Source organism: Schistocerca cancellata, chromosome 9 (assembly GCF_023864275.1).
Source record: "Schistocerca cancellata isolate TAMUIC-IGC-003103 chromosome 9, iqSchCanc2.1, whole genome shotgun sequence".
In the NCBI taxonomy this organism is placed as follows: Eukaryota; Metazoa; Arthropoda; class Insecta; order Orthoptera; family Acrididae; genus Schistocerca; species Schistocerca cancellata.
In genome coordinates, this window is record NC_064634.1 from 28,279,587 (window position 1) to 28,351,675 (window position 72,089).

General features: G+C 41.2%; 1 pseudogene; it reads left to right on the forward strand.

Moving 5' to 3' along the window:
• The first annotated feature begins 24,883 nt into the window (after nt 1-24,883).
• LOC126100748 (ATP-dependent RNA helicase p62-like) lies at nt 24,884-50,663 on the forward strand (annotated as a pseudogene).
• The last annotated feature ends 21,426 nt before the right edge of the window (nt 50,664-72,089 follow it).

The following is a 72,089-nucleotide window of genomic DNA, read 5'->3' on the forward strand; positions in this document are numbered from 1 at the left end:
AAATGAACAAATTTGGTTTTAGGAGGCGCTAGGGCACAGGGGAAGCCATTTTAGCATTGAGTTTAATAAAAGAAGGAGTATTTAGCAATAACGAAGAAAAATATATTTCATTTCGAAATTTGCTGAAAGATTTTTGTGATCTGGAATAGAATAAAATATTTTCATTCTTAGATAATGAAGTAGCCAGTAATTGGCAGAGGAGTAATTAATTCTCTTTATTCGAACCATACAGCGTCTGTCAGCACTGATGGAATTGTACGAAAGGCCAGTATCATGAAACAATAGAGATCGCTCACTGGCAGCACTGATATTTAATTAATTTGGGCAGTGAGGGAATTAAAGGACGATCTGGATAATGGAGTTGTTTGCAGTAAATGAAATATCAGTGGCCGCCAAAATTGAACAGCAACGGAGCCGACTTCTCAATTAAATGGCCCTTGTAACAGCTGGTGAATGTAATATAGAGTTAAGAGCATAAAGATAAGAAAAAGAAAGTTTTAGAAAAGTAGAATCAAACATTTTGTATTCCAATCAAAATAGCAGTAAAAAAAGTGTTACTGTCTTATCTCAAACACTTCGCTTGCTTTTAATAATATGTGTCTGAATATGTTAAATAATGCGTTACATTGTTTTCATGACCTCTGTTCTTTGACGTAGACCGACACAAACGAAGTTGACCAGTCGTTAAATATAGCTACATTTATGATGCGTGGAAAGTGCAACCAGCCCAGTGCCTAGATGATGTGGGGAGAACCTCACCAATCCACACTCAAACAGCAATATCACAGAACTGAACAACGGCCCTTTTATTCCCTTAGTTTGACACGCCATCGCGCAGCAATGCCAGTGGTCCGCATTCTGTATAATTATGCAATTACGTGTTTAGCGCCGTTGGCTCAACATAGACTTAGATTTACTGTCAAGTACGAGAGGTGACACCATTTCGATCTTGGCTAAGGCTTCACAAAATGTTATACTCAATTCAGTGACGAGAAATAGCATATTCCCCTTTCAGCTGATGCATTTTGATTGATATGTATGGGCAACAAGAATATACGAGTCTCAGCCGGCTGGTGCAAGACTAGCATTCACACCGTGAAATGGAATGCTAGGCTCGTAGTTAAATTTCTGAGGTCGGAAGGAGGCAGGGATGGTAAGTGTCCCACTTTTAGTGCATTTACATCTATGCGCCTTGCGCATAATCGTCGTAAGGCTGTGCTTGCCCCATACACAAGCAGAGGCACGCCTGTAAATTTCATGTCTCTTCCTCAACGTGGACGTGCGAGTGATTACGTTCAAAGCTGTGTTCACAATGCACGCCTCTACTTCGTTTGGGACAAGCAACATTTGCACGGTGACTTGCTACAAGGTGAGCAGGTATAAACACAGATTTAGGATTGACGGAGAACGGCGGACAGCTATACTGCAACCATGCTTACTTTGTGCGGGCAATATCTCAGTAAGGGGAGTTGCCCTGAAGTATGGCGAAGTATTCCGGGCTCTATAATGTTGTAGCACCCCTCTTAGGTGTTAAATGAGGAGGTGTGTGACGCAGTGGCAGACAGCTGGTTACTTATATGCTCCTAGGAGCCATTCGCTGTCAGTTTAGAGGTTATTTTCAAAATTTGAAATATTAGTTTGATGCACATGTTTGTAGAGTTTTTGTTTTGCATTTTGCTATCCCTGATGCTATGAGTTCGTTTATCGACTGTCATTTTTTTATTTACAGCTCACTGTCCCTGTTTGACTTTACATATTGTCATTTTGTCATATGGTGATAGATGGGTGGAGCTGTGGACGCGAGAAAATGGAGTGCCAACTGGAGAAATCAGAACATTTTCGACAAATTTTCTGTCCGAGTTTAATTGATGGGTGACGGCAGCTGAGGCAGCCAGAAACACTTGCGCCTTGTATGGGAATAATGTCAACGGATGTAGCTATGGACATAGCACGTCAAAAAAATAGTTTTCTCATTTTAAGGAAGATATTTTTGACATTAGTGACTCTCAACGTTCAGGAAGACCTTCGGATTTGATGAAAATCGTTTACACGCATTAATGCAGAATGATCCACGTCAGTGTGTTCGAGAAGTGGCAAATGTAATCATCTGTGATAATTCCACCACCGTGCGACATTTGCATGTAGTGGGAAAGATTCAAAAATCGGGTGTATGGGTACCGCACGCTGTAACCCAAAATGACGAAAATCAGCGGGTGGCCACATACGGATCTCTGCTTACTTGTTTGTCATCAGTTGCCTCCGACTATCCATATCCTGCATCGTTACTGGTGACCAGAAATGGTGTCTTTATGCTAACAACATTAAGGTTCGCCGATGACATTGTAATTCTGTCAGAGACAGCAAAGGACTTGGAATAGCAGTTGAACGCAATGGACAGCGTCTTGAAAGGAGGATGTAAGATGAACATCAACAAAAGCAAAACGAGGATAATGGAATGTAGTCGAGTTAACTCGGGTGATTGCTGAGGGAATTAGATTAGGAAATGAGACTCTTAAAGCAGTAAAGGAGATTTGCTATTTGGGAAGCAAAATAACTGATGTTGGTCTAAGTAGAGAGGTTATAAAATGTAGACCGGCAATGGCTAGGAAAGCGTTTCTGAAGAAGAGAAATTTGTTAACATCGAGTATAGATTTAAATGTCAGGAAGTCGTTTCTGAAAGTATTTGTATGGTGCGTAGCCATGTATGGAAGTGAAACATGGACGATAAATAGTTTGCACAAGAAGAGAATAGAAGCTTTCGAAATGTGGTGCTACAGAAGAATGCTGTAGATTAGATGGGTAGATCACATAACTAATGAGGAGGTATTGAATAGATTTGGAGAGAAGAGACATTTGTGGCACAACTTGACTAGAAGAAGGGAGCGGTTGGTAGGACATGTTCTGAGGCATCAAGGGATCACCAATTTAGTATTGGAGGGCAGCGTGGAGGGTAAAAATCGTAGAGGGAGACCAAGAGGTGAATACACTAAACAGATTCAGAAGGACGTAGGCTGCAGTAGGTACTGGGGGATGAAGCTGCTTGCACAGGATAGAGTAGCATGGAGAGCTGCATCAAACCAGTCTTAGGACTGAAGACCACCACAACAACAACATGCTAACATTAAGGAAACGAAAGGTTGAACCAAGAAAAGCAGCAACTTCATATAGGAAGAACTGCGCGCATCCACAAAAGACAATGCCATGCATGTAGTGGAACAGCGACGGTATGATGTACTGCGAATAGCTTGCCCGATGTGTAACTATTTCTGCAACTGAGGCCTCATGCAGAATCAATCCAAAAACAACGACCTGGAAGACTGCTTGAACTGATGCTGCTCTACGATAACGGCTGCCCGCATTCTGCTTGATGACAAAAAACTGTATACAGGAACTGTGTTGGGAAGTCATTCCACACCCATCTTGTTCACGTGATCTTGCTCCCACTACTTTTTACCTTTTCGGCTCTCTATCAGATAACCTTCAAGAAACGTCTTTCTGGACGAAAATGAACTCCGAACATGGTCAGACGAGTTCTTCGCCTCAAAACCATGTGATCTCTATAGTCGGGGAATCGAAAAGTTACCGTAGCATTAGCAGACTGTTGTAAATACTGAAGCATAATATACTATTGATGAGTAAAGCCTCTGTTAAGTGTATCTGTTGTGTTTATTACATTTACGGAGAAACGCTACGAACTTATGCAACATCCCATTATACAGGGTGAAAAGTATTTAAACCGACTAACTCTGGAAGGTTGTAGGGGACATCAAAACAAATATTTTTCCCTAATGTCACTTTTTCCTATGAGGCGTATTTAAACCGGTAGAGGAAGATTTCTCTGGCGGCAAATCAATTAAACGAACAAACACTTTTCCATTTTTTATGACCAAGAGACAACACATTAACACAACCCAGTTTCAATTACGGTATATTTTCAAAAATGCCTCCGTTGACACGTAAACAAAGGTTACACCGTCGGATAATGTTCTTTCGGACACGGGCAAAAACCCCAGGAGTATCCCGAATTGTTCCTGCTGCTGCTACTATCCGGGCAACCAGATCCTCCTCTGATGCAACAGGAGTTGCGTAAACAAGGTTGCGCATCTCTTGCATGGGGGCTTAATTAAATTTTTTGATTATGCAAATATTTTTACTGTCTGTCCGGTTACGCAGCCTCGTAACCGGTTGGCCCTGAGTAGTATTAGTACGCAATCTGACTGCATAGAATAACAACAAAGAATGAAACAAAACTTCCGTTAACACAATTAATTAATTAAGTCCCCAGCAACTATAAAAGCTACAAAACAACAAAACACAAATGTAAATGTTCTGTGTGTGGAAGTGTGATTCAACGTACATATCTGGCACGGTTCTTCCTCAATAAGACCAGATATTTTAAATATCATTTACACTGAATTAATTAAATAAAACTGAAGTACTATAATTGCACATAGAAACCACAGATACAGTCTAATACAAGAACACGAGCCAGATGCTTTGTTGACTGAACCTGTGACGAAGAGGCATTATTGTTTAAGACATTGAAATAATAAAAAAAAGGAATTTTTTACCTTCATATATATTGACGAAAAGTCAATATGACAACATCTGAACAAGCACTCTCCATGGGAACTTCTCAACAACGACAAGCTACTGCAACATCTCCACAAGCACTCTCTACCACCGCTTCTCCACAAGCACTCTGCCTACCACCACTTCTGAACAACTACTGCCAGTGGAGGCGGCTAAATAATACTCACTGGCGCAATCTCTGGCGCTGTGACTCAGTGTAGCCACCTTTCACTCTCCCCACACAAAAAAGTCCAGAGGGGACATATGAGGGGATCGAGCAGGCCATGGTACAGGACCACCTCTGCCAATCCACATTTACGGGAACCGTCGGTCCAGGAATCGACGCACACGACGACTGAAATGTGCCGGCGCCCCGTCACGTTGGAACCACATGCGTTGTCTTGTAGGGAGCAACAACACCGACCCACACATTAACGAAGAACCGCACTTGAAGAGCGCCAGTAACTGTGGGCTATCCTCACTCCAAACATGCGAATTGTGCATGTTAAAGACTCCATCACGCCTGAAAGTTGCTTCATCGGTAGCCAACACAGAGGATGGAAATGTAGGATGCATCTCACTCTGTTTCAGGTACCACTGCGAAAACTGTGCTCTGGGTGGACAATCAACTGGTTCAAGGTTGTGGACACGCTGTAAGTGAAATGGACGTAACAGTTGCTCCCGAAGGACGGTTCTTACCTTCGTCTGATTCGATCCCATGTGCTGATTGAAGGATCCTGCTCCACATGCTGCAAGACAGTTTCCTCAAATTGCAGCGTTCTTATCGTGCGACGGCGCCCCTGTCCAGGTAATCTGCTAACTGACCCGGTCTCACGCAGACGTTGGTACACGGCAGAAAAGGTCGTATGATGCGGGATACGGCGATTAGGATACTGTTATTGAAAAACCCGCTGTGCAGCTCGTCTATTGTGGTGCGCTACGTAGTACGCACCAACCATATCAGTGTACCCACTCCAGATGTATCGCTCGATTAGTAAACAGAGACAATGCACTACTACACTGGTGGGCACTTCGACCATAGATACCAGTAGACTGGCCGTGCTGTGCAGAAGCTATGGGGCTAGTGTGGCTCCAACATAAACCACGTGACTGTTGGCAAAACGTGGCGGGATTTCAAATCAGCGGTCTGCCATCCTCTGTTTGTATCGGATTTTCCCCACATTTCTCAATTGACTGCCAAATGCTTCCAACAAAAACTACTTTTTTATTTGTGAAAAATTATGCCAGAACTACATTTGACCTGGATTTGTTCAAAGTACCATTTATAAAATCTAACAAACACATCGAACTCCACTCTGGTGGGCAGCGGGACGAAATTACTATGAACTATCAATTATAGTAAATTGTCGTTAAAATTATCGTGTCAAAACTTTAAACATTGTATTCGCCAAGTTTCGAGGTTTAGTCACCTATAAAAGAAAATGGGCTATGGGAATTATGTCAACTATAGGTGTCAAAATTGTTTACTTTAGGAGCAGGTCCATTTTAGAGTATCAATTTTAGGTGCACGTCAAAGGTTCAGTTCCAAATATTTTTACAAAAGTTTAAACTATCAGTTAAAAAAAAAAAGATATTTTAGATGAAAGGTGAGACTTTGCAGTTTCAGAAAATAATTTTGGAGCCTAGGTTTAAAAATGACAGACACTAAATACAAATTATAGATATACATTGTAAATAATAACTAACCTATCAAAACACTTCTCCGCGAAGTGCTTCGAGCAAAGGCGCGTATGTGCAAACGCCTTAAAGTTTTTTCCTTTCAGGGCCTGTATCCAAAGCTGCCTTCGGTTTTCATCCTTGCGGAACCTATGAGTAGGAACGAGAAACGATTATACTTACTTCTGTAACCGAATTATCGCAGATACTTTCCAAAATGTAACATGAGTCTGACTTTACAGGCATCGCTTTCAACACTTTAATTTACGTGATACTCTATTTCAAGTGTAAAAAACATATAAAAGTCACTTCAGCAGATTTCAATAAACGCATCTGCACTACCATGGACACACTTACACGTGAAATGTAATGCCATTTACCCGACAAAACGCTGAGTACAGCCATAAGCGCAACACGAAACAACCATGTTTTGCCAACATTCACGTGACTTCAGCCCAGAGATGTTGGGGCCACGAAAATGACGTCAGGGCCAGTCTATTATATTTATGGTCGAAGGGTGGGCAGCAGTTGCCTGCAGCTAAAGAGCGTAATACGCCCTCTAACAACTGAAGATCGTAATACGGTCTCCACCGCTTTAAATAATCCTCATAGGAAAAAATGATATTAGGGAAAAATGTTTGTTTTGATGTCCTCTACAACCTCCCAAAGTTTGTCGGTTTAAATACTTTTCACCCTGTATGGGTCTTTGCTGACCATTAATAGACGAGTTCACACAGCAGAATATTCAAATTAATAGCAGAAATGGGGTTATATTATTTTTTCATTAAATCAGTTACAAGAATGTTAATAAAAACTCTTATATGAAACAGAAACTGTTCGGGATGAACTCTTAGCTCACACAAGAAATTTGTACTAGCATTATCCATCAGTTTGCGACCGAACCGCTGAATCTTTCCATCAGTAAATGGGTTATGTTCTCCACTGACTCGGTTGTTTTAACCCCCTCCACTGACGGAATGACCCACTTCCCAATTCCGTATGTATAAAACCAATACGGACTTGTAGCTGTCACGCCTTTGCGCTTACTGCTACGTATTTTAACTGTAAATAGCTCAGTCCCAATGGTAAGAGGCAGTAGTGAATTCACGTAGTTAATATTTGAATCCAGCACAGCTGCCACAAGCTCAGCTCACTTTTACTCCACTCCTACCCTCGCCATTGCACCACATTAACTAGGTGCTACGTGGACCTTGCTAAATTCACTTGCGTACACATTTTTGACCGTTACTCGCCAGTATTTACCTAATGATTAGTACACTCCTAACCGGACTATTTCCCTAAGAGCTGTGATGATTGAACGGGTTCGATCCACGGCCTACAGTGCCCTACAGTTCACATGGTAACACTGCCTACCTGACCCCCTTAACTTGGTAGTGAGCTTATGTATCCAATCACCACTGCTAGCAGCAGCGGATAATCCTATCAGCACGACGAGAGCAGCAGACTTACCGTCGAATCCTCCTGAAAATACCTATAACTACGGTCGCCAGCTCTGAAGGAGCAAAAGAATAAATCAATTTTTGGGCTCGTTTCAAAGTGAAATGGCTTGAGTTGAATTTAAACTTAATTCTGAATATTACTATTTCTGATCATTCTAGATGATTCTACAAAGCAAATACTCTCTCAATTTCTGTGAGTTGGCTTGGTAATTACTACCAAGACAGGTTATGTAACTTCGGTTAACAAAATTCTATCCTTCAACTTATTTAATGATTTTGGATATTACTCTTTGGACAACTGATATAGAATTAGTTAAGTGACTTTACTTGAAAGGTTGCTCAGAAAATTTTAAGTAACTGCAAATAGGCGACTCATTCTGGTGTGCCCATTGCTCTTTTCAACATTCTTATACGCTAAAGTATTCTACAACCAAAAGAATTGTAAATGAAAGAGGCGATGGTGGCCTCAGTCTGATTTCACTATACTATGTTTGAGGTTACTACACTTTACAATGAACAACATGCGTCGTAATTTTACTCATTACTATATTCTGTCCTCTGCACTTGCATAAAAGAAAACTGGTATTCTCCTTTTACATGTATACAAAGTTCGACTTAACAATTGCAAGCAGTCTTGCCTTGGCTAGACGTGTCGGTGCTGGTGGTGAGATGCCGGTGGCTAACGCAGCTCTTCACGCCTCATGCCCTTAATGGCGGCTGGAACTACGAGCTGTAGCACTCGTATAAGCTACTGCACGTCCGCCATAAAATCTGGGCGCAGGAACTCTTACAATCAGCCCCAGTGGCATAGAGGCGGCTTCAACAACCATTCGTCGCGTTTTACTCCAAAAAGGCGACGATATTCGCCTCTTCGCTGTTGCAAAATCACTTTTGCGTGAGCACAGTTACGCACGTCCGATCACGTCAACACTCCCCAGGCCATTTCCTTGTTCAGTCCCTGTGTCTCCAGCTACCCCTAGCTACGCTCGTATCACCAAGAGTGGGGGCGTTCCCCTACCACCTTTTTACCGAAATCATTTAGTATTTAAGAATATTTATATTTACTACCCTGGAGTTCATACCAGTCATAATAATTTACTACTAGCGCTTTACAACATTAAATTATACAGTAATAACTTATAATTACCAAGAAAAAGAATACATTTGACTCTGAGAGCTTAGTGCATTGTCTGACAGGCCGCGCTAATTCCCAGTTTCGCCAATAGATGGCATCAGGGTGCACTCCCTGGCAGTCTCACACAAGCGCGCCCGTTTCCGACGCGCGGGCTCCAAATTACTGTCAGCCCACCATCATTTCAGTTCCGTTACAAGTTGCTGAGGTAGAGTCAGTTCTAATGAAGAGTAATGAACGTTATTGTTTCTGATAGTATTGTAGTCGTGTAAAAGGATTTTTTTCTCTGAGATTTAGAGAATACTTGCAATAAATGTCATGAATGAAACTTTGTACTGTGATGCTTTAGTGAACAGCTAACCCTTTAAAATATTCTACAAAACGAACATGGTGACTGCAACACATTGTTCCCAACGTACACTTTAGTGGGCTGAAAACTTTCTTTTCAAAGATGAATATATCGGCATATAATTCCGTACAATATTACGAACAAAATAAGCAGAATATATTAGTCTGCTATGTAATTTCTCTAAAAGTCTTGTAAAGAAACAAAGTGCAGAAGTCACTAAAATAGTATAACAAGGTCTGCAATGTGTTTCTACCCATTTCAATCTCTTATCAATAAGTAAACCCCGAAGTCTGTAGGGTGCTGACTCATTTATGAGTGCTTGTTCATATTTTAAATTTGTTACTGGTAGCTTATATTATGAAGCGCTGCTTTTATAGATTATTACGGTAGAGGTCACATAGAGAAAACCAGGCAACAGTTGTACTAGTTGCATTATTTACGATTCCCTTCATTGCTGTGCGTGTACTTATATTGCGACTGATTATACTACTTGTGCACTTTGAGAAAAGAGCAAATTCTGCTAATTGAGTGTAAAATGGAGGGTAATTTAAAAAGTAGGGAACTATATCACACCTAATATTGAACATTTTGGGACTCCTTTACTGATTTCCCCCAATAAAAAAATTATATAAATACGTTGAAATTGTCAAGCAAACTTCCTGCACCCTTCTTGCTATGTAAAACGTCAACAATTCTATAGCTTTTTTGCTGTGTCAATAAAAACTTAGAGGTTCGAATAAGATTTGCAGAGTCGAAAGTCTAGTGACCAGCGCAAAGAAAATTCCTATCAAAACTGTTACGCAATGTTTCAGCTTTAGTTTGACTGGGGGATAGCGCCGAAAACATCGTTATCCATAAAAACGGAATAATTTTGCCTGTACAGCACGAGAGGCAATCAAAAGATAAGTGGCGATTACCGATGTCGCAGTATTTTCCATCAGCCTCGGGTTTTGTACTGACCGAATACGTAAAATCTGTCCATTTGTAGAATCACTGACAATAAATATTTTTTTCTAGAAATGTTCATTAATTTGGTAATAGATAGGAAGTCGTCCAAACTCTACGGAGGACGGATCGAATTGTCTTGTCTTTAAACTGTGCGGAATTCTAAGTTCACGGTGATGAAGAAGCGGATAGCTGGCCAGTGAAATCCTTGTTTTAGCACACTTTTTTTTACATGTTTTTTCGAGTTAGCTTGTGCTAACATAATATTGTGGGGAAGGCAACTGTCAGTTTATAATTGCCGTACAGCGAGAAAGTAACTTGTCAGATGACAGAACGTTAGTTAATCTTTTGTTCTGTACTCGATATAAAGACTGAAGCTACTCCTGTAGCGCAACACCAGAGGCGGTGAACGAGTGAACGCCAAAGCAGCGGAAGGGAAAGAGTGGCCAATGCTATTTGAAATTCTGATGCTGCCGGCGGAAATTACGCCTTCGGTCGCCACCGCTTTCCTGAGGATTTTTTTTCCCCGCCACACACGCATGGTTCCGCCACAGGTTCTTTTTTCTTTGCCATCGCCCTTTCTTCCTTTTTCCCGGGTATTTGAAAACGCAAGCACGTATTGATTTCCTCACTGCCTTCTCCGAAACTCCCACGTTACGCCATTCCCTCCCCTCGCGCCAAGCGCCGATTCCCCACCCACTTTACGCCAGTCTTCTGTCAGAGTATCGCTTTATCACTCTCTTTATGGCATAAGCGCTCACGCATACTAACACAGAACACTACCCTAAGTTACTGCCTTTGCTGTGCGAATGTCGTTTGACAGACTTTCTTACGTGCCAGCCCAACTATTATTTCCGGCCACGTCGACGAAATCCCTGCTGTATTACTAGTAGCATATACACTGCTGGCCATTAAAATTGCTACACCACGAAGATGAGGTGCTACAGACGCGAAACTTAACCGACAGGAAGAAGATGCTGTGATATACAAATCATTAGCTTTTCAGAACATTCACACAAGGTTGGCACCGGTGGCGACACCTACACCGTGCTGACATGAGGAAAGTTTCCAACCGATTACACATACACAAACAACAGTTGACCGGAGTTTCCTGGTGAAACGATATTGTGATGCCTCGTGTAAGGAGGAGAAATGTGTACCATCACGTTTCCGACTTTGATAAAGGTCGGATTCTAGCCTATCGCGATTGCGGTTTATCGTATCGCGACATTGCTCTTCGCGTTGATCAAGATCCAATGACTGTTAGCAGAATATGGAATCGGTGGGTTCGGAAGGGGGGGGGTAATACGGAACGCCGTCCTGGATCCCAACGGCCTCGTATCACTAGTAGTTGAGATGACAGGCATCTTATCCGCGTGGCTGTAACGGATCGTGCAGCCACGTCTCGATCCCTGAGTCAATATATGGGAACGTTTGCAAGACAACAACCATCTGCACAAACAGTTCGACGACGTTTGCAGCAGCATGGACTACAGCTCAGAGACCATGGCTGCTGTTACCCTTGACGCTGCATCACAGACAGGGGCGCCTGCGATGGTGTACTCAACGACGAACCTGGGTGCACGAATGGCAAAACCTCATTTTTTCGGATAAATCCAGGTTCTGTTTACAGCATCATGATGGTCGCATCCGTGTTTGGCAACATCGCGGTGAACGCACACTGAAAGCGTGTAATCATCATCGCCATACTGGCGTATTACCCGGCGTGATGGTACGGGGTGCCACTGATTACACGTCTCGGTCACCTCTTGTTCGCATTGACGGCACTTTGAACAGAAGATGTTACATTTCCGATGAGTTACGACCCGTGGCTCTACCCTTCATTCGATCCCTGTGAAACCCTACATTTCAGCAGGATAATGCACGACCGCATGTTGCAGGTCCTGTATGGGCCTTTCTGGATACAGAAAATGTTCGACTGCTGCCCTGGCCAGCAGATTCTCCAGATCTCTCACCAATTGGAAACGTCTGGTGAATGGTGGCCGAGCAACTGGCTCTTCGCAATACGCCAATCACTACTCTTGAAGAAGTGTGGTGTCGTGTTCAAGCTGCATGGGCAGCTGTACCTGTACACGCCATCCAAGCTCTGTTTGACTCAATGCCCAGGCGTATCAAGGCCGTTATTATGGGCAGAGGTGGTTGTTCTGGGTACTGATTTCTCAGGATCTATGCACCCAAATTGGTGGAAATGTAATCACATGTCAGTTCTAGTATAATAAATTTGTCCAATGAATAGAGATTAGATTAGATTAATACTAGTTCCATAGATCATGAATACGATATTTCGTAATGATGTGGAACGAGTCAAATTTTCCAATACATGACATAATTAAATTAATTTAACTACATAATTAAGTTAATGTAACAAATTTTTTATTTATTTGTTTTTTTTAATTTTTTATATTTTTTTTGTTTTTTTCTTTTTTTCTTAATTTACATCTAAAAATTCCTCTATGGAGTAGAAGGAGTTGTCATTCAGAAATTCTTTTAATTTCTTCTTAAATACTTGTCGGTTATCTGTCAGACTTTTTATACTATTTGGTAAGTGACCAAAGACTTTAGTGGCAGTATAATTCACCCCTTTCTGTGCCAAAGTTAGATTTAATCTTGAATAGTGAAGATCATCCTTTCTTCTGGTATTGTAGTTATGCAGACTGCTGTTACTTTTGAATAGGGTTTGGTTGTTAATAACAAATATCATAAGAGAGTATATTTACTGAGAAGCTACTGTGAGTACCCCTAGATCCTTAAATAAATGTCTGCAGGATGATCTTGGGTGGATTCCAGCTATTATTCTGATTGTACGCTTTTGTGCAATAAATACTTTATTCCTCAGTGATGAATTACCCCAAAATATGATGCCATATCCAAGCAATGAGTGAAAATAGGCGTAGTAAGCTAATTTACTAAGATGTTTATCACAAAAATTTGCAATGACCCTTATTGTATAAGTAGCTGAACTCAAACGTTTCAGCAGATCATCAATGTGTTTCTTCCATTTAATCTCTCGTCAATGGACACACCTAAAAATTTTGAATATTCTACCTTAGCTATATGCTTCTGATTAAGGTCTGTATTTATTAATGGCATCATACCATTTACTGTACAGAACTGTATGTACTGTGTCTTATCAAAATTCAGTGAGAGTCCGTTTACAAGGAACCACTTAGTAATTTTCTGAAAGACATTGCAAGGTGGCTACACTGAGCCACAGCGCCAGAGATCGCGCCAGAGGGTTTTGTTCCGCCGCCTCCACTGGCAGTGATTATTGAGAAGTAGCGGAGTGCAGTGCTTGCTGAGATGTCGTAGTGAGGAGTGCTTGTCGAGAGGTCGTAGTAGGAAGTGCTTGTGGAGATGTTGCAGTAGGAAGTGCTTGTTCCATGTTTTATGCAGTTGTTTGATGGGCTAGACAGCAGATGTTGATCTAATGGAGATTTTGTAATGATTAGAGTGCTTTTCATCAATATATATGAAGGTAACAAATTCGCTTTTTTTTCCACTATTTCAATGTCTTGAATAATGCGTCATTACAGGTTCAGTCAACAAAGCATCTGGCTCGTGTTCTTGTATTAGAGTGTAATTCTGGTTTTCTTGCGTACTTATAGTATTTCTATTTTTTTATTACTTCAGTATAATTGGTATTTAAAATTTCTTGTCTTGTTGAAGAAGAACCGTGCCAGATGTGTACATTGAATCACACTCCCACACACAGAACAATTACACTTGTGTTTTGGTTTCGTAGGTTTTATAGTTGCTGGGAACTTAATTAATTAATTGTGTTAACGAAAATTTTCATTTCATTCTTTGTTGTTGTTCTAAGCAGTCAGATTGCGTACTAAAACTGGTCAGGGCCAACCGTTTACGAGACAGCATAACCGCACAGACAGTAAAATTATTTTCTTAAAAATTTAATTAAGCCCCCATGCAACATTATTGACAATTTCATCAGTTAATTCTTGTTTGTCAGGTGTGATTACTATACTTGTATCATCACCAAAGAGAACTAACTTTGCCTCTTCATGAATATAGAATGGCAAGTCATTAATATATATTAAGAACAACAAAGGACCCAAGACCGACCCTTGTGGAACCCCATTCTTGATAGTTCACCTGTGTGAGGAATGTGCTGATCTTTCTTCTTGGTGTAGCAATTTTAGTGGCCAGTAGTGTATTTTTAGGTAGACGACTTTATACTTACAACATGGGAGTCACAAATTACGATTTTGTTGTTGTTGTGACCTTCAGTCTGGTTTGATGCTGCTCTCTATGCTATTCTACATCTCCATAGATACTCCAGGAGCATGGCAGAGCGTACCATCTACCACTACAAGTCATTTCCTTTCCTATACCATTCGCAAATAGAGCGAGGGAAAAGGGGCTCTCTGAATGCCTCTGTATGAGCCCTAATGTCTTGTGTCTTATCTTCGTGGTCTTTATGGGCATTGTATGTCGGCGGCAGTAGAATCGTTTGGCTGTCAGCTTCAAATGTCAGTTCTCTAAATTTTGTAGAAAAATAACGTCGCCTTCGCACCAGCGATTCCAGTTTGAGTTCCCGACGCATCTCCATAACACTTAAGTGTTGTTAGAACCTACCGGTAACAAATCTAGAAGTCTGACTTGCTTCGATATTTTCCTTCATTCCGACCTGGTATGTATCCCAAACACTCGAGCGGTACTCAAGAATAGACCGCATCAGCGTCCTATATGCGGTATCCATTACAGGTAAACCACTCATTCTTAAAACTCTCCCAGTGAACCAAAGTAGAACATTCGCCTTCCCTCCCACTGTTCACACATGCTCGTTCCATTCCATATCGCTTTACGGCGTTAGTCCCAGATAAAACGACTCTGATTTGTCAAGCCGGACATCACAGGTCTCTATACGAACATTACAGGTTTCATCTTCCTACTCATCCGCATTAACGATTTTATTTTTTTCCACATTTAGAGCCAGCTTTCATCCATCACAGCGACTGGAAATTTAGTCTAATTTGTCTTGTGTCTTCCTTCAGTCACTCAACTTCGACATCTTACCGTACACTACAGCATCGTCAGCAAACAACCGCACATTTCTGCCTACAGTGTCCGCTGTAACATTTATGTATATACAAAACAACAGCTATCCTATCACACTTCCCTCGGGCACTACTGACGATACCCTTCCCTCTGATGAACACTCTCCATAGAGTACTGGTTTCTATCACTTAAGAAGTCGCCGAGCATATGCTCGTACATTTGTTAATAGCCTGAAATGGGCACAGTGTCAAATGCTTTCCGGAAATCTAGAAATACGAAATCTGCCTGTTGCTCCTCATGCAAAGGTGTCAGTGTATCATGCAAAAAAAGTGCAATCTGAGTTTTGCAAGAGTAATGCTTTCTAAAACCATGATAATTCGTGTAGGTAAGCTTTTCATTCTCAAGAAAACCTATTGTATTCGAACTGAGAATATGTTCGAGGATTCAGCAACAAACCGAAGCTAGGGATAATGGTCTGTAATTTTGCCGGTCTGTTCTTATATACTGGAATCAACTGCGCTTTTTTCCAGTGGCATGGGACTATGTGCTTGATGAGAGATCGCGATAAATGCAGGCTAGGTAAGGGACCAATACCGTAGACTACTCTTTATAAAATCGAACTGGGATTCCAGCCGCATCTGGTGATTTACTTTCTGTCAAATCTTTCAATTAATTCTCTACGCCAGGGACGCTTATTACTGTGACATCTGTACGGGAGCCTGTTAGATGGTCAAATGAGGTATGTTTGCGTGATTCTCCTGTGTGAACGATTTTTTGAACGTGAAATTGAACACTTCAGCTTTCGTCTTGCTATCTGAACTGCCCCATCAGAGTGGTCAACAAAGGACTGAATGAAAGACTTATACCTGCTTAGTGATTTTACGTAAGACCAGAATTTCATCAGGTTCTGTGCTAGATATTTCGCTAAAGTCGCGCATAGATCTTTGCACAGACGCCCGAAACTGTGCTAACCATTTCTTGTCGTCCTTTGTGTGATCCCTTTTGAATCGGGAGTGCAACAGCCTCTGCTTCCTCAGCATCCTCTGTATTTCGATATTATAGTGTCGCAGAATAGTAAAGAGTTGGAAACGTGGAATATTGTCAAAGTTTCGTTGCCTATGCCGAGAGCCTGAGGCAGTAGGTTAGCCAAGAGGTAAGAGGATTGCACATGTATCAGAATGTGTCGTCACGCAGGGGCAGTGTCCTGGTTACACACAACAGGTGAGAGAGAATTGCTTAGCACGCAGGTTTGTGTTAGACAGAGACTTTCGTAGAGTGTAAGACAGAGGTATACTGTAAGCTGTACTGCATTTCACAACTTTGCATAAGTCTGCCGTAACAACACGTAACTCTGTCACAAGAACACCTAAGGGATGAGTACGACAGATAAATCAGCAGTATAAGTGGAATGAATGCGTTCATTACAAACGAGCATGACGTGAGGACGTCAGGACATGCTTCCTTTAAATACGCCAGCTTTGCTAGCAACAAGGCACTCGCAGTTAGACTTGCAGTTAGATGTGTACTGGGTCGCTGCGTAGCACTCAGCTCGGTGATCGCCATGTCAATCTTTATTAAGGAGATGTTGCAGTAAGGGCGGCCCATCAAGCAGCAGACGAGAGGGGACAGTACCAGCTCTGGCCTTCTCTGCTGCCGCTGTCAATCATCGACCCAGGATTAGCAGACATCGCGGCAGACTCACTCGCCGCCAATGCTGACCACATCAGTGAGCCGGCGTCGAGATCGTGCGGGGCCTAGGCCCTGTGCATCCGCCATCACAACTGGGTGAGCCGATGACACTGGGGGATTGCAGCCCGTTCCGCCCGTCCACCACGGACGAGCCACCAGGAAGAGCAGGGAAGAAGGCGGGGTGGGACAGAGTACACTCCACACTATGAGAACGCCTCTCGTGCCGACAGCGCCGGGACTCCAACCCGGAGCCTCCTACGCACAGCAGCCTGCTGTCCGCCACCAAGCTGGCTGGCCAGTCAGGCACCTCCAGCCACGCGCGGCCAAAGTAAGGGCATTCCACCGCTATGTCACAGCACGCGGCGCTGTGCTAGCAAGACTGGTGCGGCCCGGAGCTGGTGTCATCACTCCGAGTCAGTGAGGACTCAGGGAAGGTCGTTTATACCACCAAGCTCAGCCAGCCTGTGTTACGCGGGCCACATTGTACTCAGTAGGAGTAAAGGTGTCATGAATTAATAATGTTTCTTTGGCATTTCAGACGTGTCCACAGTCATTTCCTAGCATCCTAACAACTGGAGAGGTCACCGCTCGGCTTCCAGTCCACCGTAGGCGACCGGGACCACTGGGGCGCCTACAATATTAAACCATGGTGGGCCTTTTCCATCCTTTACCCACTTACTGGGCACACAGCTCTCTAGCCCACGTTTTATAGTTTGCTTAAATTTAGCCCATAGTTCCTCTACATCCACCTTAATGGAACTAAGTGATGTCAATTTACTGTCTAAGTGAGATACTAACAACTGCTTACCTGCTCTATCTAGCAGAAACACTCTTCTAGCCTTCTTGGCTAATTTATTAACTTCTGTAATCATAGTTGCTATAATGACAGCATGACCGCTAATCCCAATTTCTGTGCTGACATTGTCGATAAGATTCGGCCTATTTGTAGCTACAAGGTCTAAGATAGTACCATTGCGTGTGGGCTGCCAAGCTAGCTGCTCAAGACAGTTCTCATAAAACGCGTTCAAAAGTATAGTGTGTTTCAAAAAGATATACGTGTTACAAAGCATTATTTTGCCAAATCTATCGATCGCTGCGCCACGGCTCGGTTATTCGAGGAATGTATACATCGTCTAGTTTATATTCGTTAACGCTAGATGTCGGTTGTCTTCTGTTTGCTTGTTTTCATCACGTGTTGCAAAATGGCTACTCCGCAGAAGAAACCATTTTGTGTTCTTGATTAAAGAGCAAAGTCGTTTGGAGTTGAGGTACCAAACTGATTCCGAATGGATGGGACATTTGCAGATGGTATCGACTATTTGTAGACACAGGATGTGTATGTAAAGGAAAGTCATGGCCAGCCTCGTGTTACCGCCGAAAAAGTCGCACGAATTGAAACCGCTTTCCAAAGTAGTCCTACAAAATCAACTCGTCCTACCAGTCGGGGGCTACAGCTGCCTACAACAAATGGTTCAAATGGCTCTGAGCACTATGGGACTTAACTTCTGAGGTCATCAGTCCCCTAGAACTTAGAACTACTTAAACCTAACTAACCTAGGGACATCACACACATCCATGCCCGAGCCAGGATTCGAACCTGCGACCGCAGCGCCTAGAACCGCTCGGCCACAGCGGCCGGCGCCCACAACAACAATATGGTGTGCTTTGACACATCGATTGGTAATGAAGCGATACAATTTACAGATGCTATAGCCTCCACGTCATGGCAACGGATGCAAAAGTGTGGCATTTTCTGTCGAGTTTCAGAATGCTATTGCCAGTGATAACACATTTGCACAACCCATCGTGTTCAGTGATGAAGCGATTTTGCACCTTAGATGGAAAATAAAATAAAACACCATGTTCGAATTTAGGGCGCACAGAACCCACACGCACACAATGAGCATGTACGAGATTCACCCAAAGTCATTGTGTTTTGTGCGATATCCCATGAGTTTAGTGTCTATTCTTATTTAATGGAATCATGGTTAATGATCATAGTATCTTCCTCATTACAAAATTGTTTGTTTTGGAAAGTGAATAAGGACAACTTTATTTTTCAACAAAACAGTGCACCCCTCACTGGAGTCACCAAGTACGTGAATATCTGAACGAACCTCGACTGAGCCGCTGGATTGGTCATCAAACAGCCGGAGACTTCGCACTTCTCAGCTGGTCTCCACTGTCATGGCGCCCTGTGACTTCTTCCTGTAAGGGTTTCAACCACGAGAAAATAACAGTACCTACCACAGAACCTAGAAGAGTTGAAGAACCGGATTTATTCTACCCTAACATCAGTGATGATGGACAAGCTTGCCGAGTATGGGAGGAATTCGACTATCGATGTGATGTTATTCGTTTAGAGGACTTATTGAACATATATAATCTAAACTTGAGAGTATATTAGGAACGTGTACCAAGTTTCATAGATGAATGTTTAACAGTTTGATAAATATATGAATCGAAATACGAGGGATATTCGGAAAGTAAGTTCCGATCGGTCAAGAAATGGAAGCCACTGTGAAAATCTAATAAAGCTTTACACCCTCTAGTATCCCTGTCGGTTTCACCACTTCGCTCTTTTCATTTCTGAGCGCATGGTGGGCACATAAAGATGCGCAGAAAAGTGTGTCTACCGCCAAGTACGAGGTCCTGGTGAGAGATTTCGCCTGATGTTATGCAGCCCACATTACAGAACTGTCCTACTATTCCTACTTCGTGACATTCCTCGGTCGCAATCTGCAGGGTCAATGAAAAAGCTCCTGCAGCGTTTTCGATCGGAAGTGTTTGATCGTCCGCTCTACAACCAGTAACTGGCTCCCCTCTCTGTGTTTCATCTCTGCTCACATTAACTACTGTCTATGAAGACAACATTTTCGCACAGAAAACGAGCTATAGATGAGCGTAGAGAATTGGCGGCAGGCACAGGCGGCTGTTTTCTATGACGAGGGTATTGGAAAGTTGGTGTAACGGTGCGACAGATGTCCTAGCTGGAGCGGCGACTATGTACCGAAGTAGCTGGAAGGTGAAGCCAACTGTCGCAAATAAAAAATTTCTTATCTTCAATGTAGTTTCCATTTCGCGACTGATCGGGACTTACTTTCTGGACAAGCCTTGTACATACATTCTTTTTGAAACGCCCTGTATTTCGCATGCTTGTCTGTCTGTAGCCCCTGCAACGAATCCATAGACATCCCAGTCAGTACTCGGTAGGTTAAAGTCGCCTCCAACTAGTATTGCATGCTTTAGGTATTTACGCTATTGATCATAGACTTTCTTTGAATGACGCTATAAAAGTCGCAGCAAATTCGGGTGGGCGGTGGAAAACATCCAACAATTAACTTGGTTTCACATACAACTCTTATACGCGACCAGACAAGATCACTGCCACACTGAACCTCGACCTCGCTGAGACAATGTTTTTGTCAACTGCAATGAACACTCCACCTATGGTCTCTAATCAGTCTTTCCGATATACGTGCCACGACTCGCTAAATGTCTGCAATGAACACTCCACCTATGGTCTCTAATCAGTCTTTCCGATATACGTGCCACGACTCGCTAAATGTCTCAGAGCTTTCCACCTCAGATTTCATTCCATCTCTCTGTCCTAAGTATAATTTCGGTAACTTTACTACGAATATCTCGACAGCTTACTGATAAAATTATTTCTGAGCACCGTTTGACATCCTTGCTGCTTATCGACTGGCGAATGTTCATCAGAACCAATCAGACTACCACCTAACCTAAAAAAACTCTCATGTTTACTCCACAAGTACTCTGCTACCCAAGTAGCAGCTTCAATTGTGTAGTGCATCGTTGACCTATGAAGGGGAGTCCTACAAATCCCCACACGATAACGTAGGTCTAGAAATCTACAGACAAGATCGTCAGAGAGTGGACGAAGCCTTTGGTTGAGATCTTCCACCCGGTTGCATGCCAAGGGACCCCGATCACCTCTGGGAACAATGCTGCAAATGGAGAGCTCTGCTTGGATCCTGCTTCCGAGGTCAGCAGTCCTCACCACCTCCGCCAGCTGCCCATACAAACTAAGCATGTCCTCAGAAATCATGCGACAGGTGTCGTTGGTGACGAAGTGAGTCAAAACTTGCAGACGACTGCACCCTGCACGCTCGACAGCCGCGGGCAAGGCCACATCTCGGAGGAGGCCCTCTGGTAGACATTACAAGTGCACATTGGCTACCTGCCTAGTAAACCGTTCTCCCTGTGTACCTGCTCGGACCCTGCTGGAGGAGCGACCACCTACCCACTCACAGGGTGAACGATCGAGGTCCTCCACCCTGAGCGAAGCAAACGCTTTGTCACCCTCCACTCACCCTGCTGTGAGGGCGGGTCCACCGCAACCGGTACACTAAGAGGCTGCCTTGGAAGTAGAGCCCGTGGTCAAAACAAGAGACTCCTGAGGTCCCATGCGCCTCGCCAGTTTCGCCGCCACTGCTACACCTCGAGGCAGGAGCCAGAACGTGACTGATCATAGTCAAAAGAGCATTCAGCTGTTTGCGAGCTGTGGCCAGCTCCTCCTGTATCCCCACAAAGCATGCACACGTCCTAACCGTGCTAGCAAGGCTAACTGTAAATGTAAACTACAAAAGAAGACAGAATCCTAGACACGCAACTTGCTGTCCTCAAGATGTGTCACTAACGAGCGCTGATGTGTTAATGAGCTGTGTGGCTGGCTGTGCAGTGAGCAACTAGTTTGCTACAGACTGAATTAATTTACACTTACAAAGACGCGACATTGAACATCGTAAACAGAAAAACACGCACGAAATTCTATAAATATACAACGATGGAAAAACGGAAAAAGGTAAACACTTAACTTTCCACTCTGTAGACGCATATTAGCCGAGAACTGGAGCGTGACTGACTGGCTCACTAAACGAACGGACGGTTGATCTCAAAACAAAGCACTCTATTCTATGAAAGTATCTCTACCTCCAAAAGAACTGCTTTAACCAACATCCTTTCGTAGCTCATTACTGTACTCATATCTTGGTCTCTCTCTACAATTTTTATCCCCAACCCTTCCCTTCTATACAAAATTGGTGATCCCTTGATGCCTGAGAATGTCACCTATTAATCGATCCCTTCATTTAGTCCAGTTGTACCAATAATTTCTTTTCTACCCAATCGTCTTCAATACTTCCTCCTTAGTTACAAGATCTACCCAGCTAATTTGCACCAGTTTTCCGTAGCGTCACATTTCAAAAGCTTCTGCTTCTTCCTTGTATTAACTGTGTACCGTCCACGCTTTACTTCCATACACAGCTACTTTCCAAACAAACATCTTCACGAGAGATTTGGCTTCCTTAGGGATCCACAGCTTCTAAGTGTTAAATAAAAGAATACATGGTCCATTGTAAGCTGTATTGCGCTTTATTAATATCGTGCTATCTGCTGGTCGTCATCCTTTATCAAGCACCTGAATCACTGTACACCAACGTGGAATGGCGTCACACGTCTACGTAGCTCGTCATGTATAAATAAAGCATCCTATAACTCATGTGATCGTAACCAGATTTACAGTGCAATAACATTACTTACATTTGCTGTGTCATGAATTACATAGCGTGCTCATCACATTCTTTTACGTCACATACGTAAAACCAGAAGTCGTACTCCATCGTAACATATTCTAAGAGCTGTAGGCTGACAAGTAAAAGAGCCGTTATGGTCTTGTCAAACATGCACTTGCTTTCCAAACATTGTAAATCTATTGATAGCTATGTTTAATTAAAATGCGTTTGCCGCTGGCGTGCCGAACTCATTTGAAGTATTGTGTACTCAGTAATCGGTGAGCAAAGATCACTTACTGTTATACATGTTCATTACAGTACATTGAAATCATATATGAAGGTATAAATATCATGAAATATTGACAGAGAAAGATTCTATTTATTACTGACGTGCCAGACGTAAAGAAAACATTGTAACGTAGGTCATCAGTAACTTAACCCTAGCATTACCAACGTACTTTTTGTTACATGTAATACCAACGGGGGGGCCTCAAAGGCCCATAAAGAATACCACAATTTATTTTATCATAAATCAAGTTTATTTACTTCTGATACCTCTAATAACAATTCAAAATGCTTAGACATTGTTTTTGTATACTGGATAATAAAAGATGTTATTATAATAGGAATAAAATGAACAAATCACGAGATTCAGTTTATATATTTTTTGGAATAATGTTTCAAAATAGTGTTCTCTTATAAAAACGACTTTTTTAATTCGATACACTACATGAAGCAAACAAAATTTACTGTCTCATTCTGCAACGCATTTTTCACACAACACTGTCTTCCTGCAGTGTTTCCCACAGACGTGTTTGTGGCACTGAGAGCAGGTAACAGTTGACTTTCCCAGCTTGTTTTACTTGATCTTTTTAGATGCAGCTTCTTGGCAGCATAGGTGGCACCGTCCACGTGTTCCTGGTTCTGCCGTTGAGGATGATGGTTCTACAGAGCAGCTGAGCTTCCGTTGTGTGATGCTTTCCATTGCCATTATTACTGGCTTCTGAAGTCCATACAAATTTTGTGACCGTTTATCTACTTGAGATCTTATTAGTTCGAGACCTAAGTTAGTGATAAAAAGTCTTCTGCGGTTTAGCAAATTCTTTTTCCAATTCGGAAAGTTGAGGAGGAAGAGTGAATATGCATTTATTGCTGCTATGTCAATGAGTGTGTAGAAGAGGGACAAAGGCCATCTTCTTGTTCCTCTCTTTGTGCTGTAGTATCTTGCCATCTGGTCTATGGTGTCCACGCCTCCCTTTGTAGAATTATAAAAAAGATTTATGTTAGTCTTTTTTGAGTCTTCATTCAACACCCCTTCTGAGTGATAAGTTGAAAGCATCAACAGCAGTCGTTTTGGCTTCTCGCGGACTAGCGTTGATGCAAGAGTAACTGGTGGCCTCTGTGTCTGAGTGTCAGTATAAGCAAAGATGGAAGAGTGTAAACTGCAGCCAGTTGTAGTCTTCAGCTCTTCAGGTATGTGTCGTCTGTTAGACTGTAGGGTGCCAACAAGTGTGAGGTGAAAATCATTCCATAGAGTCTCAGCAAGCCCCACTGAAGTATAGTACCGATCTGTGGTAACATTACGGCCTGATTTTTCAATAGGTTTTATTAGTCTCTTTACAATTTCCATCGGTCCATTTGAATGCTGTGTATTTCCTGACTTGCCTGTATAGATGTCCATGCTGATCACATATCTAGTCTCAGAATCAGACAGCATTCGAATTAGAATGCCATATTTTCCAGGTTTTTCTTTTAGAAACACCTTGAATGGACAGCGACCACGGAACAAAGACAACATCTCATCCACTGTTGTATGTAGACCAGGAATGAAATACAATGGAAGTGAAGAATTGAAGCTTTCAAAAATTTCCCTCATTGGAGCAAACTTGGCAGTCTGGCGACGAATTTCTCTTGTGTTCTTATCATCAAACCTCAATATTTTAGTCAATTCGAAAAATCGGGTCCGACTCATTGATCCATAGTACACTTGTCGGCCCTGAAGCAAAGACCATAAATCTTGGACAGGTATCTTATTGTCATGATTTGAATCCATGATTAGCAAGAGTCCTATATAACAAAATAACTCATCTTCATCTGTGTGCTGAATACCTAGTCGAGAAGCCTCTTCATTTGAGTGTAGTTTTATTAGATTCATAATTTGAGGTGTAAAAAAGAGCTCTACAGCCTCTTTCGGAGACGCAATTCTTCCTTGTTGTCCTAGCCCCATTCTTTCTCGCACTATATTTTGTACAGAACGCCGATATTGTCGAGATGGCTTCGTAATATACTCTCGTCCACTTTTTGCAATGAATTTATCACATTCCGTATCATTATCATCTGGTGGATTGGCTTCAACCTCATCTTCATTCTCAGACGATGAATCAGTTCTAATTTCTTCCACATCATCATCCACTTCACTTTCCTCTAAATCTGATTCGTTCGAAACTTCTTCTAGCACTCTTTCAATGGAACTATCACGTAAACGATGTCTACTCATGTTGCTGGTTCAACAGCAGCAGAAACACTGAAAATAACAATGGTCCGCTTCATAATAATATGTCTGAAGGCAACAATGCCAAAATTCGTTTCATGGTAAGAATTTGAAACGAGAGATTCAACCTCGTAAATCTTTCCTTGCTATTACCAACGGGTGGGCTTCTAAGGCCCACAGAGAATTAAATCAAGTAAATGAATTTTAATTACATTTTTATTCCGAAATTCTGTAATGACTCAATAGTACATTCAATAACGAACAATTACCTTTGCTTTCAAGTTCATATATCAAAGGGTGTGGATACAACATAGAAAAACTGAGTCAGTGGGCCTACGAGGCCCCCACCGTTGGTAATGCTAGGGTTAAGGTTACATATAGATTTACGGAGATCAACTTATTGACATACTGATTCATACAAATACAAATTTCAAAAATAATTTAAGTATTATTATCTGTGTTTGATCAGTGCGAACAGATGACTATTTATGACAAGCAAATCTATGACTATGGGTCTACCTTTTATTACACCAAGTTGGTAGGAAGTAATAATAGGTACCAATAAAGTTATAGGTCTATGATTTGACGCCTTGTTTCGCTTAGTCAGTAATTTGTATTAGACAGTTTTCTTACTTGATGTACGTCATTGTAAAACTTTCCCTGTATTTCATTACTTTGCTACCTGATTACCTTTCATTCTTCTTCTAATAAGGTATTGTTTCCATGTATCTTGCTGCATATATGATGCGTATACATGTTTTCGGGTTGTACATTTTGACACTTGTATACATTCAGTAATGAATGTCTTTGCGGACTTTCTCTTTTAGTATGGCTCTGAGCACTATGGGACTTAACATCTATGGTCATCAGTCCCCTAGAACTTAGAACTACTTAAACCTAACTAACCTAAGGACAACACACAACATTCTCCTTTATGACCACTGTCACTATTTATCTATTTTGAAAAATACAAGATGTGCGGATGAAATCATGTTTGTTACAATTTGGCCTCTGTGCCGGGTTTCTACTGTTTCGTAATAGATTAATGTAACCTAAAAACAAATCCTCTTATGAAACGTTATTAAATTGATCTCCGTATTTAACCTTCACACACTGTTGACCTACGATAATGTTTATAGTAACCTTTCCTTAACCCGAGGGAAACCATATAGCCTTCAAGTGTTCCTACTTTTCTCCAGAGTTCAAACCGATCACCTATGAGATTGGCTTGCACCAGTTTTTTTTTCTTTCTTCTGCAAATAATTCATATTAGTAATTTGCAACAATGACTTATTGAACTGATAGTTTGGCGATACTCACACCAGTCAGCACTTGCTTTTTTTTTTACTTGCAATTATTACATTATTCTTTTAGTATGAGGCTATGTCGCATGTTTCATACGTCTTACAAGCCGTGTGGAATAGTTTTGACTCGGCTGCTTCCCAGGGCCTTTTGTCGACATACGTCTTCCAGCGTTCTATCAAATTATTATTGCTGTATCATATGTCGCATCTCACTTCGTCTACGTCCTTCTCTCTTCCTATAATACTGCCTTCATGTTCATGTCCCTACTATAGTCCCTCTATGTACACCTTCCACTTTTCAGCATTCCTTCTTTACTTAATAGGCCTACTGGTTTTTCATCTCAGCTCTTGGTATTCATTCAGCTAACCCTCTTTTCTCCAAAGGCGTCTTTAATTTTCCAAAAAGCGGTGTTTATTTGTTCCCTAGTAGTGGTGCTTAGCGATTTTGCTTTACCTGACAATTGCATTTTTTAGTCTTTAGTATATACTTTTGCCTGCTTCATTTTCTGCATTTTTATATTTTCTCCCGTCAGCAGTTAAATTTTATATCTCCTCTGACGTTCAAGGATTACTATAAAGCCTGGCCTTTTCAACTATTTGATTCTTTGCTACCTTCACTATTTCGTGTCTCGAAGCTACCCTTTCATCTTCTACTGTTCTGCTTTTCCTGCTTCAGTCAACCGTTGCCTTAATGCTCCCTCTAAAGTTCTCAACGCCTCTCTGGTTCTTTCAACTTATCCAGGTCCTATATTCGTAATTTCCTAACTTTTTTTCAACTTCTTCAGTTTCAGTCTACAGTTTATAACCAATGAATTGTGGTCAGACTCCACATCTGTCCCTGCACGTCTTACAGTTTAAAATCTGGTAACAAAATCTCTGTCTTACAATTACATAATCAATCTTAAACCTTCCGGTATCTCCCAGTTTCTTCCCCATACACAACTTTCCTTTACTGTTCATAAACCAGATGCTAGCGATGATTTAATTATCCTCTGTCCTAAATTCTACCAGGTGGATTCCTGTTTCATTCCGTTCCCCCATACCGTATTCACCTACTAATTTTTCTTCTCTTCCTTTTCCCACTATGGAATTCCAGTCCACCGAGCGAGGTGGCGCAGTGGTTAGACATTGGACTCGCATTCAGGAGGACGACGGTTCAATCCCGCGTCCGGCTATCCTGATTTAGGTTTTCCGTGATTTCCCTAAATCACTAGAGGCAAATGGCGGGATGGTTCCTCTGAAAGGGCACGGCCGACTTCCTTCACCATCCTTCCCTAATCCGATGAGACCGATGACCACGCTGTCTGGTCTCTTTCCCCAAAACAACCAACCCACCAATTCCAGTCCACAAGAACAATTAAAATTTCCTCCGCATTAACAATCTGAACCGCTTCTTTTATCTCATCACACATTTTTTTCACTGAGCTTGTTCGCATGCAAAATTGTACAACTGTGGTGGGTGTTGGCTTTGTGTCTATCTTGGGTCCAAAAATGCGTTCGCTATGTTGCTCACAGTAGCTGATCCACATATATGTTTTGATATACATTGTTACACCTACCCCTGCGATACCTCTCATCTTGTACCGTATGTCTAACCCTTTACTAACATCACCGGACGTCCTGTTCATACTGCCACAAATTTCACTACTTGTCACCATATATAATTTCAGCCTCTCCAGTTCCCTTATTAATTTTTATGTCCTGCATACCCGATTAAGGGATCTAACATTCCACTCTCCGATCCTCAGAGAGCCCGTTGTGTTTTTCCTGATAATGACATTCGCATCAGTAGTCCCCGCCCGGAGATACGAGGTGGGTATGATTAGTAGAGCTGCATGCCCTCAGGGAAAAGAACGGCTCACTTATACCCGTTCACAATACTAGCTTAGGAGGGCGATGTTATTAAATGTCACAAGGCCAGATCAGTCATTCACCCTGGCTGCTGTCGCTCTTCAGAGACCACACTTTTGTCTGAACTCTCAACAAATACTACTCCGTTGTGGCTGCGCGTACAGTACGACTGCTTCTTCCATTCCGGCACGCAAACCATCCCACTACGACGAGGTCCACGATTCATGGGTGGGACGATTTTGATACTTGGTGTAATTACTTACTGCACCAATGATTCTGACACTATATGCAATAATTTATTCACTCTAATTTCATTAGGAAATACACTAAAACCTTTCCCCTGTATCCAGTTTTTTTTTTGGTAAGTTTACCAAGTATTGGGATATGGTATTCAGCAGTCTATGGGGTCACATTTTTGGGATACAAAATAATACTGAAATCGTATCGTTTCTCTATCCAGTAGGTAATAACCCGAAAATCATAGAAACATTCACATAAAACTGCAAAACAGTCACCATATTATACAAAAAGTTCGAACGGAAGTCATTATTAATCGTTCATCAGCCAAGGATTGCAGTGTGTTTGATAGCGATATTTCCTGTTAAGAAAATCTTCATGAAAGCGTTACTCAAATTTCGAGGGGATTAGTCTAGATGCGATTGTAAAAATTTGCGCTTCCAGTGATATTCTACACCAGACTTCTGTTTGGTTGTCCAGTACTTCAGCCGATCTTGAAACATAATTCTTTTCTCTACTGTAGCCGAGGAAGCCGTGGTCAATGACTTTGAAAGACGTCCTAGCATGTAATTCAACATTCCTGATTTTACCGCCAAAGGTCACATCAACATACAAGTTTCTGACTTGTCGTGATATATACACACATTCATTCAAAGTGGTCCTACTAATCTTGTTGAAATGGTTCAAATGGCTCTGAGCACTATGGGACTTAACATCTGAGGTCATCAGTGCCCTAGAACTTAGAACTACTTAAACCTAACTAACCTAAGGACATCACACACATCCATGGCCGAGGCAGGATTCGAACCTTTGACCGTAGCAGTCGCGCAGTTCCGGACTGAAGCGCCTAGAACCACTCGGCCACCACAACCGGCCCACTAATCTTGTGGAAGACGTGTTTCAAATGAATGAAATGCTCAATAGCCTTTGCAGATGACTCTTAGTATTTTTCTGATCTGGAATAGACATTGGCCTCATAAGTCATTACTTGACAGCGTACCGATTTACGATATCACGGCTGTCCCAAAAACACAGACAATACCGGTATTTTGTGTGAACTAGTCCGTAAACCTGCAAGTTATGTAGCAACTTTTAATTCCCAACATACTATCATTACATCAGATGACGTCAAGAAGCAGGATCATCCTTTCATATGCATACACTTAATGAACCAAAAGTACTGATGATATTTTACTGCCATTATGAGAAATCACCTATTCTCGGCAGCTTTTAACCTTGTCACAGAACTATCGCCAGGCTTGATGGTTATCTATGTCTACATAATATACTCAGCAAGCCATGCATCCTCGTCTGAAGGAACGTTCCATCATACTTCTTCATAACATAGGCACTACTGTTTCGTATTTATACAATAACAGGCCCTCGACTTTCAATAAATATATGAAGTGTATTCGCAGTTGCGAATTTGGACTACCATCAGCTGTACAATGTAATAATAATAATGAAAATTTGTGCAGGAGCAGGACTCGAACCAAGATATCCCACTTATCGCGAGCGGTCGCCTAACCCTTTTTTTATTATCAGAATGACTTGGTACTATGATGAGACTTCAGTAGACAATAGTCAAATCATCATGTTATATAAGTGGCAAATGGGAGAAAAAAAGAATAACTATGAAAACAGATAATAAATAAAAGGATGAAGGAAGGGAAAAACCGAGAAAATAGCCAAGAAACCACCACCAAGCTCTGATGATACGAATCAACATTTGTTTTTATAGAGTTTTTAATTTTCTAATTTTTTAAATGTTTTATTTTATATTTTTATGTCCTTTTTTTAGTATTTATGTAGAATCTAAAAGAAGAAGTACAACGAAATCAGATTACATTCAACATAGCAAACTAATAAGAATCCCAATTTCACTGCAAGGATTGCATACATACGCCGGCCGCGGTGGTCTAGCGGTTCTGGCGCTGCAGTCCGGAACCGCGGGACTGCTACGGTCGCAGGTTCGAATCCTGCCTCGGGCATGGGTATGTGTGATGTCCTTAGGTTAGTTAGGTTTAAGTAGTTCTAAGTTCTAGGGGACTTATGACCTAAGATGTTGAGTCCCATAGTGCTCAGAGCCATTTGATTGCATACACTCATGGGTATATATACTTCATTTATACACAATTTATAATAGAACTGGAGCGATGCTGAGTTAAAACACAAAACAAAACGAACAGGGAAACTAGGAGAAAACAAGCGAAGCAAATCGGATGGGAACATACATAACAAAGAAAAACACCTGTCATCAGAAAAATAAAATTAACCAACACCTCACTGACAGAAAACAAGATTCAACATGCTTGCGAAGAGGTCTCGATATCGAGGCATTCACAAGCATGTTCAGTAGGCTTTGACCATGTACTTCATGAAGTACATGTGATCTTCCCCCTCGCCTTCTACAACATAATGAACGAAGTGTCCCAGCAAACACATAAAAGTATGGGTTTTCGACCATGGTAAGAAGGAACAATGTGGGCGCAATATGATGTCCTTAATATTTTCAGTCTCGGAATATCGAGTAAGGAAGACAAATTGTGTCCTACTTCATGACCTGTTTGCCTTATGACTTCCACAAGTCGTATCATATCTGTAGACGTACAACAACTACATAAATCCATGTCTGTATGCCCAGTACGGAAAAGTCGCTCGTTCGTTGGAATCAAGTTATTTACTACCTTATACCACGAGGACACTACGCGCATCTGCATAATCGGGAGACTCATACTGAAGTCCGCAGCTCGTGGTCGTGCGGTAGCGTTCTCGCTTCCCGCGGACGGGTTCCCGGGCTCGATTCCCGGCGGGGTCAGGGATTTTCTCTGCCTCGTGATGACTGGGTGTTGTGTGATGTCCTTAGGTTACTTAGGTTTAAGTAGTTCTAAGTTCTAGGGGACTGATGACCATACACTCCTGGAAATGGAAAAAAGAACACATTGACATCGGTGTGTCAGACCCACTATACTTGCTCCGGACACTGCGAGAGGGCTGTACAAGCAATGATCACACGCACGGCACAGCGGACACACCAGGAACCGCGGTGTTGGCCGTCGAATGGCGCTAGCTGTGCAGCATTTGTGCACCGCCGCCGTCAGTGTCAGCCAGTTTGCCGTGGCATACGGAGCTCCATCGCAGTCTTTAACACTGGTAGCATGCTGCGACAGCGTGGGCGTGAACCGTATGTGCAGTTGACGGACTTTGAGCGAGGGCGTATAGTGGGCATGCGGGAGGCCGGGTGGACGTACCGCCGAATTGCTCAACACGTGGGGCGTGAGGTCTCCACAGTACATCGATGTTGTCGCCAGTGGTCGGCGGAAGGTGCACGTGCCCGTCGACCTGGGACCGGACCGCAACGACGCACGGATGCACGCCAAGACCGTAGGATCCTACGCAGTGCCGTAGGGGACCGCACCGCCACTTCCCAGCAAATTAGGGACACTGTTGCTCCTGGGGTATCGGCGAGGACCATTCGCAACCGTCTCCATGAAGCTGGGCTACGGTCCCGTACACCGTTAGGCCGTCTTCCGCTCACGCCCCAACATCGTGCTGCCCGCCTCCAGTGATGTCGCGACAGGCGTGAATGGAGGGACGAATGGAGACTTGTCGTCTTCAGCGATGAGATTCGCTTCTGCCTTGGTGCCAATGATGGTCGTATGCGTGTTTGGCGCCGTGCAGGTGAGCGCCACAATCAGGCTGCATACGACCGAGGCACACAGGGCCAACATCCGGCATCATGGTGTGGGGAGCGATCTATTACACTGGCCGTACACCACTGGTGATCGTCGAGGGGACACTGAATAGTGCACGGTACATCCAAACCGTCATCGAACCCATCGTTCTACCATTCCTAGACCGGCAAGGGAACTTGCTGTTCCAACAGGACAATGCACGTCCGCATGTATCCCGTGCCACCCAACGTGCTCTAGAAGGTGTAAGTCAACTACCCTGGCCAGCAAGATCTCCGGATCTGTCCCCCATTGAGCATGTTTGGGACTGGATGAAGCGTCGTCTCACGCGGTCTGCACGTCCAGCACGAACGCTGATCCAACTGAGGCGCCAGGTGGAAATGGCATGGCAAGCCGTTCCACAGGACTACATCCAGCATCTCTACGATCGTCTCCATGGGAGAATAGCAGGCTGCATTGCTGCGAAAGGTGGATATACACTGTACTAGTGCCGACATTGTGCATGCTCTGTTGCCTGTGTCTATGTGCCTGTGGTTCTGTCAGTGTGATCATGTGATGTATCTGACCCCAGGAATGTGTCAATAAAGTTTCCCCTTCCTGGGACGATGAATTCACGGTGTTCTTATTTCAATTTCCAGGAGTGTAGATGTTAAGTCCCATAGTGCTCAGAGCCATTTGAACCATTCTTGAACTCATACTGAATCAAACTCTCGTCCGTATCGTTTTCGGCGATTCTCTTTCAACGACGTTCGGGCAAGGGACTGCTTCCCAACGAGTCTTTAGGAATTTTATGTTAAAGACGAGTCTTCATAAAATATCAGTCCCTAAATAACTCGCAGCAAGATAGAAGTCACGAACGTGTTTTAAATTATAATTTATGCGACCAACATCAATAAGACTAGCAGGACGGACACAGAGAAACAAACGAGACGAAACTGTGTGAGTTTCTTGAGTGTAACAATACCAGAGAAGGAAAGTTGCTACTCACCACATAGCGGAGATGCTGAGTCGCTGAAACCACAGCTCTCTAAGGCTACAGACGTGTGTGCAAGTTGCGTTTGCGTGTGTGTGTGTGTGCGTGTGTGTATGTGTGTCTAATGCTGACAAACGCCTTAATGGCCGAAAATTATAATTGTGTGAATCTTTTTGTTGTGCCTACCGCGACTCAGCATCTCCGCGATATGGTGAGTAGCAACTTTCCTTCTCTGGTATTGTTACATTCCATCGTAGATTTTCCATTGTTTGAGTTTCCTGAGTCATCGTCAAAACAGTACGACTCACATGCAGCGTCCTCGTCTTCCATCGTATATCAGTCAGGCCCAACCCCTTCCCCCCACCCTCCCCCCCGAAAGGAACGAGGATCCGTGGTCACCTCATACCGTAATCGAAATATATGTCTTTTCCATAAGAAACGACCAGGCAAATGTTGTAGTTACTTCGCCATCATCGAGGAAAGCGGATAAACTTGGCCCACGTAATACGCTTTGCATAAGACATACGTATCCAGTATTCGGACTTTCTGGAATAGAGTAACATAATGCTTTTCATGCTCTAGTGTCGCTCCCTGAATTGTTTCCATGACAGGATTCCAGTTGAGCGTCGCCATTTTGAGAGACGTATGCCGATCCACTGCAGTAGCCGATGGAACAACCGCGTCATCAAAACCTCCCAAGATAAAAATCCTGCATTTACCATCATTAAGTAATGCACCTGAACTCCTACAAAAATCATCGATTACAGGGTTCAGTCGAGGTATCTCCACAGGATTGCGAAGTGCAACAATCATCACGTCATTCGCGTATGCACGAACAGTTATATTCCCGCTGGAAAGCATCCAGCCTGTCAGCTGGGATGCTAGCATCCGAAGTAGGGGCTCCAGAGGAAATACAAGCAAAGTCATGGACAGCGGTCTTGCTTGAGGCACTCGCCTACGGATGTTTATCTGGGCCGAACGGGATTAGCCGAGCGGTCTGGGGCGCTGCAGTCATAGACTGTGCGGCTGGCCCCGACGGAGGTTCGGGTCCTCCCTCAGGCATGGGTGTTTGTACTTAGGATAATTTAGGTTAAGTAGTGTGTAAGCTTAGGGACTGATGACCTTAGCAGTTAAGTCTTTAATGAAAAAAAATATTTATTATGTAAAATGAATGGATGAAAATGGGGAAGAAATGGCTTTTAATATTTTTGTTATTTACTCTTTCAGTACGAACTTTGTTGTAGAACCCCTTTTTTTACGTGTGATAATAAAATTCATTTAGACAGAATTAAGCACATTTAAAACTACGTGAACTTTAGCAACCCTCTCATGCTGATAAATTCAAACTAACTGATTAATAACATTTGCGACTTTGAAAATTATTTAAATTAAATTTTTTTTACGTATTTCGGCCTTGGCACACATTTTCTAAATGCAGTGGATTTTTAAATATTTACTGAATTCTTTCCCGGCGTTAGCTATGGAACACAAGACTGTCTCTGTTAGCATAAAATGGTTAAATATTGCCAAGCACACCTGAACGTTTAATTATCATTGACAAAACACACTTCACTATACGTTTAACTTATTTGCTTTAGAAATTCAAAGAACCAACAGATTAACAACTTCAACGTTAATTATCCGCCTATGAATGCACAAATGTAAAACCAGTAATAAATTCAGTCAGCCTCAGGATCGCTGTAAAAGAAAAATATTTCGTAATTCACAGCTAATTTTACCTGCTCCCGATTAACGGGTTTGGTTAATTTCATAGCGGAACAATTTTTTTTAAATGTGCCGCTGCTGCAAATCGTTCGGTCGCGGCACAGCCCAGCAACACCAACGATAATCGCTAAAAATGCTGAAAATTCTTTAAAGAAATATTATAGATGACATGGGCAAGCTAATTGACATTAGTAATACGCAATTTTGATAAATTATAATTTATTTAGACCATAACAATAATTAACATTACACACCTTTATAATTTCTCCTGTAATGGCGGCTAAAGATAGATACAGACAAAAGAAGTCTACTCATACATATAACGCTACGTCACAGGTTCCTCTCTCTCTCAGCTCTCGAGGGAGACGACAAAGAATGCACATTATGTAGTGCTTTTTATACTACCGCTGATTTTGAATATCTCTTTGTAATCTTACAACATTATTTTCCTCTGTGGCTATATTTTACATTTTTTCATCGCAGATATTAACATATTCCGTAATTACATTATGAGTATAGAAATATTACAATCATAAATACATCGAGAATATTATTACAGAAATTATTACAATAATAATCAACGTCCTTTATACAAAATTAAATAATATTTCTTGTTAAACAATTACAGTACATACGAATTGCTTCATAGCGGCGTACATAGTACAATTAAATGTCATTTCATTTTATTAATAGTGTGTGTGCTGCCAGGGAACGTTAAAGTCCCATAAGATTTCATACACACACACACACACACACACACACACGCACACACACACACACACACACACACACACATTTGTCGGGGACGTCAGGTGACCAGTAACAAACACCTAAGCCGAAATACCCGTAAACAGATTTGACAGCACTCGCCGTGTGTCAACAGTAAAACCAACCGACTCTAGAATCCGAAGCTAAAAGTCGCAATTAACACGATCAAATGCCTTATCGAAGTCTAGAAAAGCAAGGGCACAAAGGGTCGTCGGCTACAGCAGCAACCGAAAACACATCACGACACTAAAAAATGGTTCAAATGGCTCTGAGCACTATGGGACTTAACTTCTGAGGTAATCAGTCCCTGGCCGGCCGCTGTGACCGAGCGGCTCTAGGCGCTTCAGACCGGAACCGCGCGATTGCTACGGTCGCAGGTTCGAATCCTGCCTCGGGAATGGATGTGTGTGATGTCCTTAGGTTAGTTAGGTTTAAGTAGTTCTAAGTTCCACGGGAATGATGACTTTAGAAGTTAAGTCCCATACTGCTCAGAGCCATTTGAACCATTCATCAGTCCCCTAGAACTTGGGACTACTTAAACCTAACTAACCTAAGGACATCACACACATCCACGCCCGAGGGAGGATTCGAACCTGCGACCGTAGCAGTCGCGCCATCACGACACTCGACTATAGGGGTAGGAATTGTACGACCAGGTACGCAGCTTTGATGTTTTGAAACAATCGTCTCAATCAGAGCCGACGTCCCACTATTAACTGTCCTCGCCACGGTCTTATAATCAAAGTTCAACAAAGCAAACGAGCGAAAGCTGTCAGGGGCAGCCGGTCCTGGACGCTTTGCGATTAAAACAATTTTTCCCATTTTGAACGAGGTCGGCACTACTCTGCCCTGTAACCCATCATTCAAAAGGGACGTACAGGTAGCAGCCAACAACGGCCAAAAGCTGACTTAAAATTCGTTGGGAAGTCCGTCCAGACCCGGGGACTTTTGAGAAGGCGATCCCATAATAAGTTTGTAAACTTCTTCAGGCTGAAAGGCAGTTAAGAGCGTTATGTTCAGGTGTAATTGTCGTATCCAAGATGCTGAACAGTGGGTCGTAAAAGGTTTCAGTAGACTCATCGATGTCGTAGGTGTTGACATAGTGATGGTGTAAGATACGCACTACATCAACGTGCACCATTAAGATACGTCCATCATTTGTTGCGACAGAATGAATACAAGCACGTGGGCGACGCGTCTAATGCCGAAGCAAATGATATAAGGATGTCAGTTCTTCCGTCACCAATGAATGCGGCTTGGATCGGATTTTCAAACCTTCCACTTGTATTCTCTTCAAGGTCAACAATTTTGCCTTTACACGTCTAACATCCGCAATTCGCAGAGGGGCGTGATCCGAAGCAGGATAAAGTTCACGCAAGAAGGAATAGTAATATTCATAAGTCCTCCGAAGGTCTCGCGATTTGGCAGCACAGAAAAATATCAAAGTTTGCCTGAGCCTCGGTTTTGCCGGCTTTGTCCACCAGCCAGGAGTGGAAGAGTATTTAATAGTGGACCGTAGAGTACGAGGGCGAAACTATTTGACTGGTTGCCTTTGAAGACTGAGAGATGGAGTCACAGTACAGTGATCCGTAAAGGAAGCTGGGATGACTTCAACATTAAGAGTACTATCGCTCAGGCAGTCTGATTAGTAAAACCTATCTAACAAGCTACTAGAAGTCGCAGTAAAGTGGCTAAGTTTAACTAGCGTGATGTACCTCTATATCCAGATGTCTTTCAGGGGTAACGAGAGGATCAATTCATGTAATTAGCGAGAGAAATTAAAATTTGGAGATTGATCTGCAGGACGCTACACACAGTTAAAATCACCACCCAACAGAATATCAAGAGGACAATTACACAACACATAAACAATTTCCTATTTGTAAAAACGCGAACGATCTACCGTGCAACCAGTGCCTGAAAGGGCATATAAAAGAACCAAGGTACGATTAAAAAGTCGACAACCTGTGCCCCTGCCAGAATCTAACACTTCCACCTCAGCAACAGGAATGCCTTCGCGAAAGAATAAGGCGGTCCCCGTAGAATATTCGGGTGCGACAATAAAGATCATACGAAAATCAGGTAAGGAGAAATTCCTAAATAACACCTCCTGTAAGAACACTAGGTCCGCACATGAATCATAAATGAACTGACGCATCGAAGCCAATCGCAATTCCGATTCCACTCGATTAACGGTAAAGGAAAGGAATGTGTAGGCTTGGGTCATTTGTCACAGCTATACAGGGATGTACGGAACGTATCGAACAGAATTAGGGAGACAGCTGAACGTCAAGGTTCAGTGCGGATTCCACAGATGAACCAGACATCGGGGGACCAGAAGCCCCGTCATCAATGACAATGTCTGAAAAGAGCAGAAAAGTTCTTGGACCACGACCTCACATCCATCAACAGCCATGTCACCCGGTCGTGAAAGCCTTCATTCCTTTTCATTAGATTTCTTATGTGCCACCGCACGGTGAGCTTGTATACGCTGTTTCTGTCGGCTAAGTGGCATGGCGGCCTCTGCAGGCGGAAGTATGGGAGCGGTCATAGACACAGCTTCCTGCCCCTCAGAACAAGGGACGTGTAATGCAGATCCAGTCAGTAAGGCAGAAGCATTCTGTGGAACTACCAATGCAGCAGGTGGTACTTGGTCGCTAATTTTGTTCTCCTCGGGAGAAAACGAAGGAGCAGGAGTATTTTGCGTTGCTTCAGGCTGTAACGGAGGACACAGGGACGAAGGGGGATACTCCGCTCCGTCTCCTCACACACAGGCAGCTCAGAAGGAGCCACTTCGTGAGCAGGAGGGTTACTGGAGATGACTTCTTCGCCCCTCACCGTACCACGGACGGGAAGTATCGTGGCACTGAGAGGAGCAGAGGACGCAAACGGTGAGGAGGAGTTTGGGGCAGAAAGCACAGGCAAATCCTCACACTCACCATCTTGAGTGCGACGTCGCTTGTTTGTCACTGTTAATGTTCTATCCTGGGGGAAATAGGATTATGAACCTGTCGTAGAGGTAAAGGCGGAAATTCATTCACACGATTATCATAACTAACTTTTTGTTCATTATGATCTGAAGCAGAAGTAGATCCGACGTCGGAGGTGAAAGGAACAAGATCAGCAACCGTAAATTTGCGATGCTGCATTATTGGTGGCTTTAATACAAAAACCCTCCGTGGGCAATTAGACCGAACGTGTCCACTTCCATTACATTGGAAGCAGGTTCGCTCTTGACCAATATACATGACACGAACATTTGTATATGTGATGGAGTAGTGCGTTTGACACGCATTTCCACGGAACGGATTCCACTACAACACTGTAATCTGTGTTTCGTAGACCAACGTCCATGACGAACGCTTTCCACGTTGCCATAATGAGCCAATATGACCTTTAGACAGTTGTCATCAGCCTTCGGCGGGAGGTTGAGAGCTCGAACATTGGTATAGTTAATTTCAGCATCTGCGAGTGACATCATACTAACGGAATCATCGCGATGCTTGAACGAGACTTGAGCACCATGTCGCGAGAGTAATCATTCAAATTGAAGGGGATCCATAAATTTAACGCCCGCATCTCGTGGTCGTGCGGTAGCGTTCTCGCTTCCCACGCCCGGGTTCCCGGGTTCGATTCCCGGCGTGGTCAGGGATTTTCTCTGCCTCGTGATGGCTGAGTGTTGTGTACTGTCCTTAGGTTAGTTAGGTTTAAGTAGTTCTAAGTTCTAGGGGACTTATGACCACAGCAGTTGAGTCCCATAGTGCTCAGAGCCATTTGAACCATAAATTTAACCTAAAACACGTACTCGTCTGCGTCAAAATAAGCGGTGTGGACCTGAGCAGAGTTCACATGAACTGCATCGACAAGCGAATCGTGGATCTCTAGAGACATGGGCTGCACGTGTCGCGTTGTTTTATCAAAAGTAAAGCTCACAGTACCTTTTCGTGGAATACACGTGGAAACCATGGTAGCCATAGCGGAGCGGCCGACGCCGCTGCAAGTAGACGAACACTAAACAGACACTAGGGCGGAGCGGAGGCGCTGCGACTCACTCGGCAGACTGAACAACACTAACGAGGAAAACTTCACAGAGGCGACGCTGCGGCAAGTGATGTAAACAAGAACCTACCCGCTCGGTGCTCGAAGCGCCACTACTCCATTTGGCTATCTGAGCACAACTCAAGGGCAAACCCAATCTTCCATATGCCGTCTACACGCAAAGAAATATTCAGGGTGCTTCAATATTATAACAGTCTATCGGTGGACTCAATACAACTCACTGCATCCCAAGACGGGAATCAGTAAATATGGCAATACCTTTTAGCACTAAGACTAAGCTCAGTGCAGGTTCGCTGCACACATCATCCTCCGTCGTACACGTCAAGCAGGTTAGAGAAGTCCGATATAAACTCTTTCAGAGCAGAGCAGAGACTTAAGGGCGCACACCAGACCAGATGTGGAGGTCTGCTGACGAGGAAAGCTGCCACAACCATCCCCTTCCTCAAAAATGGTTCAAATGGGTCTGAGCACTATGGGACTTAACATCTATGGTCATCAGTCCCCTAGAACTTAGAACTACCTAAACCTAACTAACCTAAGGACATCACACAACACCCACTCATCACGAGGCAGAGAAATTCCCTGACCCCGCCGGGAATCGAACCCGGGAACCCGGGTCCCCTTCCTCCTTTCGCTCTGTACTCTCACTGTCCACTCCCTCCTTGCTGGTCCACAGATGAACACTCTCTCCCAACGATGCCGTAAATCACAGACAGTGCAAGTATAGCAAACTTAGGTTACATGTTCGAACAGTGCCAACCACGGTGCTTCTCTTCGTCATTTTTCTCAACTGTATAATACATACTTAACAGAAAGCAAGTTTTTTTAATTTGTATATTTTCTAGGTTTCATCTGATTGATTTAAGGGCCAGTGTTTATAACTTTGTATTTTATTGTAGGGTAAGATAGCTTATTTACGATTTTCGCATACATTTAAAAAATAAAACATGCGCGTTAGGAAGCATCTCATTTACCTAGTTGGGTTGCTTCGTTTTGCTGCCATCTGGTTTGGTACCACTGCACAAAAAATGACTTCTTTTTCATATAGGCTCCGTAGGAAAAGGGGGAGGAGTGCCTCTCCACTCGAAAAATCGTAGAATGGCATAGAATCGTACTTACTTTTATCTCAAAATATATTATACAGAAGTATCTCTTTAAGGAATAACTTTATTAGTGTTAATTTAATTGTTAATAATGTACTGCTGCATTAATTTCAGTGATACAACGTATTAATCTACTGTCAACCAAGCGTATGACGCAAATATGACGAGCAAATCACATTTTCCTTTAAATATACTTAGGCTTCGACGAAGAATGGGACAAACTAAAGTGTACATTGCTTCTGCTGCTGTTATATATTTCATTTTATTTGTTACTGTGTTGCATGTACTTGATGCTTATTACAAAGTTCAGTTTAGTAACTAGGTGTAGAGCTCTGACATCTTCATTTAAATGTCACTGTGAAGAACCTGTCTTAATAAAATTGTAACTCAACTAAAGTTGTTTAGTTATATTCTTATTATATTATAAACAAGTAGCTCAATTCACGTAGTTATATTTTTTGGTATCTGTTGAATTCTTATGTATCTTTGTCTGTTGGTTCTGCTTCATGACTCAGTGTAGCCGTTATTTTAATTTTTAGTTAAGAAGATTGAGGAGGCAGAACAAAGAGCAAGAACCATATCTGGTATTTCATATTTTAAGGCCACACTTGGGATACCACTATCGGCAACCAGATATATATAAGAAATTTCGAAAGAATTCTGAAATCCGAATACGAAACATAACGGCAAGGAAAATACAAAAAGAAAAAAAATCCAATCTACTCTTCATGAAGTAACATAATATTTTTCTATGCACAAATGGTTTTCGCCATCCAGTTTGCATGACCGAGCCCTTCGGAACACGGAAAACTCCATGAGATGGTTTTTCGAGAAGACAATTTGCAGTTAATTAAAAACTATCCATATAATCGTCTCATATATATTATGCCAGCAGAGTAATTAACAAGACATATTTTTCCAAAATATTTCCAATCACACAGGCTTCTAAAAAGAATCACATTTCACACGGTTGTACCAAAGATTAATGATTTAACAGAAAAGCCGTTCAGTGCGGCTTTCACGCACAATTCATTCCTAACATTCCTAACTATTCCATAATAAGTTATTGACCGAAATATGCGTATTTCATTTTCAAATGCATCTACGTGTAAAATTTGTCTTTTAAGTATATTAAAGCTTAATTTATTAATTTGTTGATTTTCACATTTATTTCGCTCTGTTAATGGCTTCCTGTGCTCGCTCAGGAATTATTTTTCTCAAACAACTGATAACTAATTCCACGCATGTACCTTGGGTCGCCATTCTAACTGCTGACTGGTCAGAAACTGGTTATCTTTTACCATTGTAAATATATTCAAAGCAATGATGTGTAGTAATTCGGCAAGAGTTTGAAAAACAAAGTCTCATCTCTTTTCACTTATTACACTTCGACAAGCTTCCAGCATAATTACAGACGATCCTGATAAAAATCTAATTTTAGCTGGACTTTCTTAAGCTCCTGTGTCAGAAGTTGTGAATGTTCCAAGTACTTCCACTTCGACTCATATTTAATTTACATACCTGTAAATTGTAAAGGAAAACTATTCGGGTTGGTTTAATAGAGGATAGCTTAGTCCAGTTATTTCATATTAGTAATGCCCTAAAAATATGTATTATTTACTGTAAACGAACTGAAAACGAAGACATTGTTCTTGCTACAACTACAAGCTTTCCTCGAAAGCGGATGACATTGGGGTCGGCCACATTGTGTTGCAAGCAGATTTCATAATTCGTACTACTCTTCGGCTTGTTCTGGGCTCTTTCTGCCTGGCTTGCGACCACTGACCCGTTACCTCACCCAGCCCACAAGTGGAACGTAATTAATCTGGAGAAAGACACAGAAGTCTTAGACACATTAGAAAATATGATACATGAATTCACATTCAAATATATGTATGGAACTTGAACACAGGAAAAATGGAAAACGTTTAAAGGAGCAGCATCTAAAAGCCTAAAAGGAAGCCTAGGTGATGATGACACTGAATCATACAAATAATGGCCAGAGGAAAATATGATCAATGAAAGGAGAAAATGCACAATAACAGGAGATCAAGCACTGTAGAAATGTAAGAAAGGCAATCATAACAGGTAATTTTCACTGACAGTAAAACAACATTTGTTTGATACATTTCCCATTTTGCTCCTGGACAAAAAGCAATTAGGCATGATCTACATGAATGGGACACCCTGCATAGAGGAACTGATTGATGAGAAAGAGTTGGTTGAAAATATTCTGGGAAACATGTACCACCCTTTAACAGAAGTAGGTATTATTGTACTTAATACTTAGACTTCAAAATGTAGGGTATAGTATATTTCTGTTATTTAACTTCAAATCGTCATTAGTTCTGAAGTCGTATGTGTGTAAGTTCTGAGTGCTGTGACATACTTAATGAATATGTATATTTTACTTAGTTTCGGTTATTTATACACAAATTATTCATCTAGAACCATAGTTATACGAAAATAACGTTTCATTCCCAATACATTTAGAGCCTATTAGTGCAATAATGAAAAACGTTATTTGTACAACGAGAAAACTGCTTGTTAATAGTTTATATTTAAAAATTGGTATTATTAGAAAGTTAGTTCATTATTGTCATTATATCACATTTTGTAAACATCATATTCTGGCCATTTGACGTAAAGTAACACAATCTCTATTCTTTTAGTGTACTCCAAAAACTATTAAGACCTGCAGTTGTCTATAATGCTAAACAATTAAAATTTAGTTAATTCCATTATTTTCACATAAAACGCTGGTGACAGTAAAAAAAAAAAAGAAAAAGAAAAGAAAAATCTGTGAAATTTATGGGGAATTACCTTCATATTAAATTTCCATGACTGAAAGCACGTAACTTAATACTCAAATGGCATGAAGAAAAAAATTACATTTAAAATAAAATAGTTACTGAACACTCAACGTCCAAAAGAGACTTAACCACATTCAGTTTCTAAACAGTAGTTACAGTATGAATTCAGTATGAGAGAGACATCATCTTGTAGTAATTTATTTACGATTTTTGTAAGTTTGTTAATGTTTTCAGAAGCAAAAATATCGGTCAAACGGATTAAAATAAAAAACAAGAGGGAAATCTATTGTAAACCAATGTTAATGATATCATCAGTTTATTTACAAATAGAGTTAAGTAAAAACATCAACATTTACAGGAAATTAGCATACGTCTGGGCAACAGCAAAAGTGAACGCTGAGTCCAAGATAAAGACTTTAATTTTTTATTCAACAGTTTTATGTAAGTCTTCGGGATTGTTACAATTAATGGCGTGATACTACTAAACACAAATATATTCTGTGAAGAAGCATTATTAGGCCGTCAGCAAGTGGAATTGTTATGGCAATAATTAAACTTTACTTAGAATCAAAGAAATATTATGCGAAGTGACAAGTAGAAGACGTGTTAAGTCTTTGAGCTTGGTCCACCAGTACTGAGATAAGAATTTAAAATGCGCTGGAAGATTACAGATTTCCAGGAACTGGAAACATTCCTAGAGATTCACTGAAATTATTTGGACAAATAGTTACAAAACATGGCATTTCCAATTATAAACAATATGTGCACGAGTGGACTAGTGCTCCCCGATTTTGAGCAGACACATATGATACGCATTCTGAAGAGAACCAACGCAAAGAAGTAAGAATAGTACAGAACACTTCGCCTCGTATCATTTCCTTCAAAAATACTAATTTGCCTTTGCATGGATCACAAAGCAGAAGAATTTTTACAAAAGGAATCGTATAAGTCAGCAGGGAATACCTGACGGTCTTGATGGTCTACATAGAAAACATGCGATGAAATTAAATACAACAAACTAATCAAAAGGATGAAGAATATTGGAATACGCTACGCGGACAGAACAATAAATCTACAGTCCTACAGGAATGAAAATGCTATCGTAGGAGAGAAAGTAGCATAGACGAAAATATTCAAAGGAGTAAGGAATCAACATTGTTTTCTTCACTATTAATTACCTTGTACACCGAAAATACAGTGAAGAAATTTTCAGAAATTGGATAACAACTAATGGTGAATGCTTCTAAATGATCCGTTTTATGCAGGACTTAATTTTGTTGGTCAGGACAGAAGACTACTTATGGAAGACATTTCACCAGTTGAACCACAAGTCTTAGCACATAAGTGTAGTATGAACGTTAACCGAAGCAAAACAAAAATCGCGGAGAGCAAGAAGAAGGGAAAAAGAACACATTCTGGCAGTCTGAAGGAGTATAAATCGCGTCAGTGAGTACTTTTGGCTATCTTCGAATGACGCTTCGAATGTAGCAGCTGTGTCAGACCAATAAAGATGATTTCTTTAACCATCTAATCACCGTGGGTGAGTGCAAGATGTTGCACTATGGCCTCAAAACAAAGGAGCATCGCAAGCAGTGAATACGTGTGGATACGACAGCCGAAAAAGGCGACGGGTTAACCAACATCGGGCAAGGTGAAGCTCCGCTCTTTTTGGCCTACCTTTGTCTCGAGATTAAGAGGCGAACCAGCAGAGGAGCATGTTATCGAGGTCTCCTGACGAGGTTGTTTGAGGCTGATAAGACGAAGCATCACAGGAAGCTATCCAAGGAGTTTATTACTCGGCACATTCTGTGCAGGCCGCGGTCACACATGGCGCTTCTCTGTGGTATAAAATTTTGTCTTACTCTCCGCATTTTCCTGACACTGCACACAGTGATTTCTTCCTGTTTCCTCGAATGAAGAAACCACTGCGCAGCAACCATTTCCAGAATAATGACGAGGGTGGTTTAGAGTGGTGCATTTCCTGAACCGTCAGAATGATAACTCCAGCAACAAAGATCTCTGCTAAGTCTTCTATGGTTGCGAAAATGTGTCACACATGAGGGATGAGTATGTAGAGAAGAACCAACGTCATCCACTGGATTCAGAGACGGAACTTGATTTTTCCAGGTGATGATTAAGACTCCATGACTATCCACCGTATCAACGAGCCTACCGAAGAGGAGAAAAGCTGGGGAAGAGTTTCACACTTCACCTGGGAATAAACGATTAGCATGGTACTGTTAGATGCAAGTATATACCTTTCAGCTACCATAGCAATTTCTGTGGAGAAACACATTTCCTTTCATGTTGACATTATTATTATATTACTGATAGCTCATCTGTAGTCTCATTGTTATTTTTCAGACCAAAGAGTTATATTTTCTGTGTATACATTGTGGGGTCCGCAGAAATATTAGTAATAAAAGTTACTAAATAATTACAACGTTTAAGATCTTTTTACAAAATCAATAATCAATAATCACATTATAAGCTGTAGTTCTTTTGAGTGTTGAGTAACTTCAGTTAATTATGCTGTGTGGAGCATGCTCTCTTTGTTTCTGACAAATATGACGATCATCGGGCTGATTTTTTTCCACCTACAATTCCCTTGCAGACACGTAATGCGGGCGGCCAACACGATTTTCGTTTGATTTCTTTAATACAGAATAGAGTACATTGTGCAAAATTGTGTAATCAGTCTACATAAATGTTGAGATATTACAAACAAGAATTGCGTAATATAATATACTTTGATTTTACATTAAAGTGCATTGTAAGTACATTACATTCATCACAACGTCACTGAGCCCATGTACACCAGTGATGGTCGATAAGTAAGGTAATTACTGCGTATTAAGTGCAGCGCATTCGTCGCGCTGTCCTGCTGCTTTGGATGCAAAAGATAGACAGACACAGGAAGAAGACTCTCTTGTGATTGTTCTGTTATTCAGCGGAATACGATCGTAGTCAGGGCGACAATTTGACTGTTCAAGTCTTAGCGGCTACTCTCTGCTGCAGAGATAACTCAGTTAATGAAAACGTATGATACGCTGCAAAAATAGTGTTTATATGATTCAACGCGGGATTGCGTAAATTTGTAAGGACCATTCAGTTTCGGCAAAGTCGGATCGTAAGCACGGTATCTTTTACCTTTTATCTCTGCTGTATTGTCACATGCAAGCACTGTTAGCCTCGTACATACTCCCTTATATTACGACACATCTGCACGATCGCGCCAAATATCTTAGGAAACGTATTTCACGATGTCTATAGTGTGCGAATCTGCCTCACTGTATCTGTTAACTGTTTCTTGGTACCTCCGGGAACTGAATCTTTTAACTGCACATTTATTCCAATCAAAGAAGACCATAAATGTCTCGTCACGAAACCAGCTCTGAAAAGATGTTGACTGCTAAAGTATCTACGTAAATAGTTACCTAGTAAACGTAATGAAGTGAAGTCGAAATGAATCTGGACTCGGAGGAATTCGTTTTAATACCTGAGTTACTTTGAAAATCACGTTGGAATGTACTAAAGAAAGCACCGCAAGACTGTGTATTACAAAAATCGCGTGATTACTTTGAGAAAAAGGAGTCAACAGCTGTAATATCACTAAGCACTATCTGTTACTGCAAGTAAGCTCACTCGCGGCTTCAAGAACGCTGTAAAATAATGTTTCTGAACGCAAACATACATAACTATGTTAGAAATGGTTCTAATGGCTCTAAGCTCTATGGGACTTACCATCTGAGGTCATCAGTCCCCTAGACTTAGAACTACTTAAACCTAACTAACCTAAGCACATCACACACATCCATGCCCGAGGCAGGATTCGAACCTGTGATTGGAGCAGCAGCGCGGTTCCGGACTGAAGCGCCTAGAACCTCTCGGCCACAGTAGCCGGCTTTATGTTAGATTCGAAGTTCCCACTGTGTTAATCCCTCCCACAAATGAGAAAAAAACTTGCCTTATTGCTATTGGCTGGAGTCCGTAAACTAATGGCGGACGGCACAGTTCACGCAACTTAGCGCATACAACATTTAAATACGTAAAATTACATAACAAAATCACTGTACACGAAGAAAATCCCCAAAACAAGAGTGAAAACACATGAAACAGATATAAAAATAAAGAAAAAGGGAGGTCATGTTAACAAATGCTAATAAGAAACAAGTAATAATATGGAAAACACCTTAAACACAAAATTTTGAAACCACTCACTACAAAACTGTTTTTCTTAGAAGGTAACGCATATTGAATGACGTTTGTCATAAACAGAAAAGAAATTGCATTTGAAATGGTTTAAATTGCTCTCTGAGTCTTTATTGAGAGAGAGAAATCTGTGACATGCATACGTGTGTGTGGGAAGCGATATGCGAAGTCAACGACTCGGCTTTGAGGCGGCGAAATTACATTAGTTCCGAACGGTGGTAATACGCAACGGTTACTTTCCCTTGCCTGGTGCATAGTCTACTTGCCAATAATATTAATCCTTTCCCCCCCCCCTCCCCGCCTCCCCCCCCCCCCCCGTCGCCCGTCTGGGTCAGCCAACTGTTACTATATAGATAGAATAGATAGAAGTTCGTACGTGTACGACGATAACAGTGCAGGCACAATCGATGTCATTATTAATGTGAAGCACGCAAAATTGACTTTAACTACACGAACGTGAAATTACAGTCCACCCGGTTGCGACATGCGTCACGTTCACGAATTCGCATATAACGGCCTAGCTGTCTACATAGCCACTGCCAGTGTCTGAACGCACTTGAAAGGTCATTAAGTTGCAAATGAAAGATGGTGGAATACATTATTTTCTACAGTTCAGTCCACTGCAAACAATTTATCCAGCAGACAACAATCATGTCAATTGTCGTTTCTGTTTGCAGCACTGTTACCATTAAAGAAAAATTGTTGCACACTCAAAAAAGAAACAAAATCAAATAAACATAGTATAATAACTTTGTATCACAACATAATAAAAGTAATACATAGTTACTTTTTACTCTAAGAAGAAGATACCTGAAGCAGTAGAGATTGTATAAAGCGAAAAGGATGGGGCGGGTGTGGGGGAATCAGAGAAATGTTAGTGGGACTCATACTCTGAGGGTTCCGTAGAAACTTAATTATGTTTATAGGTAATAACAATAATAATAATGATTTCATGTGTCTCAGTGGCTTCGTGTAAGTCTTACTATTGGAGGCCACTTTGGCCAACCGGGTAAACATGACCAACCACCTCTTATTTCTGGCGACTCTTCACGTCGTTCAGAGGTCAAGGTTAAACCAAGACTGAAAAAATCTGTAGTTGGACCCACATTCGATCCCACTACCTCTGCGTTCGAGCCATGTCCTTTAGCACAAGACCACCACAACCGCTTTTGATGAGTGAGTGTACGAGTATAGCATATGTGACACACAAGGCCGTTAATTCTTGTTTAGGTTTTAAGGAGTGATTTTGCGACTATCAAAATCTGTGGCGTACCTTCTGGTTGCGTAGACTTAGAAGCTTAAATTATTCACAACTTGTAGGGATCGTAGTCCTCACTATTTGCAATTACTATAATGCGGTGCCTGTGTTAGTATTCTGAATTACGATGCAAATTTCCTTTCGATATGCATGTATTTCCAAGACAACATCGTAATTTCGAATAACACAGGCACTGCAATATCGTATTTACCCGCCGACGTCGAGCGAGGGACTTTCAAGTAAATCGTCTTACCTGTACAGGAATATACATAATGGATATGCTAGTGCGGGTAGTAGACGCATGGTGTACGACGTATGGGGGTTGGGTATGGCCCTGAGTGGTGCATGGGTAGGCAAACAGCGAACGTGGAAAGAGTTTCGTGTTTAAAGGTCACAGGTTTGTCTCAGTTACACCGCATGTTGTAAGCACTGGAACTAACGTCTACAAGATTCACGAAAGAAAGGTAATTGCCACGAATATGTCTTTCTAAAGAGATGGGGTGGCTATCGAGGGGGGAACAAATTTGAAGATCCCAGAGAGTTACAAACTTCCGGTGAAGAGATGACTAACTTGGTGGTGGACTGAGGCAACCAGCCTGGGATATGAGTATGCTTTCACCAATAGCAAGGGTGTTTTGTGTCCCACACTCTAATGTGGCAAACAGGAATAAGTTTGAAGTGGATGATTATAGACAATCAAAGGAAATAAAAGTTAATGGTACTGATGTCCCAAATCACATTCAATACTTCGAGGAGTCAAATTTTACTGATTATGTAATGGAAAGCATCAGGATGCAGAATTTCTCTGAACCTACAGCTATTCAAGCTCAAGGATGGCCAATCTCAAAGAGTGGGAAGAACATGGTAGGAATTACGAGAAATGGTTCACGAAAGACGTTGGCATAAATCCTTCCTGTTATTATAGACATAAATAATTAGGAACAACTACTTTGTAGATAGTCACATCGCTCTTATTCTAGCACCAACCAGAGAACTAGCCCAACAGATTCAAGCTGTTGCAACAAATTTTGGTGGAAATGCTCTCATAAGGAACGCATACATTTTTGGTGGCGCTCCAAAATACCCACAGGAACATACTCTTCAACATGGTCTTGAAATTGTAATTTTAACCCCTGGTCATTTGAATGGCTTTCCTGAACATGGAACTACAAGCCGCAGACGTTGCACATACCTTGTTCCTGATGAGGCAGATAGAATGCTGGATATGGGATTTGAGCCACATTTTTGCAAAATTGTCCCGCAAATCAGACCCGAACGCCAGACCCTCACGTGGTCAGCAACATGGCCTAATGAGGTGTGAAAATTTGCGGAAGATTTCCTATATTCAGATCAACGTAGGATCTCTTAAACTTTGTGCGAATCATAATATTGAACAGATTGTGGATGTTTGTCAAGAACATGAGAATGAAAGTAAGTTATGCCGTATGTTACAAGAAACTTCTAACGAAATTGTGAACAAAACCGTAACACTCGTATCAACAAAAAAGAAAGCAGAAAAGGTAGCAAACAGTATAAGAAAATATGGGTTTGAAGATGTTTGCATGTATGAGGATAAATCGCAACAAGAAAGAGACTACGTTTTAAATGACTATCTCACTAGAACAGAGCACTGTAAACCCATAATTGAACGAACTGGTCGCATTCCGTCAACGGGAACTTCATATGAATTTTTTTACAGCTAATGATAGTCGTCAAGCTCGTGACTTGATATCAGTCCTTAATGAAGCGAGTCAAGAAATCAACCCTAAATTGCCTTAGATGGCACAGTTTGAAGGATGGAAAGGAGGCAAGAACAAGTGGGGTTACAGCCGTAGGCTCAGTGAAGAATTCTCACAGACGATACAATTAATGTTGTTGTATTGCAGAAATTTTATACTATCAGTATTAAACAATCTGCGAATTTCACCCTGTTCAGTCATAGACATAACACTTACATACACACGGTGAGTCACAAACTATTGCCACCTAGAATAACACAGTATCTGAAAAGTTTGTGGGACAAATGTTGCTTGGGACAACGGGCGCCATAATATGACTTTGGTTTTTTGCTGCTAGGTGGGGTTGCATCAGAGATATGAAGGTCAACTTTGTTTTTTTTTTAATGGGATGGTATAGTTTGGTACTTATTTTCTGATAGCGGCTTTCAACACGAATCGAGTGATGTGAAACAATAAGGTCTTTGAAGTTAAACAACGGTCAGAAAGGTGGTAAATATTCGCCGAATTCAGCGTATCCATGTAACGTGCCACTGACATGTAAACACCATTCGACGGTTTCGCAATACAGTACTAATAGGAACAGTGAAACTAGTGTCGTCGAATCAAGCGAATGTGAATGACGTATTCCTTCGAAGAACAAGTCGATATGCTTCTCATTTACGGAGAATGCCAACGAAATTCACTGAGAGCTAGAGACTTATACGCTGAAAGATATCCTCAACGTACTCACCCTACACGTAGTACATTTAAATATGTGTATGACTAAATTTAGAACAACTGGATCTTTAACGCATCGGAAATATATCCGGAAAAGAAGAGTAGCTAACGAGGAAACGGAAATTGGTACTGTTGCCACTGTAGTTCGAGATCCTTGTGTCAGTTCGCGTCACATTGCAAGGGAGTCTGGCATGAGACAGAGTAGTGTTGTTCGTGTTCTGCATCGCCATAAACATCACCCTTACCATATCAGTCTCCACCAAGAATTAATTGGTACGGATTTATCCGTCGTATTGAATTCTGTCGATAGACCCAACTTCAGATTCAGAGTGATGACACATCTATTAATTTAATTTTATTTACTGACGACGCTACATTCACGAACCACGGAAATGTTAATTTACGTAACATGCATTACAGGGCAATCGAAAATCCATGTTGGCGGTGGCAAGTTTCACACCATAATCCGTGGTCGGTGAATGTATGGTGTGTGATTCCGGAGGACAGAATCGTAGGCCCCTATTTCATCGAAGGAAATCTTAATGGTATTAAGTCCACCACATTCCTGCAACAAACATTAGGCCTGTTATTGGAAGAAATACCTTTAGGAACAAGGAACAGAATGTGTTATCAACACGATGGGTGTTCGGCACACTTATTGCTGATGGCTAGAAATGAGTTGCACAGACAGTTCCCAAATTGTTGGATTGGACGCGGAGGTGATGTGTCGTGGCCGGTTCGCTCGCCAGACTTGACGTCTCTGGATGTTTTCTTGTTGTTGTTGTTGTTGTTGTTGTGGTCTTCACTCCTGAGACTGGTTTGATGCAGCTCTCCATGCTACTCTATCCTGTGCAAGCTTCTTCATCTCCCAGTACCTACTGCAACCTACATCCTTCTGAATCTGCTTAGTGTATTCATCTCTTGGTCTCCCCCTACGATTTTTACCCTCCACGCTGCCCTCCAATACTAAATTGGTGATCCCTTGATGCCTCAGAACATGTCCTACCAACCGATCCCTTCTTCTCGTCAAGTTGTGCCACAAACTTCTCTTCTCCCCAATCCTGTTCAATACTTCCTCATTAGTTATGTGATCTACCCATCTAATCTTCAGCATTCTTCTGTAGCACCACATTTCGAAAGCTTCTATTCTCTTCTTGTCCAAACTATTTACCGTCCATGTTTCACTTCCATACATGGCTACACTCCATACAAATACTTTCAGAAATGACTTCCTGACACTTAAATCTATACTCGATGTTAACAAATTTCTCTTCTTCAGAAACGCTTTCCTTGCCATTGCCAGTCTACATTTTATATCCTCTCTACTTCGACCGTCATCAGTTATTTTGCTCCCCAAATAGCAAAACTCCTTTACTACTTTAAGTGTCTCATTTCCTTATCTAATTCCCTCAGCATCACCCGACTCAATTCGACTACATTCCATTATCCTCGTTTTGCTTTTGTTGATGTTCATCTTATATCCTCCTTTCAAGACACTGTCCATTCCGTTCAACTGCTCTTCCAGGTCCTTTGCTGTCTCTGACAGAATTACAATGCCATCGGCAAACCTCAAGGTTTTTATTTCTTCTCCATGGATTTTAATACCAACTCCGAATTTTTCTTTTGTTTCCTTTACTGCTTGCTCAATATACAGATTGAATAACATAGGGGAGAGGCTACAACCCTGTCTTACTCCCTTCCCAACCACTGCTTCCCTTTCATGTCCCTCGACTCTTATAACTGCCATCTGGTTTCTGTACAAATTGTAAATAGCCTTTCGCTCCCTGTATTTTACCCCTGCCACCTTTAGAATTTGAAAGAGAGTATTCCAGTCAACATTGTCAAAAGCTTTCTCTAAGTCTACAAATGCTAGAAACGTAGGTTTGCCTTTCCTTAATCTTTCTTCTAAGATAAGTCGTAAGGTCAGTATTGCCTCACGTGTTCCAGTATTTCTACGGAATCCAAACTTGTTGTGTTTCGTAAAAGACATTGTTTATAAAGACGTTCCAGCTACACCTGAAGCTGTGCGAGAGAGAATTGTCAGAGCATGTTGTTCGGTAAGTGACGATGTGATAAGGAGTACTACTCGATCCATGATAAGACGATTGCAGCACTGCACTGATGCCAATGGTCATCACTTCGAACACCTTCTGTAAATGGACGTTCATTCCACCATTTTGACCGTCGTTGACCTTCAGAGACCTTCCTCTCGATAACTGCTATCAGAAAATAAGTACCAAACTATAGCATCCTATTTAAAAAACTAAGTTGACCTTCATATCTCGGAAGCGACCCCACCTAGCAACAAAAAACCAGTGTCATATTATGGTCCCCGTTGTCTCGCGCACCTTTTGTTCCACAAAAGTTTCAACTGCTATCATATTTTCGGAGTTATTCTAAGTGGCAATATTTAGGACTCCACCTGTATATGCGTGACTTGCTTTCGTCATTTACTTTGTAACAGTTCATCAATCTTGTATATCTGTGAATTTTTGGCTGTGTAGGAAGACATAATATCTGAGTTCCTTAATTCGGAAGCATTTGTTTTTTCAGTAAAATGTTTCTGGGCTTATGATCTCATTGTCAGCAAGTAAGACTATTAGCATTTTGGTCCCTGTTGTACGTGACCTTCTTCAGGCTGTTTTTTGCTCACTGCTGAACGAGAAACCTTTGTTTCTTTTATACCTGAAGACATCGCTGATATCTAATTCTGACAGGCTGTTAAGAATGAAGGGAAGGTATGTTAGGAGTCCTTATTGGTGTGTTTATCATTTCTTTTCATTGTTGGAAGCCAGACATTTTGATTGGTGTTTGCATTACTGCTTGTGATTGGTGGAAATCGGCGAATGGGAAGCCAGGTGGCAGTTGTGACGTGGCTTTGTTTTTCTGGTTTCTAGCGCCGGCTGAGGCCGCTACGGTCTTCCGCGCACGTATGTGTATTGTTTCGTCCTGTAACGCCATTATTGCTGGCAGGCAAGGTGCCGGAAGTCGGTACCCGTCTTCTCTGTTCGTGTTGGCGGGTCGCTTGGCTACTTCTATTGCCTCTCTAATTTTCTCCCTGCAAGTAAGAGGTTGTTTCGCCAGTATAGGCGTTTCACTAAAATCAATTTGTTCGCCGCTCTCATCCTGGTGTTTTGCCAAGTTTTTTTTATAACAAACATATTTTAGCATGTCGTGATATTAGTACAGGATTATTACAAATGATTGAAGCGATTTCACAGCTCTACAATAACTTTATTATTTGAGATATTTTCACAATGCTTTGCACACACATACAAAAAGTCTAAAAGTTTTTTTAGGCATTCACAAATGTTCGATATGTGCCCCTTTAGTGATTCGGCAGACATCAAGCTGATAATCAAGTTCCTCCCACACTCGGCGCAGCATGTCCCCATCAATGAGTTCGAAAGCATCGTTGATGCGAGCTCGCAGTTCTGGCACGTTTCTTGGTAGAGGAGGTTTAAACACTGAATGTTTCGCATAACCCCGCAGAAAGAAATCGCATGGGGTTAAGTCGGGAGAGCGTGGAGGCCATGACATGAATTGCTGATCATGATCTCCACCACGACCGATCCATCGGTTTTCCAACCTCCTGTTTAAGAAATGCCGAACATCATGATGGAAGTGCGGTGGAGCACCATCCTGTTGAAAGATGAAGTCGGCGATGTCGGTCTCCAGTTGTTGCATGAGCCAATTTTCCAGCATGTCCAGATACACGTGTCCTGTAACGTTTTTTTCGCAGAAGAAAAAGGGGCCGTAAACTTTAAACCGTGAGATTGCACAAAACACGTTAACTTTTGGTGAATTGCGAATTTGCTGCACGAATGCGTGAGGATTCTCTACCGCCCAGATTCGCACATTGTGTCTGTTCACTTCACCATTAAGAAAAAATGTTGCTTCATCACTGAAAACAAGTTTCGCGCTGAACGCATCCTCTTCCATGAGCTGTTGCAACCGCACCGAAAGTTCAAAGCGTTTGACTTTGTCATCGGGTGTCAGGGCTTGTAGCAATTGTAAACGGTAAGGCTTCTGCTTTAGCCTTTTCCGTAAGATTTTCCAAACCGTCGGCTGTGGTACCTTTAGCTCCCTGCTTGCTTTATTCGTCGACTTTCGCGGGCTACGCGTGAAACTTGCCCGCACGCGTTCAACCGTTTCTTCGCTCACTGCAGGCCGACCCGTTGATTTCCCCTTACAGAGGCATCCAGAAGCTTTAAACTGCGCATACCATCGCCGAATGGAGTTAGCAGTTGGTGGATCTTTGCTGAACTTCGTCCTGAAGTGTCGTTGCACTGTTATGACTCACCAATGTGAGTGCATTTCAAGGACGACATACGCTTTCTCGGCTCCTGTCGCCATTTTATCTCACTGCGCTCTCGAGCACTCTGGCGGCAGAAACCTGAAGTGCGGCTTCAGCCGAACAAAACTTTATGAGTTTTTCTACGTATCTGTAGTGTGTCGTGACCATATGTCAATGAATGGAGCTACAGTGAATTTATGAAATCGCTTCAATCATTTGTAATAGCCCTGTATTTATCCGTTTGTATAAAAAAAAGTGACGCCGATCATATAAAATCCCAATTAGTTCAACGTGACCTTTCCATCATTTAACCACCACGTTCACTGTTTCTCTCCTTCCATAAAGCCATCGCTTTGCTGGCCACGTACCACCATTGGAAAGTGCACATTTGATACATGTACGGATGGTGTAATCGTGCAGAGTAAATTCATGTAGATCATTTAACATTGGTTACTACCGCAATACATGACGTTAATTAATCTTATGGAGTACTCCACGGTGGTAGTTCGCACACGCCCATGAATAAACCGTCGGTTTTGTGCTAGTATCATTTGACACCGCCCCACGTTCGTTCATTCCCAGACTGCACTGCTGGCAATTTAAATCTAATCTGTCCCGCGAAGTACGTTACGTGTGAGATTTACGCTCGAAAGGCGACGTGGACGAGCCAGCTGAGTGGATGCAATATTTAAATTTTGATTATGCAGAACACCCTGCCACCGAGGAGGAGGGAGCGGCGAGCTACTGCTTATTCCACCCACAGATGTGCAAATACGGAGACCTCGAAAATTCATAAGGCACATGTGTCGAACATCCTTTTTCCCTTTCATTTTCCGGGTGCGAAGGACCGACTAGCGTTGGAGAAAATTGCCCATCGCATGTAAATTGTTCCTGAATACATTTGGATTTTTTTCTTTTCACTTTTGTATCTTAGTAATTCTGTCATTATGTGGGTCACCTATCGGAAACCCTTCATCAGAGCAAGAACGGAAGGTTAGAGTTAAATATATGGACATCATGAAAGACCGGCCACCAAAGAAGAAATCTGTATTACATTCATGACTTCATAGCCTACTGACAAGCGTGTATGAGTTCTTACCACAGCGCAGTAATTATAAACACAATAATGAAGTTCAGTAGAACAAAAGAAAAATAGGGTAACTGTACAAATAATAAAATTGCTTCGGTTTTCCGTCGTTTCGTCTTTATTAATAATGTTTTTTGCTTCACTGCGAGAGGAACTATACCGTTCACAAAAATTATCCATCTGTTTATCTGCTTTAGTTTTAACAACGTTCTGAAATTTTCTCTTCCTTCTTTCCTCCATCCACACAAATGTTTAATAGTGGCAATTGCTTATAACAGGGCTTTCGCTCTTCGTACGATCGAATTCTTGTCTTTAGTATTCAATACGTTTGTTTCCCTCCGTATTGCGCTGATATTGTAAAATGATCTGCGTCTATACATACCACCATCTTTCGCACATTGTTGTCGAAAGCTTTTTTTCTGTTTGAGTTGGAAGTCATTGCACGTTCTCGTATCTCGTGAACTTTTTTCCTTCTCCGGTGTTAACCACCCTATTCCACCTTAATTTTTCATCGATGTTCTGCAGGTTCACAAATGCTATGAGGATCTAACTATTTTTATTTATGCATGTTTTGTGTTACATGATTACGGAATTGAATGTTTAAAGTGTTATCTAAAAGACTTGGAATAGTCAAAAGTGTAGACAGAAGGATACAACACAAGTGATAAATTTGAAGCGTCGGTACGGAAGATAGAATCCTGAAAGTTACTATGTAACAAACTGATACGAACGTAAGTTGAACCTCCTCAAAACACTTACTTTAGCCCATTTTGCACTTAGTACCATCATAATTCTTTACAGAGAAATGACAACACATAAGGAATTATATTCAAGCGTAATTCTCCTCTACGAACGACATTTTTATTGCAGAACCTGCCACAATAATAATATGTGATGCTTATGTACAAACGCGTTGTAGATTTATTTAAGGAGTAGGGTATTTCAACGACAGATTCAAAGTACGTAGGTTCTCTCATAAAATTAGTTTTAATTAACCTATTAGACTTTAAATAGGGGTACTGAAAATTACAGTGCAAAAGTAAAAACACACACTCTACGTCACACTTTATTAGAACTGACTTTAGCTGAGAAACTGGTTGTTACCAGAAACTTTAAGCTAAAAAAGTTACTTGTGGGCAGTTCTTTCTACTTCACAAAAGAATGTTTATTTAGAAACATTTATGCTATTTCGTGCAAAAGTAATATAAATTTCTTCTATTAATACAGTAAATATTGTTTTCTCGTACGTGAACTCATCGATAAATGGTCAACATTCACTCATACATAACAAAAAATACGTTAGTATCCAATAAATATTATAATAAACTGTGCAGTGTGATCCATGGATCATGTGTCTAAGCAATTAACCAAGTGCAGTGTTGGTCTGCAAATATGTAAACTTGGATATCTTTGTACTGCTTGTAGGATAATATTCATAACAAAGGTTCACAAATCAAGCAGAATACAGGAACTTACAAAAATCTTCAAGACAGTGATTAATCAGCATTGGCCCGCCAAGAAGACTTTAACGTTTCTTTTCAGTTCCGTTAAAACTATTTCTGTATATTTGATACTGAAGCAATACGTTCTGTCTTCACCAGACAAGACTAGAAATGGCAGTTGCTTGGAAAATAATTTTCGGATATACCGAACAAATAAGGCGCAAAGAAAATTATCGTCAATAATGACGTCTGAGTTCGATAATAATGTGGCTCATAGCATAGCAAAATATTCGTGATCCATAATAAATGTGGAAATAATTGTCACTGATGAAGACAGAATATGATGAGAACGATTTTAATCACTCAGGAAACATTTCATGTTATTGATAAACGAATGGAGTATAAGTATGAGAACGGTAAGATAAGAAAGAAGCAGCGCAGTCGGGCCTATTCTGAGCACTGTAAATAAAGAAAGTGCAAAGAAGCAGTTCAGAATTACGGCATAGATATGTAAAGGTATTAAGTAAGAGCTGGTCATGGTGAAAATTGTCTTCGTGTTCAGAAACAACAAGTATAAAAGAAGGGAAATGAAGAAGAATGAGTTGATACATGGCAAGATACCTAATCTGTATATATGAGAATGAGGGTACCTGGAGTATGATCGAAAATGAGGAGTTGATGACAAAGAAACGGGTTATACAGAAATGCTGTCCCAGGTTGCCGCTGCACTGATTTTGTCGTCTACATCACAAGTCAGTGATAAACTTTTCAACTACTAAAATCAGAGGACATGTAGAATCCAGAAGATAATTGTACCTCACATAAGCCTGCCCTCCCTGGTAAATATCTTTCTTCAGCATGTCTTTGTTGAAAAGTAAACTGCAGTCCTTCTTCTTTAATCTCTCATGAAGATCGTTATAACGACAGATGACTGTTAACATTTATGGAATATTTCGTTGGTACTTGAAGAAACAAAGACTTACAAAAAATTGAGACACAGAGATATTCTGTTTCATAACAACATTTACTTTATACTCGTTTTCGTACCGCCTTTGGGCTTTCTAGTATAGCAGCAGACAGTTTCCGACTGAACAGCTAGTCGCACATCAGCGACAGTTTCTAGCTGTAAAAAACCGTTTTTTTTCCTAACGTGTGCAATTTGAACATCATACATACAAGAAAAACAGAAATTTTCTAGGCTTGAGTTTGACATGAGTACAGAGAAAGAAATATCATGTAATTATGCACTGAATGTCTTACAATCTAAAGGTATGAGTTTAAAATCCTAAGCCCATTGTTGTCTGGCCTAAATATATTGTGATACGTAACCTATAAAGTTATTAGTTAATGACTATAAACTATACACATACTTGAGTATCACAAATGTAATATAATGTGGATAAAAATAAAACTTATATTGCATTGTACTAAAAGGTTAAAAGTACACGAATATAGTGTCGTAAGCCATGCATAATGATAATGGAATGTAGTCGAACTAAATCAGGAGATGCTGAGAGAATTAGATTAGGCAGTGAGACACTTAAAGTAGTAGATGAGTTTTGCTGTTTAGGAAACAAAGTAACTGATGATGATCGACGTAGGGAGGATATAAAAAGTATACTGGCTTTGGAAAGAGTGGTGTTTCTGAAGGTGATAAATTTGATGACATTGAGTTAGATGTAAGTGGCAGGAAAACGTTTCTGAAACTACTTGTATCGAGTGTAGCCTTGTATGGAAGTGAAACATTGACTATAAATAGTTTTGATAAGAAGAGAATAGAAGATTCTGAGATGTGGTACTACAGAAAAATGTTGAAAATTTGATAGGTACATCACGTAACTAACGAGGAGGTACTGAATAGAATTGGAGAGGAGAGAAATTTGTGGTACAATCTGACTAGAAGAAGGAATCGGTTGGTAGGACACACTTTGAGGCCTCAAAGGATCACCAGTTTAGTACTGGAGGGAAGCGTGCAGCGTAAAAATCGTAGAGGGAGAGGAAGAGGTGAATACAGCAAGCAGATTCAGAAGGATGTAGGTTGCATTAATTACTCGGAGATGAAGAGGTTAGCACAGGATAGAGTAGCATGGAAGACCACAACAACAACAACAGCTGAAAACAGTACACCGAGTGAGCAGTGGTATAAATTTCTGTGGTATATAAACGGATATACAGAGGTCGGTGAATGTGATAAGAGGAAAAGGAAGGGAAATAGAAGGGATGTCAAAGGAGAGGAAAGGGCAACGCATTCTTGAGAATGAGATCGAGTAACATAGCTCCAGCTTTAACAAGAGTGAATGATAGAACTACATTTGGTTTTTAAAGATTAAAGGAGGATTCTGTGATGGGTATTAATCGATAGCCAAAAATTTTAGTAATGTTAGTGCTGGCAGTAGACAGGTATTATGCGTCTGCAGAAGCTACTTCCCTGTAAATGTTAAGTACATGTTTCTGCATGTTTATGTCGGCGTCAGTGTCAAAGAAGTAGGTTAGGTCTCCTCACAGCTGCATTGTTAACATAATTTTACTGAGGTATGAGCTGAAATGTTGTCAAAAATAGCTTGTCGGGTGCTGACTGTCCACAAGCATACTACATCGTTCACATACCTCGTTCAGTATTGCATTTCAGAAATGAGGAGCTCGTTATCAAAAAAACATTTGTTGGCAATGGGGTCACCTCTAAGTCCTTATTGGCTGAAATGTTTGTGGACAATTTGGAGCAACATTTTGTAAATAAAGAGTCCAGAGTTCTTAAGTACAGTAGTAAAACCTTAATAAATCTAACCGAAGGACGGATATTTCGTTAAGGCCAGCTTCAGAACCATGACACTCGAACGTACATACAGACGTGAATCAGGCGTCAATATGACATAGGTAAATCAGTGTTGGTCACGCGGAAGCTGGTGAACAAGAAGGATCAAACCACACCCGGAATACCAAGAAGAGACCAAATTTTTCTCGATTAATGAAATATATTCTGCACAACAGAATTACATGCAGTAAAGAAAAGCAATATATTGCGCTGAAATTGAAGAAGACGAGAGCGCTAGGACAGGCTATCAGGTTCCACTGCTTAACAAAGACATCCATGTTAAAAGTAAAGGTTACAAAGTAGAGAATTTCTAATATTTAGAAAATCATTTTCGTGGACACGCGAGAAAATCAAACAAAATGCCACTGGGTTATCCTCCAGGATCTCATTCAAAGGCTCGAGGCTAGGACGGACAGAGTACAGTCTCTTGGTAGCAGTATTTCTTACTGACATCTTAAATGAACGATCCTGGAGACAAAATTAGATTAAGTTTTCGAACGAACTCAGCGGGTACTTTACAGCCTTGACGGAACCTAACCGCCACCTACCCCCCTGTAGAGATACCTTGGGGCCAACAGCGTCCTCATTCACACAAAGGGAGATAAGAGTCATCGATATCTGATAAAAACAAATGATTGAAAACTGAAAATAGTTGCATGAAAATTAAAAGAACCCCAAATTATTTCAGTATAATATTAACTAATTTCCATCTGTTTCTTGGAAGCACACTAAATATGATGCAGCAAAATTCAGAACTTTGAACTTAACAACGTAGCTGCCAAAATATATCACACTTCAGTTTAATTATGTGTCCTTTAGGCTTCGTCCATAAAGCTATATCAAAAACTCTATCACTTTATTTGCCATACTGTAATAACCCTCTCCCGTAGGCTCATGGAGCAGAAGAAAATGCTACACAATAAATTGTCTTCCTTTTTCAGTTTTTCACAACGGCTCATTCTTCGAGAAGGAGGTCGGTTGTTTATTATTTGGTTTGAATACAGACAAATTCTGTGGACCTTTTGGTGTCATGCTACAAGAGCTGTATAAAAATGAAAATTGGTCAACGAGAAAGTTCGATGAGAGGATGTTGCCAACATTTGTAATGTGTTGTCACATGAAAATTTTAGAAGTTGAGAATAGATAAAGTAAAGTGAGGTACTAGAAGAGAGAGTGAAGAAGAAATATCTAGGAATACTCTGTATGAGAAGAAGGATTAGCGTTAACGACCTTACAGTAGTTACCAATGTGCATAGCAGCATTTACTTTTTAGAGTGCTAGTTTCATGTTCCCCCGTTTCTTTGTCTTTTCTTGTCTGTGATAATACAGCAAAGAGCATAAAAGTCCCTCTACCATCCATTTGCCTTGTTACATGGTCTGGCCATCCTCCATTTCGTTGTCTTTACATATTCATTACAACTTCCACTCCACTCTGTTTCCCCATAAGTTTATTCGTCTTTCTGTCTTCTCTAGTAACTCATAACTTGCATTAGTTCTTTCTCTCTTTTTTTAGATGTTTTCCCAAATAAATTCCATGATTCGTGTCGTAATTCAGAACTAGAAAAACATATTAAGCTTATCCACTAAATACATTTTAGAACCTGTGACTGTTAATTGAATGTAAGTACGTAAAACTGCAACCAGTCACGTTTTTTGAATAATTATTTATTATTCCATAAACCGGTTTTCGAACCTTTTCAGGTTCATCTTCAGATGATTTCTGGAAGTTACATAATTATTTCTAGCATAATGCTGGATGCTGGCTCTGCGACAAGAAGACAGAACACGCTTTAATGGATCGCCATGACTATTGTTTATCTGTCGATATGGATGCAGATTTAGTTTTTTAGTTACTGCGACAGTACGGGCAGCTTTATTCGTTAGTGTCCATCTGTCCGCTTCAATTTTGACGGCTAGTTGGTATATCACTTCACACAGTTTTTCACAATCTATATTCATTTCCACAGACGAATTGATTTCTGTAATAAATTTTAGCTAGTAACGGCGAGAACTCTGATCAAGAATCAAAAGAGGAGGAGGTATTCTTGAAAAAGGAAGGGTGATAGGGGAAAATTTCAGTTGGATCAGACAGAGATTTCGAAATCAGATTCTGGATTCTAAGGCGTACCCAGGAGCAGATATAGACTCAGATCACAATGTAGTAGTGATGAAGAGTAAGCTGACGTTTAAGAGATTAGTCAGGAAGAATCAATATGCAATGAAGTGGGATACGGAAATGACGAGATACACTTGAAGTTCTCTCAGGCTGTAGGTAAAGCAATAAGGTATAGTCCAATAAGCAGTAACATTGAAGTGGAATGGATATCTCTAAAAGAGTCACTCACTGAAGCTGGAATGAAAAATATATGTACGAAGTAGGTAACTGCGAAGAAACCATGGTTAACAGAAGAAATGCTTCCGCTGATCGATGAAAGTAGGACATACACAAATTTCCAGGGAAATTCAGGAATACAGAAATACAAATCGCTGGGGAAGGACATAAATAGGTTGTGCAGGGAAGCTAAGACGAAATGGCTCCATGAGAAATGTGAAGAAATCGAAAAAGAAATGATAGCCGGAAGTACTGCCTCAGCATATAGAAAAGTCAAATTAAACTTCGGTGAAATTAAAAGCAAGGGTCTGTAATGCAACTGCTACGTCGTTAAGAAAAATTAATTGATTCATTAACTTGCTTGCTGACTGTTGTCTTTGACACAGATAAGATAAGCACTGCATTAAAAAATTGTCTTTAGAATTTTTTGCCTAAATGCATACATTATGAAATTTTTTACCTGTCTAATACAAACAATCTGTGAGAAATTTTGACTATAGATGAATGTGTTTTCTTCGTGGCTGCTGTAAGGAGAGAACGGGTTAGATACAGGATGAGTTGGCGGTCGGAGGTTTCTGTTTCACCGGTTCTCAGTGAACGCCAGGCAAAGTCGGAGATAAACTGCTATTTAAAGTCGCTGGAAAAACTTTCATAATGATAAAGTTGAACAACAGTGGCAGTATATCTTCTGACTAACAAACTAGTCGCTTAGGGAACGTCTTGAACATGCAAGCTGACGGTGAAATATTGTGCATCGTTCGGACCGTGATAGTAGCAGATTCACCCAGTATTGTTAATTTGCGAAGAAATCACTATGCACTGTATCGACAAACGCACCAATACTTTTTATGAAGGTCCGATGATCCAACACCGAATAAAGGTTCATAAAGATATTTAACTTCCTTTTTTTCACAAATTCAATTTTTATTCTTGATGATCGCGAATTTAGGTTGACCTCTGCACTCCACATTACTTCCATATGCAAACTTATCTCCAGCATTACCTATTCCAGCAATTACAAGAAAACATAGACGCTCCTCTTTTTTTTCAGCAAAGAGCGTTGTCGTCAGAGCAAAGAGGGTTGTCGTATCAAATTCCATAGCGCATCATCGCTGGCACTCGCAACCGGAATATTACAATCATATTACATTACGTAGGAACATTACATTCCGTAACAACGACAGTGCAACCGCAATTCCATTGTTAAATGCAGAGGAGGGAGTGGTTGGTTGGAAAGGGTTTGTTGTAGGCTCCTTTGAGAGTAAACATTGTCTCATGTGTTGGAAGAAGGAACAGGAACTGATTTGAAAAGAGACAGGGGATCCAGTATTAAATCAAAATTTAAGAGAGCCTTGGAGGGCTTAAGATCAGATAAGGCAGAATTTCTTAAATCGTTAGGGGAAGTGCAACAAAACGACTATCACGTTGGTGTGTAGAATGTATGAGTCTGGGAACATATCGTCTGACTTTCGGAAAAATTTGATCAACACAAGAGACTGCAAGAGCTGACAAATGAGAGAGTTATCGCACAATCAGCTCATGCATTCAAGTTGCTGACAAGAATAATATACAGAAGAATGGAAAAGAAAACTGAGGATGTGTTAGATGACATTCACTTCGGCTTTAGGAAAGCTGGAGGCACCAGAGAGGCAATTCTGATACAGGAAAAAAGACTAAATAAGACTCAAGACACGTTTATAGGATTTGTAGACCTATAAAAAGCGTTCTATGAAAAATTGGAGTAAGCTATAGGGAGAGACGGGTAATATACAATACGTACAAGAAACAATAGGGAGTAATGAGAGTGGACAACCGAGAACAAAATGCTGGTGTAACGCAGAGATGTAGTCTTTCACCCCTACTGTTTAATACGCAATGATGGAAATAAAAGAAAGGTTCAGGAGTGGAATAGAAATTTAAGGTGAGAGAGTATCAATGATACGATTCGCTGATGAAATTGGTATCCTTAGTGAAAGTGAAGAAGAATTTACGTGATCTGCTGAATGAAATGGACAGTCTATTGAGTACAGAATGTGGATTGAGAGTAAATCGAAGACGAAAGTAATGAGAAGTACCAGAAATGAAAACAGCGAGACACTTAATATGAGGATTGATGGTCACGAAGTAGATGAAGTTATGGAGTTACGCTACCCAAGCAGCAAAATAACCAATGACTGACGGAGCAAGGAGGACATCGAAAGCAAACTAGCGCTGGCAAAAAGGGCATTCCTGGCCAAGAGATGTCTACTAGTATCAAACATAAGCCTTAATTTGAGGGAGAAATTTCTGACAATTTACGTGCGGAGGACAGCATTGAATGGTAGTGAAATATGTTCTGTGGGAAAAACGGAACAGACGAGAATCGAAGCATTAGAGATGTAGTGCTCAGATGAATGTTGAAAATTAGGTGGTCTGATAAGGTACGGAATGAGGAGGTTCTGCGCAGAATCGGAGAGGCAAGGAATATGTGGTAAAGACTGACGAGGAGAAGGGACAGGAAGGTAGGATATCTGTTAAGACATCAGGGAATGACTTCGAGGGTACTAGAGGGATCTGTAGAGGGTAAAAACTGTAAAGGAAGACAGAGATTGGAATACATCCAGCAGATAATTGAGAGCGTAGTTTGCAAGTGCTACTCTGAGATAAAGAGGGTGGCGCAGAAGAGAAATTCGTGGTGGGCCGCGTCAACCCATTCAGGGGTCTGATGACTCAAAAAACATCGTTGATGTCATTTCATTGCAGAATTACGCAACCTGTATATGCTCACGTAATCTGTCGTTTTGGGAGAACGCAAATCCCCCCTGTAAAAATCAACATGGGTTCCGCTGACAGAGGTCTTACGAAAGTCACCTCGCTCTGTTCCTCCAAGAGAGTCTCCGTGCTGTAGACGTCGATGCTCAGATTGATGGAGTGTCCCCCGACTTCGGGAATGCAGTTGGCGCTGCCCCTCATGTTCCCACGATTTTTACCCTCCATGCTGCCCTCCAATACTAAATTGGTGATCCCTTGATGCCTCAGAACATGTCCTACCAACCGATCCCTTCTTCTTGTCAAGTTGTGCCACAAACTCCTCTTCTCCCCAATACGAGGTGTGGCTAGAAAATAACCGGACTAGTACTGGTGAAACAATAAAACGAATGCAATAAGGCTGAAAGTCGCGTGGCTTGTCACGTGACTCTCGCTCCGCCTACTGCTCGAGTTTCATCTGCCTCCTGCACTCAGTCTGCCCGTGGCGTCTGTTTTAAGTAGTTGACGTTTTGTCTGTGCGTCGGAAAATGTTGAGTGTACAGAAAGAACAGCGTGTTAACATCAAATTTTGTTTCAAACTAGGAAAATCTGCAAGTGAAACGTTTGTAATGTTACAACAAGTGTACGGCGATGATTGTTTATCGCGAACACAAGTGTCTGAGTGGTTTAAACGATTTAAAGATGGCCGCAAAGACACCAGTGATGACACTCGCACTGGCAGACCATCGTCAGCAAAAACTGATGCAAACATTGAAAAAATCGGTAAACTTGTTCGACAAGATCGCCGTTTAACAATCAGAGAAGTGTCTCAGTTAACAGGAGTTGACAAGGAAAGTGTTAGGCAGATTCTTCATGAAAGTTTCAACATGAACAAAGTGTGCGAGTGTCATCACTGGTGTCTTCGCGGCCATCTTTAAATCGTTTAAACCACTCAAACACTTGTGTTCGCGATAAACAATCATCGCTGTACACTTGTTGTAACATTACAAACGTTTAACTTGCAGATTTTCCTAGTTTGAAACAAAATTTGATGTTAACACGCTGTTCTTTCTGTACACTCTTCATTTTCCGACGCACAGACAAAACATCAACTACTTAAAACAGACGCCACGGGCAGACTGAGTGCAGGAGGCAGATGAAACTCGAGCAGTAGGCGGAGCGAGAGTCACTTGACAGACCACGCCACTTTCAGCCTTATGGCATTCGTTTTATTGTTTCACCAGTACTAGTCCGGTTTTTTTCTAGCCACACCTCATACTATTCAATACCTCCTCATTAGTTATGTGGTCTACCCATCCAATCTTCAGCATTCTTCTGTAGCACCACATCTGGAAAGCTTCTATTCTCTTCTTGTCCAAACTATTGTTAGTCCATGTTTACTTCCATACAAGGCTACACTCCATACAAATACTTTCAGAAACTAGTTTCTGACACTTAAATCTATACTCGAAGTTTTATTCTCTCAGCGACCACACAGGCACCGAAACGGAAGATATCAGAGACAAGGCCGAAATACAGAAATCGGTCTTCCGAAATTGTTTCACTGTGGAAGATTGTAACACTGTCGTTCCTTTCAATCGTCGTACGAACGTCGAAATGGCAGATATTGAGATAACCGATCGCGGAACTGAAAATCAGCTACAATCGCTTAGTAGTGGACTAGATGAGATACCTATAAGATTCTGTAAAGATTATGTGAAAGTACTCGCTCCCCTTCTAGCAGTAATCCATCGTAGGTTGCCTGAGCAACGAAAGCTGTAAAAAACCGCAGCTCATTCCCGTTTTTAAGAAAGCCCGTAAGACAGATCCACACAATAATAGACCTATATCGTTGATGTCAATCTGTTGTAGAGTTCTGGAACATGTTTTATGCTCAAGAATTATGAAGTTTTTGGAAAATGAACATCTCCTCTATAAAAATCAGCATGGATTCCGCAAACAGCTCAGCTCGCTCTGTTCCTCCATGAGATCCACAGCGCAGCGGACAGCGACGCTCAGGTTGGTGCAGAGTTCCTTGATTTCAGTGAGGAATTTGACACGGTCCCGCATTACCTTTTAAAGAAAAAATTACGAGCTTACGGGGTATCAGAGCAGACCTGCAATTGGATTCAAGACATTCTTGCAGATAGAACTCAACACGCATCTGTTTACGGAACAAAATCAACAGGTGTAAAGGTAATATCCGGAGTACCACAGGGAAGTGCAAGAGGACGGTTGCTGTTTACAATATATATAAATGATTAGTAGAAAGCGTCGGATGATCTTTAAGGCTATTCGCAGATGATGCAGTTGTCTATACCAAAGTAGGAACGTTAGAAGTTAGTAAGAATTTGCGGAACGATTTGCAGAGAATTGATGATAGGTGCAGTCTCTGGAAGTCGACCCTGAACGTAAATAAATGTAACATATTGCGCACACATAGGAAAAGAGATCCACTACTGTATAGCTACCCTATTGATGACAAACAGCTGAAGACAGTATCTGGTGTAAGGTATCTAGGCGTAATTATCCAGAGCTACCTTAAGTGGAATGACCATATAAAACAGATACTGGGAAAAGTAGGCACCAGACTCAGATTCACTGGAAGGCTCTTAAGGAAATGTAACTCATCCACGAAAGAAGTGGCTTATAAGGTGCTTGTTCGTTCGATTCTTGAGTATTGTTCATCTATCAGGGATCCCTGTCAGGTAGGACTGATAGAGGAGATAGAGAAGATCCAACGAAGAGCGGAGAGTTTAGTCACGGGATCGTTTAGCTGGCGAGAGGGCGTTACGGAGATGCTAAACCAACTCCACTGGCAGACGTTACAAGAGAGGCGTTGTGCATCACGGTGAAAGTTAATATTGAAATTTCGGGACAGCACTTTTCAGGAGGAGTCGGACTACATATTACTTCTCCCCACTTACATCTCCCGTATTGACCAGGAGGAGAAAATTCGAGAAATTAGAGCCAATACAGAGGCTTACCGACAATCATTCATCCCACGCACTATTCGCGAGTGGAATAGGGTTGGAGGGCTCAGATAATTGTACCGAAAGTACCCTCCGCCACACACCGTTAGGTGGCTTGCGGAATATGATGTAGACGTTTATGCAGTTGAGTGTTTCGTTAGTCTAATCATGTGCGCAGCACATTCGAGCTTCATACTGGCGCATGATAACGCCCAGGTACTGTCCAATACTGTACTCAACAACAGCGATACTTCTATAATATTCTTAAGCGCTACGCTCTTTCAGAAATACAATCGCTGGAAAATAGTCAACACGACTGTTTTATGAACCTTTTGTAAATTTCAGTACAATGGCTTTGGAAACAAATCATTAATTTCCGTATTGTAGGACTCAAAAGTTTTAACTGGTAAGTGCCTAATAATTGATAAATAAAATGGTATTTTATTATTGTCTCTGTATATTAATAAAATAAAAAACGGCAATCTTTAATAACTACTTACAATTGATTAAATTACTCATAGAAATATTAATACCCTACACAACGCTAGCGTAAGAATTCGAGAAAACGATACTGCTAAGTTACGGTAACAGTGTGCTCCCTGCCGCCGTTGGATAAGCAGCTGCAGCAGCAAGTCGTATACTCCTAGCTCACTCATTTGTTACATAGTTTAATTCTTAATTTCTTCGCGTGTTTTTGGTACTTGCATTGTTTAACCCTATGTTTCCTGACATAATAAAAAATGTTCTTTTTAACATTTTCTTTGCAGAATTTATGCTATTGTGGCCTCAAATGACGGTAGGATTTTTTGTAAAATTTTATTTTATTTTTCACAACTTTTTTCTCTCCTGGTACTCACAAGTACCGTCAGACTCCATGGACAGAATCACAACATGCGCAGAAAAATGCTCCAATTTTTATAAGTTGTATTTTATTCCACATAAATATTAAATATTTTAACATTAGAAAATTAATTAACAGAAATATGATATTTCTGAATTTTTTTTTAAATTTCACATAGATTTAATCTAGAGCAACTTCACAATCCATAGTAACTTAGTTATACATTTTTGACAGTATATACGTATCACATATTTAGTGATACCTCATGAAATTGTAGGAAACAGTTCTTTCTCTCATCGCAGCACAAATACACTTTACATGTACCACATTGTGAATGTGCTCTCGACTGAATTTTATTTTTCGCACAAATTTCGCATTGTCCTCTTTTACAACTGAACACTACAAAATGGTTGCCTCTGTTGCCAAGACGTACATCCTTCGGAACAGAAAAGTTATCCTTCCTTCTCTTTGGGAGAGTTATTTCATCTTTAACAGAGTTTCTCTTTTTGAGATTTGGCACTTGCTGTTCATTCATTAGCCCTAGTGCCACAGCACGCCTGAATTCCAGCAGTGGCAGTGCCCCATGTAGATCACTGAAAATGACGTAAACATTGACAAAAGCAATTTCTATTGCTCCACAGAAGAGACGGTGCCACCATTTCTTTGATCGCTTGTCAAGACCATAAGTTGAACGTAATCTGTCTGCATGATCCACACCATCCATGTTTTTATTGTAATCACATACAATAACTGTTCATGGTATAGTCATACTAGTTCCATCTTTCTGTTTTCTTGTCACTATGCTCTGTTCAGTGCCATGGAAGTTTGATGCAAAATACACTACTTTATTTTCCTTCCATTGAAATACTGTTAGGTCTAAAGATGACTCTCTGTGATTTGATTTAGACATTTTTCTTTAGGTAAATTGCCTGGCAAACCTTTCCTGTTTGTTCTAATTGCTCCACAGGCAAATGTATTTACCGATTTCTATGTGAGAAAAAGTGGACAGAACAACTAGTGAGAGGTAACGCATTGTTGCTACAATAAAGTGTTCACACAACCTGACGGTACTAATAAGTCCGCCTTATATTTTCCACTTTATCTCATTCACATGTAACGTAATGCTTCAACTATTATGAAAAAACAAAGAAGATAAGTACGTACAATGGAAAACTCAACGGAAGTTTCAATAAATTGCGCACAAATTCAGGCAACACCATGTAAACAAGCACATACAATCTTCTGTTTTCACAGCAGCGCGCGAAAAACAATTTCAAGCTCTGACCGCCAGAGAGGTCTATGTATTGCACAATAACATCTATGAAACAGTAGAGCAGAGTTACTGTTACGTACCGACAGGCTCTCAGATCACGAAACGGCACCACGAGAAAATAATGAGAGTCAAAACTTACTGGTACTTTTAAGTACCGTCAGGCAACAAAGGGTTAAATCATAAATTTCGGGCGTATTATAGTATTTGAGAGTTGCAGCATCGCGTTTTAGCACCTGAATAGTGTAAATTTGCGTAGTCGTCTGTCTTCTGTTTTTGTTTTGAACGGCCAGTGTCGGTTGGTCACTGTCAGTGTGCTCCCTGCCGCCGTTGGATAAGCAGCTGCAGCAGCAAGTCGTATACTCCTAGCTCACTCATTTGTTACATACTTTAATTCTTAATTTCTTTGCGTGTTTTTGGTACTTGCATTGTTTAAATCATAAATTTCGGGCGTATTATAGTATTTGAGAGTTGTAGCATCGCGTTTTAGTACCTGAATAGTGTAAATTCGCGTAGTCGTCTGTCTTCTGTTTTTGTTTTGAACGGCCAGTGTCGGTTGGTCAGTCAGTGTGCTCCCTGCCGCCGTTGGATAAGCAGCTGCAGCAGCAAGTCGTATACTCCTAGCTCACTCATTTGTTACATAGTTTAATTCTTAATTTCTTTGCGTGTTTTTGGTACTTGCATTGTTTAAATCATAAATTTCGGGCGTATTATAGTATTTGAGAGTTGTAGCATCGCGTTTTAGCACCTGAATAGTGTAAATTCGCGTAGTCGTCTGTCTTCTGTTTTAGTTTTGAACGGCCAGTGTCGGTTGGTCACAGCCAGTGTGCTCCCTGCCGCCGTTGGATAAGCAGCTGCAGCAGCAAGTCGTATACTCCTAGCTCACTCATTTGTTACATAGTTTAATTCTTAATTTCTTTGCGTGTTTCTGGTACTTGCATTGTTTAATTCATAAATTTCGGGCGTATT